General features: G+C 35.7%; 2 protein-coding genes across 3 annotated transcripts; both read right to left on the bottom strand.

Annotated features, from left to right (window-relative positions):
• Positions 1 to 23357: 23357 nt before the first annotated feature.
• On the bottom strand, positions 23358 to 53781 carry LOC149798156 (uncharacterized). 2 transcript variants are annotated; one of them, XM_089963260.1, is made up of 18 exons: positions 53119 to 53781; positions 52678 to 52934; positions 52049 to 52119; positions 48321 to 48438; positions 46636 to 46704; positions 45634 to 45722; positions 44978 to 45140; positions 42850 to 42933; positions 39767 to 39831; positions 38834 to 38911; positions 37292 to 37352; positions 35966 to 36107; positions 35258 to 35370; positions 32006 to 32104; positions 31756 to 31849; positions 30161 to 30294; positions 29532 to 29666; positions 23358 to 28430 (listed from the first exon to the last, which is right to left on the bottom strand). In XM_089963260.1, exons 1-18 carry the CDS (start codon positions 53246 to 53248, stop codon positions 28284 to 28286), a joined length of 2049 nt encoding a protein of 682 aa, XP_089819386.1. In that variant the 5' UTR covers positions 53249 to 53781; the 3' UTR covers positions 23358 to 28283. The 2 variants fall into 2 exon arrangements, 1 of the variants encoding a protein (XP_089819386.1); XR_016421978.1 differs by having other exon boundaries at positions 28208 to 28430; positions 30161 to 30251.
• A 4224-nt stretch (positions 53782 to 58005) lies between these two features.
• On the bottom strand, positions 58006 to 64213 carry LOC149798155 (potassium voltage-gated channel protein Shaw-like). The gene is made up of 4 exons (XM_089960548.1): positions 64094 to 64213; positions 61264 to 61632; positions 60551 to 60657; positions 58006 to 59889 (listed from the first exon to the last, which is right to left on the bottom strand). Exons 2-4 carry the CDS (start codon positions 61622 to 61624, stop codon positions 58888 to 58890), a joined length of 1470 nt encoding a protein of 489 aa, XP_089816674.1. The 5' UTR covers positions 61625 to 61632; positions 64094 to 64213; the 3' UTR covers positions 58006 to 58887.
• Positions 64214 to 72089: the final 7876 nt, after the last annotated feature.

The raw sequence follows: 72089 nt of genomic DNA, 5'->3' as shown, positions 1-72089 counted from the left end.
TCAACGGCAGTAAATAGTCCAATGAATGCATTTGCGTCATTGTGGTACAAGTTTTCATTAATCGTATGTTGTAATCGTTTTATAAAAAAGTACTCGCGGGCCAGGGTAAAACGCCCCCGTTTCGACTGTTCGTTAATAATCTCATAATCGGATAATATTTTTTCACTGTCGAGACCATCAGATAATTCAATTCCTTGATTTTTTAATTTTGAAATCTCAGTTAATATATTATTGATGTCTTCGATATTCATTATTCTTATAAAACATCTTGTTTTTAAATAAAAAAAATGAAACCCCGTGTATCAATTCCGAGGTGTTCATACTTTGTTTTCCTCCGGAATGGACAATTTATTGTCAGCGCCGGTGGCCTTGTCAGCGCCTATGGCGCTGGTGACTTCGTATCTACATATGAAAATCGAATTCTATACCCGGTCTTTTTTGAGATTGCTGTTTGATATACTCGTTCTGCAACAAATCGTATTGAGGTGATACAAATGTCAAAATATTTTCCTGCTTCATTCATCGACTGAAATATTTTTTCCTCGTGAGTTGTTGTATCAAATGACCTTACGGGTTTTGCTTTCTTTGGGTATTTACCGGTTTGGCCTTTTTTACTATTTTCACTCTGAGAGACAGTTTGCAGGTTTGTAAGAGAATTATCAGTCTTATTACTATTAATATGATCAATCACAAGTCCATTCTCGATTAATCCGTGGAAACATTCATAGATGATTCTGTGACAGAGATATTTTTTCCCTCCAGCAGTAAACATCAAATACCCGTGATTATTTACGGTGCCAACTGGTTTCTTCAGTCTACGATTTCTAACAATGCCGTCGCGAGACGCCTCGTAATTGACGACCAGGGGATGCGGCTGAAATTCTTGGTCCATTTGTATAATAATACTACTTGTCTAATTTATTATTTGGTTTAATTATGAATCTTTCAACGTAGTCTTGGGGGGTTTTGATGACGAAGTCTGCGGTAGGGTCAATGACGGCGTTTTTAATTCGCTTGTCATAATAGCGTTTTAGTTCCCTGTATCGCTTTCCGCCACAATTAGTACATAACTGTGATTTTCCTCTTACACCGACGTGGCAAACCAAGCACGGGAGAGGGCCAAGAGAACCATTACGAACGCTTTGTAAATGGTATCCGCAGAATTCACCTCTACATGATTTATTGCACGGGGTTGTCGACCCAATCATCAACCATTTGCAGTGATTCATTATACTATATTCTTTCATTTAAATACTTGTTTTAATTATATGGATGAGTTTGAGAGATTAGCAGTAATTAAGCCCCGGAAAAATATTAAATTCAATCTCGATAGAGTCCTCAAGGACACACCAAAAGCGTTAATAAACGATAAAACCCTGTTGAATAAAATACGCGATTGTATCAATGAATTCAAGCGTGATGGCGCATCTCACAGTTGGTCAACATTTCGAATTGATGGCATTGTTGATGCTACCATGAACGACAACCGCGCAGCAACGATAATATCACAACTTGACGGTAAAAGATATTTCTTCAGAGTAAAATTCATTATCCGGGTGAAATCAGGCGATTGGATCATACGTGATAAATTTGAACCGGTTCTCAGCGACAAGAAAACAGTCATTGTCGGCCGCGACTCCAAGCCGGGGTTGTTAACCGGAATTGACAGACCATACTATGAACGAGCGTATCCTGAAACAGCAGTTGTTTATGGAATATACCCGTTAAATAAGAAACCTGATATCGGAAAACTGAAACCGATGAAACAGTCAACGGGGATAAATTGTGTAGCAGAACGAATAATAGAGCATTTTACAAATGCGTGTCGAGGAAACAAATTGACTGATTTACGACGTAGCAAAATCAACCAGTGGGAACTAACCGTAAAAGAGCGTGGAGCAACCATCAGCGACATAGCGAGATTAGAAACATCGCTGAGATTTCCAATAACCGTTACAACGATAACCGGTGAAGTATTATACGAATCGAAGTATAAATCGAAGGGAGCCCCAATCAAAATTATCGATCATAACGAACACGCATGGACGCCCGTGATCACAATATTTCCACGGGATAGAACAGTAAAGTATATACCCGAAGAATTCCTGGGAGAACAATTCTCCAAGGATGGTTTTCTCGCGGAGAGGAAACTATTTGATGCCATTGCCTACTTATGTAAAAACGACCCTGTATCAGTGTGGTTACTTCGCAGCGCTGAAAACGATGCGGATACCTTTGATCAGTTTGTAAGACCAAACGGCGAATTATACCGCACTGAAGCGTTTCACAACAAGATGAAAAAAACTGCCATAGAATTTGAGGAGCATGATGAACAACTGCTAACAAATTGTTTTACGATTCCATCGGTTGTAGCTCATGTTGCAGCAAGGAAAAATGCGTGGAGACCAACGCGCAAGGAATTTTTACCAGATGTACAATCCAGTTGTTTGGAATACTATCACGGTGGACTATGGAACACTGAATACAACCGCGACGCTATGATCTCGGTTGATATGGTTGCCTGTTATCCAGCGAGTTTTCTCGGGTATGGATCCGCCGCTGAGTATTTCAAACGATTTGGACACTCCAGACATGAAATGACTCGTGTTGCTATTAATGGACCACTGCCTGATTTTGATTTAACGGGATTCGCTCGCATAGTATCATTTGAATTCGCGGCAGGACTCCATCGCTGTTGCTATATTTGGATCGGTAGACACATAGCTGAAAAGAAGTGGTTGCCAATAGCGCTGCTACGGTATATGATTGATTGTAGCATGCTAGTTTCGTTGATTGTCAGTGACGCGATTATATCATACCGGGCGCAGACTGAAGTCTGGTTACCAGAACCAGAGCGTCTAGATAGCATAATTGATGAATCCAGAAAACACATTGATGCCGACGAGGAATATATCATCGAATGGTCCAGGAGGATATTCAACCAACGAAACCACGAGGCAAAAGATCTCGGTAGAAGAATAATTGGTAAGTTTACACAAGGTGGAAAAAACTGCGATTACAAACGATATTGCTCACGGCTGATTATAGATGACGCAGAATATGATTTCGTAATCAAGGACGCAGTGGCGAAAAATAGATACGTGAACTGCAAAACAGCTTTCTTGTCCAATGGAACAAAGTTGGGTACAGTTGTTTCCTACAGCGATGGAGACAGCCCCGCGTATCCACATTTGAGGGCGTCTATGCTGGGTTACGCCGCTATCAATTTATTCTCGATGATAAATATATTCCCCGATACCGCGGTTAGAGTAGCCGTTGATTCATTTTATATTGACGTAAAGTATAAGAAAAACGTAACCGAGTTTACTAGTCCGGACGAGAGTTGGGGTACATGGAGAATTAAAGAAGAAATACGACGCGATTATTCCCCGTCAGCAAATGTCATCGTTGAGAACAATTACCTATGCGGTGATAAATTGTCAGAATGGTCTAATGCACCACCGTGTTCTGATCCAATTTGTAGACACAAGACGGTTTATTTAAGCGGCTGTGGCGGGTCAGGAAAGACGACTCGGGCAATTGAATTATTTCGAACGCGGGCAAGTATAATCGTGCTTACACCGACCCATAGACTAGCGCGAGAGATAAAACAACGAAATGTTGACGCCGTTACTTATCACAGCTTTTTTCGATACAGCGGCGGTGAGTGGACTCCTGATCGAATGGGGGAAAAATTTATTCCCGACATTATCATCTGGGATGAGATATGTACTGTTTCGTTAGATACTTTACAAATGTTTCTTGAGTGGTTGCTGCGCGCGAATACAGCAGTAATCATGTGTGGGGACCATGGCCAACCACCACCATTTGTCGGCGAGGGTCCACATGATTGGTTAAAGGGTTTTGTGGACTATTATGAAGAAACCGATACTGATTACCGAGCACTTGATGAACAACTGCGCGAGGTTAAAAAATTAATCAGATTACAGCCGGATAGAATTCAATGTGAAATAATCCGCGAGGTGATTCCGGAAACGCCGTTAAATGAATTCTGGGAAACATGGAGACCAAACGATTTAATTGTAGCGAGCAGAAAGATAGTCAGAGACACACTTCAGCGGAGGTTGTTTGCGTTGCATAAGGAAAAGTTTCCAACGCGTCCAGTGCCGTTATGTTATAGACCCGCTGACACACGGCGGCAGAACATTGAAGTTGAAATCCCGGGCCCGACAGCGTCAGGGACAAAAAAACAAATTCTCGTGCTGAATGATATCGTGCTCGTTGATATCGGTGTCGTCGAGGACGCGCTACGTGCTGATAAATCCCCGTGGACGCTAGGATACGCAACAACAATACATTCCTCGCAGGGACTGACCATCACGGACACAATTGTTTGGATGGTTGATAATCGCATCGAATGGTCGAATCTAGTCTATCTTGCAGTGTCCAGAGTACGAAGGATAAATCAGCTTCGAAGAATTATTATTGACGGAGCCGGTGACGGAGTCACTGACGAAGCCGGCGACAAAGTCACCATCGATGCAAGCGTCATTGATAGAAAACTCTCGGGTTACCGCCAACAGGATAAAAAAAAACAGCGGCGTTTTGATATTGATGCCGAATTAATAATCTCGCTACGACAACAACAGAATAATCACTGCGCGAGTTGCAATTGTATAATGAGTTGGCGTTATTCGGATAAAGACACTCGCCAATTTACCGTGGATAGGATCGATAACAGTCTCGGTCATGTCAAAAACAATGTGAGGTTGACCTGTCTTGAGTGCAATAGACGCAACGGCGCTAGTTAAGACCACGCGGGGGTAATTGAGTATCGTCAGGTATCACTTGTAGTTGCTCGCGTGTAAATCCGCGCTGAGGAGCAGTTGAATCCAGTCTATAGATCGGTGGTCTACCAGTTGATCGTGTTATCGTTGATATGTTATGTGTGGTAACACTCCAAATAGGATCAGTAGCTCTTTTTTTACCGCCTTCAAGCTCTCCTGGTTCATACAGATATCTAACAGTGACATCGCCAAGAATCGGCTTGGAAACGCTATTTATTTTTGATTTTCCGGGTATATACTCGTATTTAATCGCGTCGCTGGGCTTCATGTTGACTGCTCGGGTAATCTCGTTATTTAACGCTGCAATTACACCTGGCAACCTTTTAACCCATTCACGAGATCGTTTTTCTTGGATGAATTCCTTCGCGTATTGATATCCAAATAACCGTTCAGCGAGAGTCCGATTGAATCGTTCAACAATTGCCTGATCACGATGTAGCGCAGTATGACCTCGTCGTATCGCGACGCTATGATGTTTCAGCGTTGATAAAACAGCGCCGCGAAATTCACTACCGGGATCAACTTGTAATAGATTTGGCCAGCGCAGAGGGCCTCGTCGATAAATTCTTTCAAACGCAGCGGCTACTTCAGTTGCCGACTTTGTTTTTAACGGCTCCGCTTGTTTGTATCGACTCGCAACATCAACTACGGTTAGCGCGTATTTGTAACCGTTGTCATGCGGCAAAAATAGTATATCAGCCTGATGAACTTCATTAGGTACGCTGACATCAAAGCGCGAGAAGTTGATTTGTTTAGGCGGTGGTAGATAGATTTGCCATATAGCCTGTTTGGATAACCAATTAGCCGCAGTGGTCTTTGTTACCTTTGCAGCGCTTGCAAGCTTACCAATTGCGGCCTTCCCCTTCCAGTATCCTCTCGGAGAATAATAGATGGATTCCATGTTGTTATTATAAACGCTATCGTTTTCAATTACCAGCGCGAGAAGCTCCGCTTCCAATCATTAATTTACCTTTCATAGCCGATTTTACCAACCATGAAGCCAATTTTTCTTTGACGGATTTATCAGGAATAGCATTTAACGCGTGAATTAATTTTACGTCCGCGATATGACGCTGTTGCAGATCGCTACTTTTGTAAGCAACATCATGAGCATGACACGCCTTATCGATAGCGTTTATTGGATACTCACCGGGTTTGGGCTGATTTTGATCATCGAGTCTAATATCTAATCGTGTTCCGGGGCCACAGTAGTTATATCCTGGGAGGTGTTTTTCTCCTGGATACTTTGCCCACGGTGTTCCGGGGAGTTTTGCCAATTTGGCTGCGATGTCACCTCCTCGCTTTTTTTTAAAACATCTCCGGGTCTAATAGAAATAAATCTAAATTTCTTTGTACCGCATTGTACACACTTGCCAGTAAGGGCCGATCTGTTATTTCTTGTTGTAGCGGTTGTCATATCATTTGTGCCAGTACGTACTCTACACTTCACACAATATAGATCCATAATTTATGTATAGAGATATGAATATAATTGATTTTTCGGCGACTAAAACAAGAGAACCAGTTAAGCATGTTGCAGCGTTACCAAACTCGATCCGGATGATTATCATCGGACCATCTGGATCCGGCAAGACGCAATTGTTACTCAATTTAATAATGAGATGGATGAAGTGGGATAAGTTGTATTTGGTTGCCCCTAGCGTAGATGATCAACGATGCTACGAGGTGTTGAAAGATTTCAACGAGAATGCATCAGCGATCGCTAAAAAAAATGTTATTGAGTTTATTACGGATATCAATGATGCACCGGGTATTGATGATATTGATGGCGACGTTAACAATCTAGTCGTGTACGATGATGTTATGTTAGACAATCAAAAAAACCCAGCTAGGATATTTTCCAGAGGCAGGCATAAAAACACTGACGTGATATATGTCACTCAACGATACACTCAGATTCCAAAAGTAATTAGAGACAACTGTAATATTCTTGCTGTGTTCAACGGCGTTGATACACACACGCTACGAAATATTTGGCAGACATGGTGCGGCGGTGACATGGACTTTAATGTTTTTCGAAACTTTTTTAGTCATGCTCAGTCGACCCCACATGGATTCGTAACGATAAATTTACATGATCCTCGGACACGATATCGTATCGGACTTGACCAAATATTCGGTTAGTTGTAAATAATTTTCATTGTAAATAACCACTTAGCAGCAGAGGGAGCGATGACATCGACGCGGTCGTCGATGTGCTTACCGGACGCTGACGATGCTGGGATCGGCGCGCAGAAAGTATTAATTAAACCAAATGACGTCACCGTCGTGTAGGATGGACCGACGTCGTTTTTTTTTTACCAGCGCTGACTACACCGGATCCGCTGAGTGCAGAAAGTAATAATTAAGCAAAATAACGATTGGACAAAATGTCCGATTCGCCCCCTCTGCTGCTTTTTGCGTCCTGTCCCTTGAGGAAGAGAGACGTGGGCCATTTTCAGTGTGGCTTTACCATCGGTGATGTCAAACTGGTCATTAGATTGTTGTACGTGTTGAATCTTGTCCATGATTTTGGAAGGGGTTAGTTCTGCGGGTCTGCTAAACTCGATCCAAACAGGGGATTTCAAACGGTCGTGATCTATGGATAGTGTCAAGCGATCGTCTTCTTTGGGTTGACATTGTCGCTTGAGTGCGGTGAGCAAAGAATCCCACATCTCGGTGATAAACCCTTCTGCTTTCTCCAAGGGTACGTCGGCCTTGAAATCTTTAAACTTCACCGTGTAGGTGTAAGCCGTGGTTCTAAATTTTCTAGAGGTGCGCTTTTCCGTCTCTCGAATGGAATAGTACTTTTCAGGGTTGACTAAGGGTGGTGAACTTGGTTTAGAGGGTTCGGATTCTGGTTCACTCATGTCCTCTTCAGAATCACTGGCATGAATTTGTGCCAAGATTTCAGCCCTGGTACGAGGCGATAGATCACGTTTCTGCCTCTTACTTTCTTCTTCTTCTTTCTTCTCGAATGAATAAGATCGTTTCATCTTGAGTGCAAAACGTCAAATGACTCAAGTTCAAACACCATAGACTAATTTATAGTCATGGCAAACCAGCGTATATAAAAAGGGTGTGTCTTGTCCTTTCACTATTCATTTCACTCTCAAACCGAGGAGAACAATGGAAGAGACTAGCCAAATCGAACGTTTCGTCAGAGCTTTGCGAGGGGTCATTAGAAAATTCTCTTCAGACCAGCCGACAGACTACTCTCCTACCTTTCGAGATAAGAGTCAGGATACTTGCTATATCTGTCAGAAGAAAGGGCATTGCTCTTCAGAGTGTCCAGACCGTCAAAAAAGAAAAAAAAAACAGGGGCTAAAAAAGACAAAAGTCAAGATACCTGTTATTATTGTAAAGAAAAAGGACATTGGTCTCCAGATTGCCCAAAAAAGAAACAAGAGGAGTCAGAAGAAAAGAAGGATTCTTCAGAAGAAGAGAGGGATTCTTCGGAAGAAGAGAGGGATTCTTCGAAAGAAGAGAGGGATTCTTCAGAGGAAGAAAGAAGACAATTCTATTTAAAAGAAGCAAAGAAACAGGAGAAGAAAAGAAGAAGGGAAGAAAATGAAGAAAAAACGGTGAAGAAATTCAAAAAACAGAGAGACTAAACAAGGAGAAAGAAGAAGTCAATTAACTTTTAATTAAAGTGTTGTGCTGTGAATTGGATTGTAAAAAATGGATAAAAGAATACATGAATGATATAAGGTAAGTGTCTTTGAGTTTTGATTTTAAAATAAGAAGCTACACTCACGCACTCATGCACAGACACGTACTATAAGGGTAAAATGGGTGGGGTTTATTTTTGAGTTATTGGCAAATTGAAATTGTATTTCTTTTCGAGAAATGTGGGTGGCCCTGAAAAGGGCCTTTTTATTTTGGTGTAGGGGTGAGTTTAACCAATCAACTTTAACTGCCTTAAGCCTTTGCCACGGCCAAGGCCTACTTCTGATGATTGGGTTGAAATCACTAAGGGTGGTACGATAGGCTTAGTCACAGGGTTGGCGTGTTTAGCTCGGGAGGGTCGTATTCTCTTCGGTCGTGATAAAGAAGCCTGATACATTTGTTTCAGACTTCTTAACTCCGCTAAAATGTCCAACAGTACCGTAGCCGTTTGATTTTCACCCTCTTGTTTCTTTGCTGCTACTTCTTCTTGCTGTTGTTGCTGTTGTTTTTTTCTTACCTCTTCTTGTTGCTGTTGCTGTTGCTGTAGGAGAAAAGCTTGTTCCGCTTCCTTTTGTCGTTGCATAAATTTCTCCAATTCTTCTTTCTGTCTCTGTCTAAAATTCTCCACTTGCGGTAATGAAGAAGGTAACGAAGGTTCCGGAACAAATTCTTGCGAGGTAAGAAAATCCACAAAATCCCAACGTACCTCTTCTGAAAGTAAGTCCGGGTTCCCTTGGGCAGTCTCCCCTGCTGGTGCACCCCATTGGATCGTTTTCTGAGTTTCCGTCATGTTGAATCACTGTCGCATAGATTGACTGCACACAAGCGCTAACGAATCTATATAGACCACGTGACGTCACAGACTGCTCTCTTCGGATTGGATGCGGGCTGACTGAATTTTGTAACGCGTGTTCGGATTGGTGAATGAATTCAATCCGTTTCTATCCTTCCTGTACCTATAAATAAGCGCAGTTCACTGCATTGATTCACCTATTCTCGTCGCTTCAAGATGTGGACCACAGTTGAGTCATCCACCCTTGTGTCTTCCATGATGTTTAGGACGGACATGCTCATGTATGTCAGGTCCAAGTGGACTGTTGTTGATAGGACAGATACTAGTCAATGGATGAGGAGAGTTTACATAGAAAGACAAGGATGTCTCAAGAGTGTACTTGTGTATGGACCGGCAGTTAGAAGGAGTTTAAGAAGAAGAAGAAGAAGATGTGACAGATGCCATCTATGTTAATATTAATATTAACATAAACCCAAAGGCCCTTTTCAGGGCCAGCCATATTTCTCGAAAAGAGATAGCCTTTCCATTGCCTACCCCTTTTTTAAATTTAAATTTAAATTTAAATTTTAAAAAAAATCCCATATTCAATTCCCCTTGTCCCTAGACAAACCCAAACTCTATTCCCATGTTAATTTCCCCTTGTCGCTAGACAGACCCACACTATAGTTCCATGTTAAATTCCCCTTGTCGCTAGAGTGACCCACGATTTTTCTCCATGTTAATTTCCCTTGACGCTAATCTGACCCACGATTTTTCTCCATGTTAATTTTCCCTTGACGCTAGAGTTGCCCAAGGGGTCTTGTAATGCTAATTCCCCTTGACGCTAGGGTGCCCCCATTTACTACTTCCAGTAGGCTTTGGTCACAATGACCGGGATATAATTAATGGATGCGTGACCTTGAGACTACGCGCACATCATGCTGTTTTAAAAAGAATCCTACATTTGTGCATTACAAAAAAGGTTGTTTAATGTACCTTCTTTTATAGTGTTACAACTGTCAGAATCGGATATTGTTTTTGTTATATAACATTAGGGTCGCCATTTTTATCGTGACCCTGGACGTGTTCCGAGTACAAAACCTGTGTTCAAAAGGACTCAGATCGAAGATTGATACAAAGGTGTATTCATAATCAATCATGGAAATATCACAATTTAGTTACCTTCCTCTGTTTTACACATATACTTGATACTACCAACATCAAGGCACTGAAACAATGACTTTTGGTCTTGAACGTTTAAAGTGGTAGTTTAGTTTATGTACCCAGGGTCTCTCTTGACTACAAGGCAAGGCATCCATTGGTAACATGGACATGATAGTAAAATATCAGCTTATAGAAAAATGCTTACATTTAAGCGAAAACCTTGACTAATTTATTTTTATGGCAGGAATATTTCATAGTACAATCGTGCCTTATGTTGTAATGACAGTGGAACTCATCTACACAAAGTGCTGCAGACTTCATGTGTGTTCAATGAATATTATAGTTCACAATTCGTGAAATTTTGCTTACGAGCCAAGCCTTAGAAAAAAGCGAACAGGTGCAGAAATCCCATTAACAACTCGCGTCATCTAATGGCAAATTTAAATAGTAGGTGAGTTCCATTAGGCTTTATTTTACATTAGTCCAAAGTAATGAGTCTATTTTCTGTTACCAACTAAAAGCCTAATTGTTATTTATGAATATATCAAAACAATCTGTCCACCCCAATCTATAGGCAGACAAAATCTGATATTTGTCATGCTTTTCACCTATTTTCATGTTATCATGTCTCAAGTTAAAATTGACAGTGTAATGCTTTGTAATTAAAGAATGGATTTTAAATGTAATATTGACAGAAATAAAAATAAAAAATAAAAACAATAACGCACTGTTACAAGATATCCTTTTTTTATGGCAAAATACTGAGAAAATAGTCCTCTCAATGAGATATAAGCGAGTATATTTCTGTAAAAGATATTCTCCCCCCGCCCCAGATAACTCGAATTTAATCCAAACTATTGCTTCCTATTCATAAAGAAGAATTAAATACGTGATTGTTTCACCACTGGAAAGGTAATTCTTCGAAACCTGCAAAAACACAAAGCGAATCGGATTGTAAACCTTAATGTTTATCGCTTCGTGACACGAATGCCCACAGATACACGAATACACGGACACGATCCTTCCGTTTCAAACTCATTATATTACATGTATTTTTACTTATTATATACGTATTAATGAGATACTGATATATATCAGTTGGAGAAAAGTAATATTTCTACAGTGACGATATCCCTTGTATCACCACAGTGGCGATATCACTTAGGGAATTTCGATCACTTCGGTGGCCTAAGTGGTTAGAGCTGTCTGCTTCAGATGCAGGAGGTCGTGGGTTCGATCCCCGGCCTAGTCATACTAAAGACATAAAAAATGTACTAACAAGCTGCCTCGCTAGACGCTCAGCATTATGAGATGAGTGTTATTACTGGTCGGCCTAGTGTCAGGATAATGTGACTGGGTGGGACATCATGCTATACATGTGTGCGGCATGATGTCCCAGTGCTAGACATTTCTATAAACTTCCGCACTGTAGACATCGTAGCGATATGACTGAAAAATTGTTAAAGTTGCATTAAAAATCCAAATGACACACACACACACACACACACACACACACATGAAATTAATTTCTTTTCCCATTTGGAAAATATGTTTGCGCCTCTGATGTTATTCAGATCTATATCTATATATGTATGTCTATTTCATCTTCTTCTTTTTCTTCTTCTTCTTCTTCTTCAGGATGGATATATCTGTAATATATCGATAAACTGAACTGTATACATGTATTTAATAAAACAGGAGGCACCATAAAATATGAATAAAAACGAACTCCAAATAACAAAATTATACTTCAAGAATTCACTTTTAATTTTTTTTCCCATAAGAATCCTGCAAATTATTAGTGACTGATCTTGATTGAACTGTTGCTATTCGATATTCTGTGCCATACAGTATGGTGAATTTTACACTCTACGAGAAACGGGGACACTTTTTATAAGAAACATTCTTTATTAAAATATAGTAATAAAATTGTATAAGTAGCGATTCTATCTCTCAAGACACCTATAATCATCTTAGAGAAAAATGGCAGAAATCGGGAGTTGATGAGTGCTGATTTCAAACCGAAATTAACTGACAATAGAAATTTGGGTGCAGCGCCTTCAGTTGAAAAATACTGAAACCTTGTCAGTGCCAAAAAGTGATATTTGAATGCAGAAATGAACAAAATAAAAAGCCCAAATCCACACAAAGAAAAGTCACAATAATTAAATCTTTGTGTTTAAAAAAGGTACACACTGAAATCTGTCACATGCGACCACCCTGTCATGTTTCTAAAGTAGGCCTACCCCAACCACAACAATGTTCATTTATCAATCCGCGCAAGAAATATGTTAAACGACATAAAATCTCTTCATTTTCATTTGAAGAAAGTTAATTAATTTAACATAATACACAATTTAAATATTATATATACAAGCTAAATTAATAAAAGGTCGCTGTCCTAAAAGTCTTGTAAAATTCCGGAACTTCTTTTTAATGAAGTATTAACGCTGCCGATACTAGTAGTGGCACAGAATGGAGAATGCTTTTGCCGTAAACTATACAATAGAAAATCCACGATATTTTGAGTTGTTATGAGAAAAAATTTCAGAGTGAAATGGGAACGTTTTTTTTTTTGTTTTTATTGTCACGTGGACAATGTAATGTTTCCCACGTCGTTCGCGAAATATATCCTTCTATATACCTAGGAAACATAGATATACAATATGTATTCCAAAAGAAGCAGCGCTGTCTCAGTGGTAGGTGAAGTGAAAGGTCTCGAGTTTGAGTCGTGGTCAGATCAGCCTAGGTCAGCTGCTGTGGTCAGTGTGTCCTTCGACAAGGCACTTTATTCCCATACTGTGGTCAGTGTGTCCTTGGACAAGACACTTTATTCCCATGCGATCGGTACGATGTAACCTTACATCTGTTGATGTGTCATTAAAAACCGTATAATCAACTACTTATTCAGTTTGTGTTTGGAAAATTACTTTTTATATTTTAATATTTTTGTTTTCATATTTGCATTTTGCATAGATAATCAGTGTTACATACGTAGATAATAGCTGTGCAAGAACTGAGAATCCGTTAGACTATGAAATAATCTTCACAAAATACTTCCAGAACATGAATAATTGTCCTCGTTATTTTTGCTTACATCACTTGACATGAATAGATTCGCTTAGGAATGGTATTTTTGTACATGCATGTTTCAAAACCGTCTATGTTCCATCAATTCTAATCCGTCTGTCAACGTTCTGGGATTTTCATCCAGTAATACTTACTTTTTCTTCAACGATATTGCAGTTATTTTTTACATCTTTTAATTTTTGTTCTGTTCACGTTACATTGAAAAAAAATATGAAAGTATGCGTCAAGTTAACAGTTCACATATTTGTTAAAACTGCCTGTGTACATTCATTAAATAAGAGGATTATATGAATTTTCAATCACTGTGATAAAGCCTGCACTTGCATATTTTCTCTTGCTTAATCATTTTGCATTCCATCAACATCAGCATTTCCTGCAAAAATATAATCTAAACCATATCTGAACGACGGAATTGTTATTCTTGCCATTGTGTTATTATAATAACCGATGCAAACTTTATCCTAACAAAGGGGCCCCGAATGGCCGAGTGGTCTAAAGCGCTCTCCATTACGGATCACTGCCATCTCACCTCTGTCTGCGGCGGTTCGAGTCTAGGATTCAGCCAATGTGGGTATGTGAGAAAGCTTGCCAGTAGCTTCTCGTGGGTCGGTGGTTCTTTCCGGGGTTTTCCCGGGTTCTTCCTCCACCATTAATACTGGCCGCCATGTATAGCCTATCGTGTGCTGAAAAATGGCGTTAAACCCCACAACAACAACAACAACAACAACAATTATCCTAACAAATAGACCAGAATATCATTTTTTCCCCACAAACGACACAACGAAATGCAAAACTCCATTTTTAGCTGACACAAATGACTCTTCAATGAGAGTGATAATCTGAAATATCAAGACGTAATCAGTTTAAGTCACTGATAACATGGAAGTGGGAGGAAAACGTGAAAAATATTAGATCCCCTGTATATATTTCAACTGCGGTGAACAGAATGTGTTTACTTGCTCAAAAATAAAGCAATAGAATATATATGAATGAAATTTCTGAAAATTTGTAGTGTTCCAAAGTATATTTAATTTTAAGAACTCTTTGCAGTCATTGACTGGGTTTGATACGTCTTCTAATCGCGCATTATCATCTTTTCACTAAGGTAATATTTTAACTTCGAAGGAAAAAAACCCACAGTGTAATCGGCGATTCACGCAGCTCACCTTTATGAAATATTTGTTCTTTCCAGTAGCCATTGTAAACATCCTTCATAAAACTAGTACAGATTAAAGGGATCTTGAGAACAAAATTATATTCCCTTTCTCAAAATTCTGTTCTCTTTCTCAAAGTTCTATTCCCTTTCTCAAAATTATATTCCCCTTCTCAATGAAACTTGTTCTCTTTACATTTTTTAAAACCTGTTAAAAGTTAAAGTTTTCCCTTGCAACTTATACTATATAGGCAATATTGTGCAGATATATCTTTCAACCACATACATAAATATATACATAGTGTGAGGCGACATTAAACAATATAAAAGAGAATTTTTGTATTATATTATAGGACGGGTTCAATAATGAGATTAGAAAAAATACATTATGTTGCTTTTGTAATTAAAAAAACCCACAAACATTAGACTTAAAATCTGTTTCACAAATTAGTATCATTGTCCACCCCAAGAAGCCTAGTTTATACTCGACTTTTAGTAACTCTAGAGTGCCACCTCAGTAGTAAAAGTATAGTTCATGCATCACGTAAAATCATGTAGCATGCACTCCACGTATGATTTCTATACTCATTCATAATGTACAATATACAGCGTAACTTATTAGAATACTCAATGTATAGTCATTACTATGGAACGTTTAACACTTAATAACTGGTGTGTGTGTGTGTGTGTGTGTGTGTGTGTGTGTGTGTGTGATTTGGGCTTTTAACCTAACTTTAACAATTTGTCATTCATATCGCTACGAGTTCTGCAGCGTGGCAGATTTTAGCGACGTCTAGCATTGGGACATCATGCTGCAGACATGTGGCATCATGTCCCACACAGTCACATTATCCTGACACCACGCCGACCAGTCCTAGCACTAACCTCTTAATGCTGAGCGCCAATCGAGCCAGCTGCTACTACCATTTTTATAAGTCTTAGGTATGACTCGGGCGAGGTTCGAACCCGCGAGCTCCCGCATCCGAAGCGGACGCTCTAACCACTTAGACCACCGGAGCGGTCACCTACGTATTACTTATGTATTCATACTTATAAGTACACTGGCTAGTAAGTAAGGATATATATTGATGTTGTGGTCATAAACATAAATATTTAACCTATGTAAATAAAGCATAAATTGTAGGTCACATTGGCCTTCATGGGTTGTAAGGGTGTAGTACTAACAGAGATGCGTCCAATGATTAAGTTTCATGACTGGAACGTAAACAGCACCCAATACATGAACAATGAACACAGATTTTGAACCAAGTCACTGCTACATCAAACGAAAGTAAGAGACCCGTTACTGCGATGAGGATGTGATACTAGTCAAACTGCGTCCCCTCACCTGTTTTAACGCTCTTAAGTTGGATAGTACGCATATAGCGTTCACAAATCACTTGGGCATGAGGTAAATGCAAAAACTGTCTCTTTTCCCAGGATGTTTCAATGAATTCACTGCAAACTTTGGTCTAGCTCATAGGAAGGAAGGATGAGATTCATTGAGACTGTAAATAGATGTGTACATTTTACCTGTGCGAAAGCTGACGCCCATGCCGACGCCGGGATGGGGGAAGTAAAAATGTTATCGACTTCATATAAGTGAAGCAGAAATGAGATAAAGTTAAAATATTCAGTACAACATTGAAGACAATATAAGGAAATTTTGTTTTAATTTGTTCTGGAACCTAATTGACCGGAAGAACGAAGATAAATTTGTTTCCACGCATGATTTGTATTTATTTATTTATCTTAAATTAACCTTACTGGAGAGCTGGGAAGAGCTACATGTATGGCATGTTTGTTTGTTTTTTGGTTTGATTAAACTGGGTAGAGATTGACGTAATACTAATGAATAATACCACAACACTGTACTGTGTGAAAGGCACTTAGGTTTCATTTCGTCTGCATGACATAGTCAGTACCAGTAATACTAGAACTGTCATTAACGTACAACCAATCAACAATTACACAACATTGTAATACTATCCTGTACACGTTATACTGAGCACGGATAGTTTGTTATTTACTTGTGTTAAATTGTCTAGAACGACCTTTTAAATGTCTCTTAAAAAGAATTGCGTCCGTAAAATATAGGAGTTCCCACTAAACCTAAATTGATTCGTGACACAAAGCCTTATTCTAGATGGACATGATATATCAGAGTGTCGATGCTATAAATAGTACGAGTCTATGGAAAGCATCTCATAACTATGCCAAATTTACCTGTTTATTGTTTCATGGTGTAATATTATGCAGGGTTAAAATCTGACTGTGTTGCGATCATAGAGGACAATACGGTCTTTTGCTTACTATCCCATATTGAACAAACATAAAAACTTTAAACCCGACTATAGCATGGAAACCCGCCAGACAGGGTCTCATTTCACTTTTTAAATAGTATTATTACGTATTGTTATTTCATATTAGGCCGATTTTGCGTATGTTACCTTTGATAAGATGTATATATTTTAAATCCAGTTAATGGACACGATGAAGGCAAGTAATGGAGTCTCAAATATGCCCACCTATAATCTTTCTGATCCTTAAAAAATGGAGAGATTCTTCAAATTTGAGGAAGTCCTCCAGTTCTCTTTGAGATGAAATAAGACTTTTGTTAGGTAAATATGAGTTAATGTGACTGGTTATTAATCTTTGATACATTATTCATTGAAAAATTTACGGTTGCTACGCGGTTGAAAAATACATTCAAAAGTCTGTTTGATGAAGACAATTTGAGATATTTTGCGAACTGAAACCAGTCTAGCCTTTTACACAATGCTCTTTATGCCGTGAGATTCGTGAGCGTTAGATAAAAGAGTACTGTGAATCAAACAAGTCCATTTTTAAAATCGGATCAACACCATTATTATCGTTATCTTCCATCTATTTCAGTATCCAGATTCCAGATACAACTGGTAGTTAGTACTTTACACATTTCGGTGCCCTTCTTATGCATAACAATCAAAATATGGTCTAAAATCCCGTCTGCAATCAAACTTTAAAATATGTTGACTTCCAAGTGTTGGACAAGAACTGTATACTGAGCACACAAGTATGAGCTGATGCGGAAATTGCACTATTGTCTTCTTGGGATGAAAATATTTTGTAAACTGTGTACGGGCGTGATTTACATGTTCTATGTCGTTTATTTGCAAAGGCATTTATCTGCTATTAAAATTAATGAAACAAAATTTAAGACAAAGAAAATACTGCGGGAAGGTATTCCACATATTAGATGCTTTTTATGCATGTGCTGTTAGGGTGAAAAAAGTGTTCACATTTCGTCTTTGTTGAGAATGATGAGACTGGTACTGTTTTTAGTGCTGGTGGTAGCCTAAAACGATGTGGTGTTGGATGGGGTTAGATATGAAAGTTACTATATTATATTTTTAGACCAGCTGTATCTATATAGATCTAAACGGTTATCATGCATTTGGAAACGTTTGCCATTATTTATCCTTGCAACGACACGTACTTTCTGCGAGACTATTATACAGAGACACAGTTGATTCAAACAATGTACGGTATGGTCTATTGTCAGCCACGTGTTAATTTATAGTGGATTAACAATATATATCTATAACTACATTCATGTAATGATATTATTCGAAGTTTTGCTCGAGATCTTACTGTTACCTTTACATATACATAGTATACTAATAATGGTTTATTAGGAAAGAAATTATCTAGGAACGATGATCTTTGTAGAGTGTGTATATGTGTGCGTGCATGTGTGTGTGTCTGTGTGTAGCCTCTTTTGTGATGAGGACTGGTGTGTGGTAGATTGTTAAATTTAATTGACTGTTTTCATCTTTGTTATGTTTCAGGCTCAGATGATACTCGTAATTTAGACTATCGTATGCGTTAAGAAAGAAAATATCCATCTACGGATGAGCTGCAAGGATTTTATTAAACACTGGACCATATTCCCTTGCCATCAAGCTGATTAAATTTAAATCCTAACACTAGTTGGTTCTAAGCTGTAACAAAGTTGGCTGTTGGATTAGGATATGATTCATCTTCGCTAGCCAAGGTTCCGATATGATAACCCTATCTACACTGGAACCTTAGCTAGCAAAGATGGATCTGATTTTGATCACACCACAATTTCACCAATGCTTAATTCTTAAAGTTAAGCCTCAGCCTCAATCTGATTAAATCAGATCTCTACTGTCCTTCACATAGGACAGTGAAGATCTGATTTTAATCAGATTTGACTCGGCCATATGCACTTGACTCGTCCAATGTGAGAAACACTTAAAATTAAACCAATCAGGTCTCTGGATTCCATATATCAATATAAGCCAAGCTCATCCTTTCTTGGTGGAATCTTCCTATTGTGAGCGTTTGTGCTTTTATAAGTAACATCACTCTAACGAAAAGTAGAAAATTAGACAGATTCTCTCTGTCTTGTGCGTCGGCTCAAGTCTGTATCTAATGATTGGGGTTACGTTAAGATTTTTTTCCTTGCTTTTCTCTTCCTGTCTGTCTCGTCTTCGTACGAGCATGGAAAGGACTGTGGATTTTTTGGACACGATTTTATCAGTCATAATCCATGATCACTGATTTAAGCTTGTGTAAGTATACAAGATTAACAAACCAGATCGGCCAGAAAAAAGTGTGCTAAGGAATTCCAAGGGAGGCAAGTAGAAAATTCTTACTATATAAGACAATTAACAGTTACTTCCCCTCTTCAGTCACTTAGCGTGTGATCAGTTAGAATCATAATCAATTTTAATCGTCTCGTAAATAAATCAGAGGACATACAAGATAAATAAATAAATAGATAACGTCAGTTGCTGGATGTGCTATTTTACTGACACATTTTAAAGCAATTAAGAAATGTTCATAACGAGAAACACATACGAAATGATAAAAACCACTGGGGCAAGAACAAGATACGAACAGGTGAAAAACTCAGAGGATATAATAATAGAGAGAAGAAACTCATTCAGTGGACTTTACACCTGTAAATTTGAACTAGTGAACATAAAACAGTACACGTAGAGACTCCTCAACCCGTGGACTATATAAAACAGTGGATAAATAAACAGTACACAGGTGTCCCTCAACCAGTGGCCATACAACACACACACACACACACACACACACACACACACACACACACACACACTGATAGACTTTATAACAGGACGCACAAGAGACCCTCAAACGGTGAACATACAGTGGTACAAACCTGAGCCACTCGAACATACAACTGTACACAAAATGACCCTTCAATCGGTGAACATATAGCAGTACAAATGCGAATCGCTCGACCAGTGAACATACAACTGTACACACGGGAATCCCTCAACACGCACTCACACATACACCTCAACCGGTGGATTATATAACAATATACCCAAGACTTCCTCATCCATTGGACAGTACACACAGGATCCCTATATCCAATGGACTATATACCACCAGTACGCACAGGAATTCCTCAACTGGTGAAAAAGTACCAATATTTATATCAACCCCTTAACCTGTGGATTATATAACAACACACACACACACACACACACACACACACACACACACACACACACGCACGAACGCACACTGATGTACTATATTACAATACACACACGAGACGTTCAACCAGTGAATTATACACAAGTACACGCAATAGCCCTCGACAAAGTTAATATATAACACGCAGATGAACATACTGCGCACAATGAAGACTAAGAAAAATTCGTACTATGAATTGCTCCATGCAACAACTTGTGCAGAGGGCTCGAACCCTGGTATAATTATATGAAAGACTTTTTAAAAAATGGTACTAACAGCCGCCTCGCTTTGCGCTCAGCGTGAAGACGTTAGTGATAGGACTGGTCGGCCTGGTGTAAGGATAACTTGACTGGGTGGGACATGATGCCACATGTCTGCAGCATGATGACCCAGTGCTAGACATCACTATAAACTGCCACGCTGCAGACATAGCGATTTGACTCAAATTGTTAAAGCTACGTTACCCCCCCCCCCCGGTCATTTCGACGCTATTTCTTCACAGTTAAGTATTAACATTTATGCACACCCAGATCAGTAAACGAAATTTACCTATGGTAAAGCAAAGATTCTAAAAATTGAACGAGTTTTCTTTGTTTAAGTAAACTTTATTCAAACTGTCTTCTGGAAATTCAATTAAAACTCGTTGTCAGTACAAACAACAGAATAATAATGGTTTCTCGGTATCAGAATACAAGGAAGAAATGTTCCGAATGCTACTAAAGACGTTCCCTGATCAAATCGGTCGAATATTAGTTCAAATTATTTGTATTTCCGACTCCATTTGTAACTTCGAGATATTAGTGAGTATTTTGCATGATTGTGAAGGTTCAGTGTTGGGAAAATATGTCTGAATGATCATATCAATAGCATACCACGTCATTCTTACGCGAGACACCATGCCTCTAAAAAAAGAAGACAATTGAAGGGAGATAATAGTCATCGTATTGTGTGATTCGTTCAAGATTTTCTTTTAAAGTTGTGCGTGGAAGTACGTGTCAGAGAAGTCCAAATCAAGATCTACTCTTTATTTCTTTTAGTATAACTGGTTCTCGCCAAATCAAACATTTTGTTCGAGTCTTAATTTAGGCATTGTTTTTTTTTTTTAATTTTTTTTTTTACAAGCAGCCAAAATAAGCATAAAACCATGAATGACACAGCAACAAATTATTGCTTTAGCGTACCTATCAGGCTCAACTGCAACGCAGGAGTATTAATTGAGATTTCCAAGACAGATCGGCTTCAGTGCTATTTCCGTAGGCATGACACTACCTTACCAAATAATCTAGGCTGTTCACCTAAAGTTAACCGTTGCTGAACCAAACGAAAATGTTGTTGTGCGTCTATGATGCGAGAAATTACTCACGACTTAGTGTCGCAATTGTGGGCGTCGAACATTCATTACGGAAAATTAGCAAATATACTGATTGCAAAAGCAATTTTCTTTTTATAATCCGCAGCCCGGCATCATAGCAAGCCATGAACGGAGATGGGATACGATTTTTAGTCACCAGTGGCTGCCAGCAATAAGATTTAGTCTTTTTCTGAATATGCACGTACAAAATTACGCCATCGACGAGTCAATTAAGTAAACTCTTATATTTTAATAGAAGTGACCTCTTGTCGATCTATCATTATCCGTGTTTGGAAGAGAAAATTTGATTGGCTTACTCAGTCAGCGTTAAAGGTCATTGTGGGTCAACCTACCGAGACAATTTTACTCAGGCTCGCAATGATTGGTTACGTAGGTGTATGCATATTCACCCAAAAATTTGGAAATCGAGAGCGTACCAGGGTTTTTTCCCCCTCATCACGATGCTGCCCCGAGGTTGGTCATATTGTATTTTCTGATGTAAAATGTAGTAATAGGGCTTACATACTGGTTCGTTTGTTTGCAGCATGTCTGCACATATATAGGGAAGTAGACATTTTCAGGCAGGATCTACATGGAGACCTATGATTGGCGACGAGAACTTCGAGTCCATCGCAGACGACGATTTGAGAGTGTATGTGTGTGTAAATCTGTTAATAAAGCCAGATACAAATAACATCTTGTATTGTCCAGTAAGCATTGAGACATGCATACGACGTGAAGCCATGTACTAGATTCGCCATACAGATAAGTATTAACAAAGCAGCAGAACATACGAACACGTCAAAGACATCAACATAAACACAGGTTCTCATACTTTTTGCACTCGCGACCTACTTTTTTTTTAGAGCACTTTCGCTGTTGAGGCGACCTATATGCAACAAACCCGCGTCCCACGGTTCGAAAACCCATGGCACCAAACTTACGCATCACATCTAATAGACAAAAAACTTCTTCTGCACTAACAGTTTGCGCCCAAAACTCATTGATTAAAATATATTGATTCTAAGGGATTTTTTTTTTTTTTTTTTTTTTTTTAAGTAAAGAGTATGCCCTGAGTGTCGGGAATATTAGAGTTTAAATTTATATGAAACATAATTTTTGTCTAATTCAAATGAAATTATCATTGTAGCAGTAAATTATCACCCTACCTTCGACTTTTCTTCCTGCAGATGTGTGTAGAGAACACTGAAATTCCATGCAAAAGATATATTGACTTCATTTTCCTTTGACTATGTGCCATGTGACGTAATAATAAGAATAAAGAATAATTACAGCATATTGTCGAAATCACATTGTTGTGGATCACATGATAAACGAAGCCAAACTACCATGCGTAACCACTGGACTAATGGCACCAGCTTGGTACGTTAATGCAATATCAAATACACACATAAAACGTTACATACGTGACGTGAGTTACCGACCTCGGTTTACCTTAGCATATGCAGAATCTGCAAGCACCCATACTATGCTATGCCGGTAACTGCTAAATCGTAGTTGCATAGCCACCGTGGTTGTAAACCATTTCTGGCTTTCTGTAGACTGGGATAATATGAGGCAGTAATAGCTCAAGTCCCAGTTCGACATCTGCCGTGATCAGTTCGTGATTTATTGAGATAACAAAGCTTGTTACGTAGTAAGTGTGAAAATCGGCTCGGCTACCAAGAAGTGTGCAAGCCTCATAAATTAATCAATCCGAGGCATATAATTAAGTCGTCTGTATATGGGATCACTGAGATAACGATTTCAGAGAGATACCACTTGCGAGAGGAATACAAACAGCATAAAACAACGGAACGCAAGAGCTGTCTTTTTAAATGAAAATTTAATTATGCAATGTACAAACCAAGATAGCGGAATGCAAGTTTAACATTCTCAAACAAAAAGAATTATACTTCTAATTTGCGAATACTGAAGAATAGAAAATCTCGCTCGATATTATATACAGACTATCATTCTATGACTTAGTGTTCGGTTTAGTCAATAGGTCGGAGAGCATGAAATGCGTAAAATGTGTAAAATACGGAAATTGTCAACCACGATTTGGTCAGCAATCCCCTTGCCGACATGAATTTAGCATCTCAAAAATTACTATTGAAATGCTTCTCGAGACATGATATACAGTTCTGGATATCAGAAAGACACTATCTTTTTCGGAAAGTACTACTTATGGAAGAATGAGACAACAAAACCTCAGTAATTCGACTTCTCCAATGATCAAACAACTGACTTGTCATTTAATAAAATAATAAAGAGTTACTACATTATGGTAAAGCAATGATAAGATAAATCTTGTTCCAGAGTAACTTTAAGGTTTGTTTTATTATTTGATATTGTTATGCATTTTGATGACACGTAGAGTAGCCACTGGCGCATGCGTACTGGGGAGTAATCCTTTTCAAATATTGATTATTTCGATTGCATTGGACTTAAATGTTGTTTATGTCCTTAAATGACGAAAAAGGAATTATCTCCCATGTCATGCAGTGGTCGTCGTTTGGGTTTACGCTGACATGAGTGGGAAATCATGCGTCTTGCTCTACCTGGATAGAACAAATTTAGCAAGCCATTTTGTTCCCAGACGAATATGCAAAGGAGGTCTCATACCTGACCTTGAAAAGTCAGGCTATTTAGTATCATAGTATTCGCGTTCCAAGAGAAACTAAAGTATTTTCACAACAGAAATCACTTAATGCTAAAATAAAGGCAGCCATTACATGTGTAGCAAAGCTAATGCTGTTAAATGAGTGGCAATTCGTGTGGTAGCCTTGTAGTAATTTTCTATAAAGTTTACTCACACATCATACTGTAAAGGAAAGTCGATCCACACTGTTAACATTGTTTGGCATATGTGATCTTATTTATAACCCATAAATTAGTTACTGAATTTTATTTTAATCTTATTGTGCGAAAAGCTGTTTGCAGATTAAAATGCATGGCTGCCATGTAAATACTTTTTCATATCAGGTACAACCTAGATCCTCCGTGTAATTGTCTCGATCTATTAATACAATATAGTTGAAATTAAGAATGAACTCTGAATATTTTCAAATAATGATTTTCTCTCTCTCTCTCTCTCTCTCATACACACACACAGTGCACAACATACATTGATTAATTGTTGGACTGAATAAAAATAAATTGAAATAGCCATTTCCAAATATATGAATGATATAATTTTTTTAAAAATATAATAACAAATGATTCATTATTAAATATCTTTGTGTAAATTTAATTAAGAATAACTGACAAGAAGGTACTGATGTTTACTTTTCCTAATTATAACCTAAAATGTCCAACATTATAGACGTATTTGATATATTTTCAATAATAAGTATATCGGCCTGTCATTGTAAAAATTCTTTCAGAATTATATATTAAAAATATATATAATGCGCAGTAATTAAATAGGATGACAAAAGACACCAGTAATTTCAGTTCTGCATATCAAGGACACCTATTTAAAACGGACATTTTTGCCCCATCTTTTTAATGCCCTGCATAAACTCGTTTGATTGTGTAAACGTCGATTACTTGTCTCACACATCATTGTGGACAAGCTTGATAATATATTATGTTATACTGTTGGTTAGGTAAATTAAACCCAATTTCAGAAGTAGCTGTGTGGGACTAGCCTGACAATTTGCACTTTTGTGATCAACATGGGTCGAGTTTCCCACCTTTGCACCTTAACAATCAGGAGTTTTCCTATGTCATTAAGATCTTTGGCCCCAGAGCTCATTAAATGGGGGAAATTAGTTACAGAAAGGGCCACTTTGGAAGTTATTTGACAAAATTATTCTTCAGCCCGTTTGTCCATAATTTGTTGTTTGTTTACTTAGTTCATTTTGATTACCGGCATTAGCATCTCTCTCTTCAGGAACTTGCCACACTATCATATCTCCCTTTGATTCCACCTCTTTACAAGTAATTATATCTTAATATAATAACTTATGGTGATATAAAAATTATTATGAGATATACGGTAACTTTTTTTAGTTATATAACATTTCCTTGAGGTTTTATTTGTTCCTGTTGTGTCCTATTTTAAAATAAGTATCGAAAGTTTTTATTTTATTTTACTGCATTGACACTACAGGATACTAAATTACATGTATTAGGGTATCTTTTATTTAAAAAACAAAGTTTTAGGTTTGTAAACACAAGTAGCTACAAGTGTTGTTTAGAATTTTTCGAATTGTTCTGTTTAAATAAATTATTTTATTAGTATTAGCTATAGATTAGTCGAACAGAAAATGCAAGTTATTCGTGTGCATGAATTTAAATGACTATGTTAAAATGCGAGAACACGTGTTTAAGTATATCCTAGTTACGTATGTGTGGTATAAACAGACATATTGATTGGTACGTATGTGTGGTATAAATAAACATATTGATAGGTACGTATGTGTGGTATAAACAGACATATTGATAGGTACGTATGTGTGGTATAAACAGACATATTGATAGGTACGTATGTGCGGTATAAATAAACATATTGATAGGTACGTATGTGTGGTATAAACAGACATATTGATAGGTACGTATGTGTGGTATAAATAAACATATTGATAGATACGTGATATATTTCTTTGCTTGTGTTTGTTTGCGTGGTTTACATGCTTTTCAATGATTAGGCCGTAGAAGAAGGTCTCAAGGAATTGTGTATTCACGTGATATTATTATTATTATTATTATTATTGATCTTCAAAAACTTGCTTTAAGTTAACATTGGTCCCGGGTTTTTTAATCATTGGAGAGATATTACTTTAAAATGAAACTGGAGTTGCTGTTTTTAAGTTACATCCGACAAACCAATGTCTGGAACCCGATGAAAAGTAACCACAACGGCAACAAAACAGAATTCATGTGTTATTGCATTTTGCTTCTATTAATTGTTTTTCTATCACAATTTTGCTGATTCTAATAAATTAAATAGAGACTGTAAATTATGCACAGATTTTCAGTCAAATATGATGAGGCAAAATTAATCGCTTTCCTAATTTTCCTGATTTGCAAACAAAAATCGGTGATAAAAGGTTCAAAATCTTGTAATCGATTCTTTTGTGCGATCATCTTTTAGGAAACGCGGAGAAATGGATTTTGTGCAAGCAGGAACTAGTGGATAATTCGTGCAAAATGATCTTTATCTGCATGCATGAGAAAGAAACAACGTATTTTCATGCTCAATTTAGTAACATAAAACAACGTATCTTATGTCTATAATGTTTGAAGTGGAGAAATTATGGTGTGGAGAAATTATGGTGTCTATAAAAATGGTGATACTCTGTGTGGATCGTTTCAACATAATTCCACAGTAATCTATCATTTGGAATACGCGTGAGGTCAAAAGATAAGATCGTTATTAGGAACAAAACACATACTGTATGACGCGGATATACAAGAATGCCTCACCTGTAACGTATGGTACATGTCTTATCTAGTCCTACCCTGTCAGTTTCGGAATATTCAAAGCTTCTTTTTCAACGGATTTTAATCAATCTTTAAAAATTATCCAGGCTCATATTATAAAGATTTCACGTAAGTTCGATCATGAGCGACATCTACACATTAATGATGTATTCAGACACGTCAATGGTTGAGCTGCGCCACAAGGATATTTTCCGATAGGACGTTCCTATTACCGTCGTTCCATCATCGTATTTTTATGCCAGTGGTTTCCAGACTTTTTTCTTAGCCTCACGAACCCGTTTCTTCATTTTGTTGTTGTTACCATCCTCAAAAAGGCCCGGCGACCCTCCTCGACCCATCAGACCGTGATTTGGGTCTCTACCCGGGGGTTGGGAATCACTGCTCTATGCCACAGGACAGAGTTTCATTTGGAATCAGCAGATCAGATAATAGTCACAAGATCTGAATATTTCCTGTACATAAACTTGACACTGATAAACATGCATAGAAGAGAAAAGACTGTCAAACTATATATAACAGTAACGTTAGCAAGGTGTGCGTTAGGAGGACCATCCAAATATTGTATCAACTTATTCAGCTATCAGAGATACCCTTAAAAAGTAATATCATGCACGAAAGTATTGCCGCTCTTTATAGGGTTCATGAGATCAATAACTAAAACATTCACCTGATTTCACCATTGCAATCCTCGATACCATAGCAATTTTGGGCATGGTCGCAGTTTCCAATTGCTATGGCCTGAATACATGAAAATTTGGATGGAGAATTGTAACTCTTTTTATTTCGATTCATAGTCTGCAATTTGCACATTTCTTGGGGAGTAAAAACTATGAAATGTTTTGTCTGATCGTGTGTAGATAATATCACTAATGAGAAAATTAAGCTCTATTTGAAAAACTGATGGTTCAAGATAAAGACCCGCTTCAATTTTCGATTCTACCTCAGAATACTTGCCAGCAAATCTCTGTGTATAATTAACATTTTCTGTTTTATCGATTAGCATCGACCAAATTCTGACAAATAAAAACAATAGCAATACACAACATAACAAGAATTGCTTTGTCACTGTCATATTTACCCTTTTAGAGGATTTAGTTGGTATCGATTGAGTAAAAACAGTGCTACAATGAGAAAGAGAGAGAGAGAGAGAGAAATCGCAAAAGGTGGTATGAACTAATCACAGTTATGCTTTACTCTGAAAAGCATTTACAAAAAGTCACCAATGATTAATCTTGTTCATATTTATGAATTGTATAACAAATTTATTTATATTCATTAACCATTCTGAACACATATGATCTACTTTGGAACTCCACCAACAAATGATCTTTCTGTTTGGCTTCGGCGCTTAAGCACGTCTTGGACCAGACTAGCCTTGTATTTCTGCCAGTTTCGGTAGTGCTTTACCTGCTCCTCTATAAATTCCTGACTTGGATAAATATGGACCTGAAAAGGAAGAAATTGTATTGCTTTCTGCATCTACAGTTGATGCTTATATAAGCAATAGATTCATTTGCTGTCTCATCAAAATCATTTAAATCTTGAACAAAGCACATGCAATGTTTGTTTAATTACATTTGAGGGTTATGATCTCTAGTCTGTCCAAACGGATCGAAAAAGCCAAACGAATTCTAGTGGTAATCGAAATGGCGTTCACTCTTTTGGGCTGAGGTACTAATTGTCTTGATGTATCAAAATGATAAAATAAAAAATATCTTTAGATACTTTCACAGTAATTCAATACAGGTACTAAATCGGAAAAGTCTGAGCACTTTGTAATTCAGATGTATAACTGAAATAAATAAATCCTCACAACTAAATTGAATGCAAGTATTTGACTTTTGATTATGCCTGCAAGGCTATAAATAAATAATTTTAAGTCAATTATCCATTATAAGAAAAACTAGGACGTAATACAGAAAGCAGAATGAGAATCGCATATTTAATCAAGGCATGTAAACGGTTTCCTTCCCTGGCTGAATGTATAGCAGCCTAACTAATCAGGAATTATGTCAGCATGGTTTTTCAAGAACTCATGTCCTAAAGTCAATTCACATGATGTCTGCTTGGATTAAAAGTACAAGTCACTACCTTGAAATTACGTACTTTGTTTAAGAAAGGCTTCATTTTAAAGTATTGACTCACAATCATCAATAATATTGGTATTTAATATGTTAATTAGTAAATGACCCTTACAATCCATAATCATGATAATTGACACACATAATATAGATATGCATAACAATATATATATATATATATATATATATATATATATATATATATATATATATATATATATATATATATATATATATATATATATATATATATATATATATATATATATCTCTGTGTGTGTGTGTGTGTGTGTGTGTAATCTTGACCAAAATAAATTACATAAATATGGTGTCGGTCACATTACATCAACTTTAAAAAAAAAAACGTTGCATTGCATGACACACTCTATAGTCTGATAACCTCTGTGTTCAGTGACTTTAAAGCTATAAAAATCGATGTTGGGTTAATCGGGTTGAGAATATTTACCATGTCAGATACCCGTCTTAAAACCTTTATATTGGCCAGGCTTAGGAATAGACGCTTGGACAGAAAGATGCACTCTGAGCCATCACTGATCAGACAAAACTTGGTGGTAGGCTTCTGCATCAAGGACTCCATGCCCTGGAAAAGGCATACATATAATTTCGATATCTGATAGACTAGCATTACGATATTTCGACAGCAGATATTGTCAAAAATAGTGAGAGCGAATTTCCATCCCTCTCCCGCTCTCTTTGCTGCACTCACACGTTTGACAAAATACAGGGAAGATATGAGCACTCTTCCTGGCTGCATAAGACTTTTCAAAATAGATGCTGCAATATCGCGTCCACTGCTAAAATTGTGACAAATGAATGCTTCGTGAACAGTGTTGAAACTTGTATATTAACAGCCCTTTGGATGATTACCCAAAAGGCGTTCCCTCATTTCCATCAAAATTTAGCTATGCATATGTATCCCTTAACTGCCGACATATTGTTCCAAAAGAAATGAAAAACGACGATTCCAATGTCAATTGATAAAGTAATTCACATGTGGTTTCTCTTTTTTTAAAAATGTTATTATGAATACAAAAGGATCAGAAATAAACTGGAACCGTTTAAACCAGTACTTACAAAGACTGACCCGGCATGCAATTCAGCAACCTGCGCGTGTGCAGTTTTCTCCTTCCGGTAGAACGGATTCGAACCTTTGCCTTTTGACCTTCTAGAAGATGAACATCTTATTGAAGTGGCAACTGAACTGAACTCTGTAGTGCGAGGTATAGAATGAATTGCAATGATTCTAGCTATGTGATACATTTTACAAGTGTATAAAATAATCTAAAATACATCTACACAAAATACAACAATGTGCAATTCACGATTCATCTATAATGGGATGTTTGAGACAATATTCAGAACACGACTCTATCAACAAAAAATCACATTGATAGTCAGAATGAACATTCGCCCCCCTCGACACCCGATCTTCTAATTATTCCGGAAATCGTATAAGCGGAAACAAATAAATAAACACGTATGTGCACAATATACAAATGCGATATACTTAACGAAAGTTACTTCTCTTACAATTCTCTTAACTGAATTGGACATAATCTAATAAGAATTGTTCAAGGTAACTGTTTACAGAGCTGCACTACACTCACAGCAAAGCAAGGGTTGCAAGCATTTCACTTTAGGAAACATTGTACATTTTCATTTGTATGAGAATGACATTGTGTGTGTGTGTGTGTGTGTGTGTGTGTGATATGGATTTTTAACGTAGCTTTAACAATTTTTCAGTCATATCGCTACGATGTCTGCAGTGTGACAGTTTATAGTGATGTCTAGCACTGGGGCATCATGCCGCAGACGTATAGCATTATGTCCCACCCAGTCACATTATCCTGAAACCAGTCCGACCAGTCCTAACACTAACTCTTAATGCTGAGCGCCAAGCGAGGCAACTGTTAGTACCATTTTTGTAAGTCTTTGGTATAAATCGACCGGGGATCGAACCCACGACCACCCGCATCCGAGGCGGACGTTCTAACAACTAGGCCATCGGAGCGGTAATGTCATTTTGTACATTACTCTTTAAAAGTACAGTTTTACGCAGGTAATTAGCGGGTTTTCATATTTCAAGCCCTCACCATGAGATGGTATGATCTTCCATACTAAAATATAATCTCTCCCTTCCAACGTGCGTGTGTATGCGGTTTTGGTTTTCAGAGCATATTTTAACGTAAACTTAAGGAATTATGGCTCAAAACAGTTGTCAGGGCATGGCAACTTCGTAGGCGAAAGATCGTGTCAGTGAAAATATTTTACTATATCCTTTTGCTATTTTAACAATGGTTCTAAAACGGCGAAAGGCTTCGACATACATAATTCATTAGATACACAACACTGCAAGGTAAAACAAAAGTTTATTTACATACCTTAAGCAAAACATGATTATCTAGACATATTGTTGCCATATGTACTCGCTTATAAGTGGAGTCCAAATCAAATAACATAGACGCAGATCTCCTGTAACAGCATTTGCCGGCAGACCAGGGTATAAATTTTTGGTTCTTCTGATAACTCCTAACAAACTTCATAGACCTAGATTTACCGCCTTAATATACGACTGCAGATATGGGTCTGTGCAGTTTGAAGTTGAACTCTATTTATAAATGAATATAGATGGTACTTATTGCAAACACACCTGATTACTAGTAACTAACCCTTTTCTTTCTTTCTTTCCTTCAGGTTTGGACCCTGCAGCCTTGCGGCCCAAAATGTTTCCTCAAAATTTGCTGACTCATCATAATCAGCATTCTGAAAGTAAATCACGTTCAACATGCAAGAGTAAAATATGCTTTCATTAGTCAAATAAAAGTCATGTTAAAGAAGGAACACGCTAATTTTGAATTGAGTAAACGATTGACATTTAATGCAGTTATCCATTTGAGCAATCTCCATAAATTCAAATACCTGCTTCCTTTCCATCGTCATCTTGTCATAGAAGCTACTGAGGGTTTTACTCTTTTTCAGTGGTGGAACGGCACGCTCTTCTTTCTCTCGGAGTTTTGCCTAAAATGTAAAAATTAGATAAAATCAATAAAGTTTGACCTCAGACTCTTTCTAAAATGTTCATTGCACGCAGTGAATTTAATGAGAATCAAAATTAAAAATATATGGTTGGCGCTAAACGTGATAATATCCGAGGTATATCTTCATAGTCTTGTATTACCATGATCTCGCGTGACTCCCAGAGATCTTCGCCCTGCGATGTCTGAGCTGTCTTGTTGACTTAAATGCCATGGTTAATACAGTTTTAAAATGTAACCAAACTTGGATGTATAGCGACGTTATCAACTGGAATGTTTACACTGAAAACGCAAAATAATCTAATATTACAAAATAATGGATCTGGAATCTAGATTTATTTTGATCAGTGATGTTTGAGTATGTAATTTAAGTGAGAAAGTTTTAAAATATGAACATCTGCCTTCTGTTAAGAATCCATATATTATGATGACTGCAGATATGTCAATGTAGGCAATACATTTCCTGAAATTGTCTCTTTCAGACAATATATCATAAACATCTACAGTTATAGTTTCCTCGATGATGAAATTAGGAATTGTTTATCATCATTCCAATAACAGCCGTATTTTCAAAGTCTGCAAAGAGTGTTTCATTATATGACTGGAGAAAAACCATTTCATCATCAATATAAAATATGGTTCTTCCAGGAAAATATGTAGATGGCAGGTATGCGATCCAATCACAGTTAGATCGCAACACAGTAACTGCAGATGTTTTGATCTTCGCCATGGATCAATCATCTTGAGAAAGGAGACGGGATATCGTTTCTCGTTCGTGTTCAAATACGATGCCCAGTGCCACATATGGAGATATTGTACTAATCGGTGTTGGTTCCAGAAATATCGTTATGGGGATAGGCATAAACAAGTTGGCGAGCGCTCTATGTGACGTAATTCCAGGCGAGGACGGCTGCAATAAAGCCTCCCGAAGCTCATACATTGTAAGCATTTATAAGGCACACTTGTAATTATATATGTGTAAAGAAAACTTACTTTAGAAAACGTTTTGCATCGCATAGCGCTCATTTCATTTTTTTTTTTTTTTTGGGGGGGGGAGATTGTTGGGGATGTTTTTGCGCCATACCCACTTTAGGATCCGCCCTTGACTAAGACTAGCAAACATCAGGACAAAACTTCTAATCTAAATGCGGTATGGTTGCTCTATCCATATAAAACGGCTTTCACACATTTGCAACTTTCGGCGTGTTCACTCTAGGCACTGGATCCAGGTGACTACTTGTAACTACAAAGTCTGCATCAAGTCAGCTGTCAATATTGTCCATTTTTCTACAGGTCGCCAGCTGCCTCCTCCACTCCATCGGATTCAACGAGGTCAGTAACGATTTTGATCAGGTGGTTAGTGGCATATTTCAGTGCAAATGGATTATAGCACAGGCATTGTATAAGATACACGCTATTTTTAATGTTTGCTTTACTTTTGAGTATTCTTGTCATGCTCGTACTTGTTTTGTCACGCAGATATTTTGTGTGTATTTTCCAGTATATCGAAATGGAATGCCGCAGCATTCTCTGAACTAATGCAATAGGTCGACAAATACTAATAAGCGAGTTCTTTTGGGGTGTGAAACCAATAAAAGCCGCTTGACTTTAACGCTTCCTGGTAATGATCTTTTACAATATGGGTAGATAGCACTAAATCTATGCTGGGCCGTTCTAAATAAACCAGAACTAGTATTTAAGTGATTGTAGGCCTCTGGATTCTTTTCTTGGAGTAAACCCTATAGAGAAGTAAATCTGGCGGAATGGCTACCTCGAATCAACAGAAAGTCTTGCTGACAAATGTCAGATATGCATGTTTCGTCTCCATCGTCACTTTGTCATAGAAGAAGATGATGTTTTACTCTTATCGGAAAGATACAGGTCAAAATCAGCCACACGTGTTTGGTGTATATAAATGTAGGGAACGTGTTGCATCAAGAAAATGTGCACAGCAGGCAATGGCTTCTGCCTGGGAATAAAACCACAGGTTCAAATTTCTATGTGATTTCATCAGCGTCAGACACAGACCATTTGACAGTTGTTGACACACGGTTTTGAGTTAAGAACTCTACGTTTGGGGTTTAAAAAGCATACTTCAAATCTTTCGATTGACCCCCCCCCCAACAAACAAGCATATATTATTATTAACCATATGCTTCTAAGTCCTTATAATCCAAATGATCAGGTATGACAGATACACATACTCGACCTTTCAAGTAGATCTCAAGGTCATCTGAGATCTGAATAGTCACTGACCAACAATATTGCAGCTAGCTGCCGTAGGATTTTGTAAAATGATTGCAAACTTATTGGTAGGGCATTATCAATGGCCAGTACCTCACTACTGCAACAGTGTTGTCAGCTGTTGGTGCATATGAGCTGGACGCTGGCCATAATGAAACTAGCAAGGTTTCAGAGTCGAGCTTTTTTCTCAGAGATTATGTAACACGAAACATATTAATGCAAGCATTTTAAAGGTAGGTAAATACCCTTTCTTTGCATATTGGTACGATTTAAAAAAACAATGTAACAAAAGTTACCTCAGATAGTTCTGAAATCATATGAAGATTCCTAATATATTTGTGCTTTCGGATATATTACCAGGCATTTACGGTGAAAAACTCCAGTTGATACCATCGTTCAGAGCATAAGTCGTCAAGAGTTACCATCGTTCAGAGCATAAGTCGTCAAGAGTTTTGGATGTTGGTGTCCGTGGTAAGCAGGCCATTGAAGTAGTTAATAGCATTGATACAATTTTCCATTATTGCCATTTTTTCATTGCTGAAATATTTATCATTGCAATGCTATATATTTTGCAATGTTATAAAGCGATGAGAGATAGCTATAGTATTGGCTAGAGGATTTTTAATGTTTGAAAGCGGCACAAAATATCTTTTGCGGAAAATATGGATTCATGGAAAATCGATAATTATAATGCATACCATTTGTTTTATAATAAAAAATGTCGTACAAGAAAATGAAACTAACGGAAAGAAAGCCAAGGCTTATAAAAGTATCGTTTAATTGGCACTGAAAAGGTGCCCAAAAGGTAACTTACCTGACTTCCACAATCCAAACAGATATATTAAAAATAAGAAATAAACAAATCCATTATTCAGCCATGGAGATAACTTACAGATTTTCTCTGATAGTCTGGTCCGTAATCAGCCAGTTTAATCTTGTCAATGGTTCCGGTTAGGAGACCGATACAAATATTCTCCTTAATTCTCAGCTGATTTCCTTCCGATCCTGACAGATTACAAATGAATAATGAAAACACTTGGCAAGTACACGAAAGATATATAGTTTTAAGAAGAATCACGTCTTGCTGCGTTAGAATAAAGTCATTATCTTTCGTTTATTGGGTGGGTAGGTGAGTATACGCAAAGATCTCATTTACAGCAATTGGGTATTCATCTGTCTGTCTATCTGTTTGTCATTCTGTCTGTCTCTGTCTCTATCTGTCTGTCTGTCTGTCTGTCTCTGTCTCTCTGTCTCTCTCTCTGTCTCTCTCTCTCTCTCTCTCTCTCTCTCTCTCTCTCTATATATATATATATATATATATATATATATATATATATATATATATATATATGTATATATATATATATATATGGGGAGGGAGCTGAATACCTCCAATTAAGATGTATGTTCTATGCTTTCTTTAAGAAAAGAAAACAAATTGTCTGTTCGCAATATTCCTGTGTTTCCTTATGAATGAAACACGCTAACGTTATAAAACAGTTTTGTACAATTGCTAACTATTTAAAAATATCCACAAATCATGCGAACGGAATTGATACCATCAAGGTGAAGATATCGGTGGGTTGGTGTAAAAACCTACTTGGCCTTTGAGTTTTCAAACTAATTTTTTGCATTTCTGTGTAGAGAGGAAAGGCCTTTTCCTGTTCCCTGTTAAAGGCGGACCCGGCTGTGCGTTTGCTGTGTCCCTTCTCTACAAAGCTCGTCACCATCCGACACTTACCCTTGCAGAGCAAAAATAGAAGAATAAGAAGATATAGTCAATGAAGTCGTGTCAAATACTAGTACAGAATTTAAACTAATGGAACAATTCATGGGCCTTATGTATTAATATCCCACACGTGTCTTTCCTTTCTCTCAATCCTTCTATCACTCATTTGTTATAGTGATGTCCACATAAAATACCGATACGGTTATCATACAAACAGGACAAGTCAGTAGTTTGAAGGAACCTGTTTTCGATTCTTTTACAATGAGTTGTATACAACAAAGCTTGAATTACCCGGAATAAGCAGAAGACAAGGATTTTACTTTGAAAAGTAGGTCTTAGTATAACTAGCAAATTAGTAGAGATGAAATTGTGTCTCCCTTAGTACATATGAGAGAGAAGTGGAGTTTCTTATAATTTGATTGTATTTATTTGTGATTTAATAAAAGAATATGATAAACAAAATCATAAGCACGTGTTGAAAGTTCGATGCGTTTATCGTATATATACTATGTCATTACGAATTTGATATAGATTACGTTTCAGTTAATTACATATGTACATCCATGCGATGTCACACCGATAAAATTTATACAGTACTGGGTTGTGATTCCAGAGCTATTTGCATACGATACATTTTTGTCTCTTGAATTCCTGATGCAATAATATGCCGACACATTGTTCATCGGGTTCCGATTGGTATTCTTCATGTCTGGCGTGAAATCCTTTGCAATATATATATATATATATATATATATATATATATATATATATATATATATATATATATATATATATATATATATATATATATATATATATATTGTGAATGATATTTTTTGTGTAGTTTCATTTAAAACTTTCGATGCCCTCATTGCGAAATGCACACTACAAAATCCACAAAATCTGTTTAACATCTGCCTTTGGAATGTCCACATTATTTCTATTTGATACAGTCTGTAACGTCTGCAGTTATCCGTAGAAATAAATTATTACGAGAAATCTGAAATGACATGGCATTATCCACACAGATAATAAAAAGAAGGGTAGAAAAGAGTATGTTTAAATAAAGGTGTTTCTTCTTTGGACATGATTTGTCTAAAAGACTGTCCTCTCCTAAAACTATTAATTTCCCAAGATCATTAATTGGCAGAATGCTTTCCACTTACAGTTTTTACAATAACAATGCTTTTCACTTACAGCTTTTATAATAACAAGGTGCTTGCTCTCTTGGCTGTCGTGTACAATGACGGAACCTTTCCTAAAATAAAACATAATGCGAACGTTGGGGTAAAGAAAGAAATTTTATTTTAGATGAACAATGTATTCACAATATTTTTGTGACAAAACATAAGAAAACAACCAGTTAATTAGTGGCTTTAGCATCATTCTACTATTGACTCGATTGAGAACGCATTGTTTTTCTCTCCCATGAAGTAATCAATACAAATATAAACAGACGCCTAAGTTGTTACTGTTGTTGTTAAGCACAGGCATGTGTCATTCGTCTATAGTTTTGATCTGTTGTGGGCTTTGATAATTCTGATCTGTTTTAAATGGACTTTACTGAACACGTGTTTGGTGACATTTTCTAGAGTTGTTCATTTAACATTTCTAAACGGCAGCCGCTGCCATACTCGATCCGAAATGATAGTTTAACTGAAAAACTCTAAGATAGCGACAAATGAGCGAAATTAATCATATAACTGTAAATAGCAATTATCTGAATTCTCTTTATAAGGACCTGTTATCTCCAAATTTGTTAGCACCGTCATAGAGTCAGACTGTAGTTGAATTACCACAGGTATTCCATAAACAGTTGGTGTTATTCGTGACGTAATTTAAACTATTCTCCTCAGCCTGTTTTAACATGACTCTTAACTTGTTGCTGTACTTGAACTTCTATGTAAATGTCTTTCTTGTGTTATAGCACAAATCACATGGGTCATGCATGCGCATTTACTCATTTTAAATTAAATATACATTGTTCTTTTAAATTTTAACACTAATTTTCTTTAACAAAAGTATATTTAATCCTGAGTATTCAATACTCTGCACTTTAACTGTCACCAAGAAACTTCCAGACTAAAATTATCGACCGCTATGGACTTTTACAATGGTGACCATGTACTAAACTTGGGTCAAAATAAGAGCGCGTCCAGTGGAATCGTCACAATCGAGGGTAGTACGAATTTGTTTATCAATATGCGCGGCTCTCACTGTGACATCACAGCACGCGACATTCAATCCAGATTGTACTGGATCACACCTTTAGGTTCATTTCGTCCAAAAATGTCTACGCACTTTAAGATTCGTTTTGCGGTATGCACCGCTCGGGGCGTCTAACTAATGATCTTCCAAAGGAATATGAATGTAGACAAATCCAAATGAAGTGCATACTTGCCACTTAAAGGTATGTAGAATCAAATTCTAAAAAACTTACCTCCACTACTGAATTATGACCAGTATGACTTGCTCTATAACTTCAATCATTTTGGAAATGCGATTTCTTGGATAAACAACTTGTGCAAAATAACGTGGAAAAGGAAATAAATACTTTCTTGGATCTATGTTAGGAATATTAGTGGATAAATGTGTCTCGTGTTGAGACGAGCTGAACTTTTATTCCTACAATATTTGTCCTAACTCCTGTCACTACTCTACTACAAGAAGCAAAGTCTAAGTGGGACGATCTTTTGCCTGGAACGTCATCAAGAGATTGACATTAACAATAGTACTTACGAAAAGTATTGATAGAAGAAATGTCTAGGTTGCGTAGCCAGCTTGTCACACGGAAAATCCTGTAACAGCGGCATGCTTCTACAAAAATATTTGAATTAAAGACAATTAGTTACTCATTTTAATAATTTCATATCCATATCTTAAGGTATGACGGCATTATCCAGGTGTGACAGATTCGAAATAGTAATGAAGAATCTTCAAAGATTTTCAGGTATAATTAGGAGTAAATGACTATTTAGAAATACGTGTACTCCTACATTTAACAACTGAAGTCACGTTCATAAAGTAAGTAAGTAAGTAGGTAAGTAAGTAAGTGAGTGAGTAAGTAGGTAAGAAAGTGAGTACGAAGATATGTGACAATGTTCGTTCAATAATGAAGAATCTTCATCGTATTTTCAGATATTTCGAAATATGTATAACCTAGCGCTCTATATTCTTGGAAGACACATGCATAAAGCAATTAAGGAAGTAGGTAAGCAAGTATATATGTAACTACATAAGTAGGTGACACAATTGGTAGGTGAAAAAAGTGTCAAAGTTATGCAAAAATCCTTTACTTTGCCGAATGTTAGAGATTTTCTTTGTCAAGAAAATTAAACAATTATAGAAAAACACCAAGGAAACAAAAATAAAAAATAAAACCCGAAACAAAAACGAAATCAAGTACAGAAATTTCTTTGTTTTTAGCATATCTCTGGCAAAATAATTGTGACAAGAAATCCATACTGACTTTCCAAACTAATACAAACTTAAATCGACATAATTTAAATTGTCCATGTGAGCATGGTCGTCTTTCCATTTTATGTTTGATTAGTATTACTTCGACCAAAGTGACCAGTCTGCATAAGAAATCGGGTTACAGAGAGACTGTTTTACTTTATTGTTTTATTGCGAAACGGTTTCGTTATTTTTAGCACAAGAGGAGAAACTCACTTGCAGAACGCTATATGGTCCTCCATTTGACTCGTCAGTGGAGTTCTTATGATGACATCAAAGTCCTATTGAAACAATAGTGTGAAATCAGACTAATATTAATTCAAATTTACCAAATACCTATTTAACGCAGTCTACGAGGGGAAGGGATGGGGTAAAGAATAAAATATAAAATACTCGCAATACGAGCATCGATGTTTATTCATGAATGAAACACGCTGCTTTCAGACATTAGAACATTAAGACCTTTTGTATAATATCAACTGGCACACAAGGATACTTGACGAAGACAAATCCGAATATGTAATTGAAGAATTGCTTGTTGAAGTTAATTAACAGAAACTTGCATTCAATACTATGCACGATTTCAATTTTGTGCAACTCTTTACCTTTAAAACAAAGTGCAAATGATTCCTCTCAAAATACATCTGTACACAACAGTAATCAATTCCACAGACTGAACTTGAAATACAGGAATGAAGACATTATATATACCAATTTCATTTGACCTAAGACACAATGGAATGTCTATGATGTGGGTCATTTCAAATGCAAAATTCCATCAAATTCATAAACGAGCTTATGCATAAAACATAAATTTTCATAAGCATATTGTTTGCCACTTGTAATCATGACAAAATTCAGGAAAGCAAAACATGCTAATAGTCAGTTAGGCCACAACTCTACAACTTCAACCACGGACAAAGTTAAGAACATACTATACATAAAAGTACACAACTATACACAAAAACTGAGACATATCAGTATGGTTTTATTGAACTGATCATTAACATTAAAATCGCAAAGTATAGTCAAGAAATAAAGAAAAAAATATTTTTTTATACTCGTTGTGCATGATGTTGCTCTTTTAGGTAAATTATTGTACAAGTGAGGTTTCGTGAGCTGCTGAATCTATAAAATAATATTGGTTTAGCCAATCGGTATGTATTACAATCCAAATTTATGTATTGTAGTCCCTCTTTAGATCGAACTATATGCATTATAATTCAAATGCATTTTCATCGTTTTACATCTACGCGTACTTTAGCTTTAAATTAACGTAACATCAGTTGATTTTTCCATACAGAATCAATGATAGTTCGTTTTAACTTTTATCAGATATTTTTGTGGAAAATTCACATACTCGTTATGCACGCTAGAGCTGGATGCTATGACTAATTTTCTACTGCGGTATTCCTCGGTTTTTCTGAACATAACGGGACATGTACCACGGTACACGGAAGTTACATTTGGAACCATCATTTTAATTTTCTTGGGTAGGCGCGTGAGATTTTTTTTAATTTCCAGCTTTCACGTAGCTGAAGAAAAATATATTGCTTTGATTTACAGCAGCATAACACGATGTTATATCCAATGCGTTATTTAAAAAAAACTTTATAGTGAGAGAAAATAAAATAATATTCCTCAGCTCGAAAAGAAAACCGCAGCCACCACCCTTTCCGACGAGAATTAAATGGTCAGTACCATATATCATATTAATTTGCTATAGTATGTGAATTGCTGTACATGTTGGCTTTTAGAAACTGTAGCTAAAGTGTGATGATTAGTTTTACACTTTAGTTGTCACCTATAAAAATATAATGACATAAGAGAGCTTGTTGAGAAAAGTAGTAAGTATTGATACTGAAGCCTATAATTTCAGCTACGCTGTTAATGTAATAGAAGGGAAACTTTGAGTTGGGTGTCATCACCGGGATACAATAATTGTCAGAGAGGGCCAGTAACACAATGACTCAACGATCGAAAAAATATTTAGTGGACTAGTGAAATTACGTAAATTTCAAACACAAACACTGGTCTCATGTTACATTTTTTTATTTTATATATATAAAAAAGTTGGATTTGGCTGAACAATCTTTCATAACACCCCTGTCTGCCGCCAATAATGCATACATGGTACGTGCTGTACATGTGATTCGAGGTTTATAAATATACTTATGTTTCTCATAGTCCAAATTAATTTGTGACAAATACAACTATTTTTATGACATTAATAATTTATTGAATTATTTTTCAATTTAAAATGAAAAGCTACTTAAAATATCAATAAATCCGTAACAAGCTTACTCGGGAATTTCCTTACATTTCTTTCTAACGAAAGTTGCCGGTACAGTGGAAAAGTACAGTGTTAATTACCGAGAGAAAAACTACCGCGGTAAACCGATATACCTGTAGTTCCGTACACCTTTCGTACACGGACATTTACATTTTATACTTTACAAGTCATTCTTGATTGGCTTTCTGTCCTCAGGTTCAATGTTGTAAGAAGTCCGGGCTCTAAACACGTTTATTATACTTTCACCGAAAGAAGCAAGCGAAAGAAGAAGAAAAAAAAACAAAAAACAGTTGAACATCGTTTGGTTCGAGGTCGTTTTTTCTCCTATATCCAAAGACCTCTGGACAACAGTCATTATCAATTAAATGTTCTTAAATACGATAATGTCACGTGGAATTTCCTTCTAATAAAACCAAGACACATTCGCCATACTCTGATTGCATACTTGTATGGTTGTTCTTACTTAATATTGGTATGATTTATCAGTTAGCAAGTATAAGCAACAGATCCTAAAAAATCCTTATATTGAAAAATAATAACTGGGGCCACTTTACAAATAAGTCTCGTGAATACGGTTCATTATGGCGTATTCACCTAGTAATTATCTAATTGGTCGCTCTTAGAATTATCTTCCTAAAATTGATTCTCCAATCAAACAAATAACGACTAAAATCTAACAAATCTAACAAAGGAGACGAGAATAGAGAGAGCACATACCCCTATATAAATTATATAAATTACAATACACATTCTAATCAATTATGCGCGTGTGCAATATGTAGCTAGATAGATATATATATTGATTGATAGATTGATATATATATATAGACCGATAGATAGAGAGATTGATATATTGATAGATAGATAGATAGAGATAGATAGATAGATAGATAGACAGACAGACAGATAGATAGATAGATAGATAGATAGATAGATAGATAGATAGATAGATAGATAGATAGATAGATAAATACATAGATATATAGATAGATGGATGGATGCTCACATCCTTCATAATGACGAGGAGCTCCACGTTGGTTTTGCAGATGATACTGGCTGTTCTCATGCAGTCCTCAATCAGAGCTATCTCCTGCAAGAGTTGGTTGCAGCAATTGTACATAAATATAGCGTGGTTATAGCAACTGTACATACAAAGATATAGCGTGGTTATATCAACTGTGCATAAATATAGCGTGAGTGTAGCTATTGCATATAAATAAAATGTGGTTGTAGCAACTATACATACATATAGCGTGTTTACAGCAATTGTACATAAATAATGCATGGTTGTAGCAACTGTACATAAATATAGCGTGATTATATCAACTGTACATACACGTAGCGTGCTTATAGCAATTGTACATAAATTTAGCGTGGTCGTAGCAATTGTACATAAATATAGCGTGGTTGTAGTAACTGTACATAAATATAGCGTGATTTTAGCATTTGTTCATAAATTTAGCGTGGTTATAGCTATTGTACATAAATATAGCGTTATTTTAGCATTTGTGCATAAATTTAGCGTGCTTATAGCAATTGTGCGTAAATATAGCGCGGTTATAGCAATTGTGCATACATATAGCTTGGTTGTAGCAACTGTACATAAATAAGGCGTGGTTGTAGCAACTGTACATAACTAGAGCGTGATTATAACAATTGTACATAAATGTAGCGTGGTTATATCTATTGTACAAAAATATATTGTGGTTGTAGCAACTGTACATAAATATAGCTTGATTATAGCAATTGTATATGAATATAACGTGGTTATAGTAATTGTTCACAAATATAGCGTGGTTATAGCAACTATATATAAAAATAGTGTGGTTGTAGTAATTGCACATACAATAGCCTGGTTATAGCAATTTTACATAAATATAGTGTGCATAGCAACTCAGTCTGAACACAAATAACAGTTTACTATTGAATGTCTTTGAAACATGAAGTTCGTTGTTCACGCATGAAAGTATTCGAAGTTCGATATTTACATATTTACCTAATATATATTACTGTACAAAACAGGATTGGACAAATTTATTATATGACATTTGTTCCATGAAATAATTTTTTATAAAGGAATTATAAATTTCTTCATGTAAAACAGGAATTATAACCTAATTTGATGACGCCATATATTTTAGCAACTGCTGATAACAGTGTTTGATCTTTTTCTTCAATCTCTTGGAAGCTAACAGTCTTGCTTAATATTTTACAAACACAATTGAACCAAAACACACATATACATAACAAAAGTGACTAAGATTTCCCAATTTGATTTCTAGAGAATTTCCTTTAATTTTCAGATTTCCTGGAACTTTTAAAAGTTCCGTATCGTCAAAACCAAAATTGCTTATGCATTTGCATAATTCGGATAAAATGTCTAACAACATATTGGACCAGGTTCTTCTAATCTAGATTGTTAATTTTGATGTTTTAACGAGAAGCGTGTTCATATCGTGATCAAAAAGTAACATCCAGCTTGCGTTACTTGGCGAGACCAATTATCTTGGTCCTGATTCTGTTAGGAACTCCTCGCAATCTGTGAGGGACCTGAGAGTTAAAGGAGATTTGCAGAAAATATTTTGAACAAGATGGAGTTACAAGAACAGGTGCAAATAAAACGAACCAAAGAACGAAAACTAGGAGAAGAAAAGAAAAAGTTGCGTTAGCTCTTGATATTATTATATGTCACTCTAACCAGCAGCAAACCGGTGAATACTAGTTCTCGTTTTGACATCACAGGGTATGTTACTACATAGACGTATCGAACTGTCGTTAGTTTTGAAAATTGTGATCTCTCTGAGGCGCGATACACTACGGATTTAATAATAATAATTAAAATCATTGAAATGATTCGTACGTCTATGAAACAGTATACTTTACGAGATCAAAACGCATTTTGATATCACAGTGGACGTTATTCCATAAACATACTGTTTTCTTTTTGCGTTAGACCTTTGCTTTGAAAACTGTCCTCCTATGAAACTTGGTATACTCCGAATTTAATGCATGCTTTGAAATCGATAGTAATAATAAAAACTTAAATTAAATGCCTCATATTTGCAAATATTTTTTATTAAATTGTCCCATTGAATAATGTGTACAATTTAAACATTAACTGACAATGGTAGTACCCCGAAAGTATCGCCTGCAGACATCTCGTGGACCGTGCGCACGAACGTTTTGCCTGTGGTTGGACTGGTATCCTGTATGTTGGCCAAAACACTTCCTGACAAAATGATGTAGAATGCTTCCGGTCGGTGTCCCTGCTTCAGAATCATACGCCGTGCCTCGTAACTGAAAGCGACATATAATCTAAAAATAAAATAACCTTGCTAAAGCGACACGGAATCTCTTCGACAATAAATCACGATATTTTCTTAAATATATGGTATAGCATCAGATGGCACATAAAGATACCTGACACAGCAAAATTAAGATTGTATTTCCGCAATATTTCGTTGTAGAAATAATGACTTTTCCACATGATATCACTTTTATCCATACTGAGACTCTAATAATGTAATTCGTTGAACTACAAATTATATTAGATTAATTAATGCTTTCAACGATAATAATAATTAAATTAGCAGAAGTAGTTTGCTCCTAGAGCAAAATATAATACTTATGAAAATTTAAATCTGTTTTTACATCACTATACATTTTTTCGATAACACCATTGAAAGTTTATATATGATGTTGCTTTAAAAGGGTGGTACGAATAAAACTTATTTTCTATCATGTAAACAGAGCCTTTCACAAATAAGTCAAGGGCATCCATCTATTTTACCTTTCATACTCCATGCACTTGGCAAGCTGTATCTGCACGTTGCCAGGATAATCTTGAAATGATGCATTTCCGCGTAGTAGGGCTAAAATCTGCAACATTTCGGTAGATTAAATATTAAGTGTTTTGAAACTAGAACCGTACACTGTTTAAAATGTTTGAAATATGATTGGTTTGTTTATGTACTGACCCAAAAAGAAACACTAAATTCATTTATTATTTAGGTCATATTTCACAACGACCAAACTTTCATCGCGTAAGAAGTGTATTTCTGAAAGCTCTGGTGATTTTCATATTTAGAAGTACGCAGGTTATGGTTGCATATACATGTTTGACAACAATTCACACTTAAAAACTGTATTGCACTTAACATATCATGCTTGTTCCTAGTTATCAGTTCATCACTCACATTGAATTTTAACCGTGAAGTTGGACCTTTAAGTTAAAAATTCACGTTTGATCAAGTTACATCTTCAAGTTTGACCATTAAGTTAAACCATCACGTTTGATCAAGTTACATCTTCAAGTTTGACCATTAAGTTAAACCATCACGTTTGATCAAGTTACATCTTTAAGTTTGACCTTTAAGTTAAACACTCACGTTTGATCAAGTTACATCTTCAAGTTTGACCATTAAGTTAAACCATCACGTTTGATCAAGTTACATCTTCAAGTTGGACCTTTAAGTTAAACACTCACGTTCGACTGTTCAGCGTGATACTATAGAAGTATATTTAGATGTTTTTGCTGTTTTCTTTTTTAATTTTATTTTGTTGTGGTTTATTTGAAAGATAAAACGTAGTTGTCGAATTAAATTCATAAGATCCTCGAATGGTATATATTATATATTATAATACACAAAAAATATACAAATATGTCACAATGTTCTTTTCTCTTCATATATTCCAATTAAAGTAATTGATATTGACAGAGAGAAAAAACAGTACGATCTGTCTGTCTATCTGTTTTTCGGTGAGAGAGAGAGAGAGAGAGAGAGAGAGAGACCACTCGAATGTGATCCACTGTTCGTTGTCCTTTGGGGATGGCAAGTAATTTTCGCAGCCTCACCATTTCCTTTATAATAAAAATAATGCATATATAAATCATGGTAACGACATTGCTTATTTGTATCAGAAATGTATCTCTCAAATAATTAAGACAAGAAATTTGTAAAAGAAATGTATCTATCAAATGATTACAGACATTGCTTATTTGTATCAGAAATGTGTCTTTCAAATAATTCCAGATATTGCTTATTTGTATCAGAAATGTAATCTATCAAATAATTACAGACAAGAATTTTGTATCAGAAATGTATCTATCAAATAATTACAGACAAGAAATTTTTATCAGAAAAGTATCCGTTAAATGATTACAGATATTGCTTATTTATATCAGAAATATATCTATCAAATAATTACAGACAAGAAATTTTTAACAGACATGTGTCCATCAAATGGTTACAGACATTGCTTATTTGTATCAGAAATTTAATACATCAAATAATTACAGACAAGCAATTTGTATCAGAAATGTATCTATCAAATAATTAGAGATATTGCTTATTTGTATCAGAAATGTATATATCAAATAATTACAGACGAAACGTGCATTAGAGAAAAGACTGATACAATTATTTTTAGACCATGGCCATACCGTCTTTCCAAGTATGATACAATTACTAGCTTAAGAAATCGTTTTGTCCAATTCTAACAAAACGGAGATCAGATGGACATCGACCCGTAGTCATGTCGTGTTGACCTTACGATTTACCAATCAAGTTACATTTTTATATTTATGGAAATGGAAAAACTTAATTTTGAACATATAGTTTCTTACGAAAATTCTCCACAACATAAACTGCAACGTTCTATCTGATAAGTTACCCAAAAAAAGCGGACCGGAAATTGTAAGAGTCCGCTAAACATGACATTTTATCGATGAATGTCAGATCTATTTATCATAAAAAGAGATCAATTTTGATCAGACTGGTTTTTATCCACGTTCCTTGTTGAATCTGCTTTTTCTCAATCAACGTAGTTTAATTAAATAGTTAAAAACAATAATTCTGTGTAATTGTGTGTATTTGTTTATTTAGCAGGTGTACCCAAACTACGACTAGATTAGTTCAACATTTATATAGATTTCAAACACAGTAGCACCTTGAAGAAATACGTATTTTTGATATGATGTAAGAAGTCTTCAGAAAAGCAAACTGCTTACTCTCAATGAACATCAAATACTCGCATATAGACTGATGCACTGTTCTTTATAGGAACACATTTCAAAGATCAAATAAACTATTTTCTGTGTTCTTAATTTGAACCAGCTGACGCATGGCTCGGATCCTATAACTTATGTAATGGCCATGAAGGTAATATCTCCTTGTCAGACTTTCTCCAAAATAAATTATTCAGATACTGTTTCATTATTAGATGTTATAACCTATATAATTTATCACACTACTGCTTCAAAATTTATCGTAATTTTCATCACGAAGAACTACAGCTATTTTAAATAGAAATCTTAAAAACAGCTTTTTTTGATACAATGTAGCAGCTACTTTTAAAGCTTCTATCTAATGATTGTAATGTTCTTTTAATTTACTATTTTAACAGAGGCTGAATGAAGAGTTTTATTGACTATAACACTGATATAATGTATTTGAAAGTGTTTCTTGGATGTTTTACCGGTTCTATTCTGCCAAAATTATGGGGGTTGAAGGCTAGCTGCTCGTGAAGATCCGCTTTTACGTGTAGATACATCTCCATGAAGGACCAGGTTTTCGTTTCATTCTTCCTCACATATCTGCATTAATTTAAAATTACAGGTCACAATGACATTATATTGATTGTCTCGAATTTGTCTTTCTTTATCCGAGTTTTCTCTACATATACTGTTATGTATATATTTAATTTGTATTGTGTGTTGGCTTAGTATATGAATATATGTCATGAATATAAAATTAGAATTGTGTAATTGACCTTTGTCCATAACAAATATTAGGAGTTTAGGTCTATCTGAATAATGACTTTTAATTATATACAACATATTATGTGGCTAACTTTAGTCTATGATTGTAGATTGTATATTACGACTATTACTATTATTATTGGGTAAACATGTTTATCTGTTTTGAAATCGAGATACAGGTTTTATTCTGACCTTAGAAAATTCTGGTAACGAATTATGGTTACAGTCAAGATGAACCTCATCATCCTCATATTGTGTCTTAAAGTTTTATATGAGGGAGAAGTAAATAGAAATTCTTTTTTCCTACTTTAAAATTTGACTAATGGAATCAATTATTTTAGCTGTGTTCAGTTTTGATTCGAGAAGATTTTTTTTATATAATTATTCACTGTAATTACAAAGTGCTCGATAATAATTTCGGACAGTTTTGGGATTATTGTTAATAACATATGTACACAAGAATAGTTAATAATTCTCCATAATATATTTGGACTGGGGTTAGTTTGACCCATTACATGTATCGATTTCATTACATGACCGTGACCATAAGAGTATTTGGAATATCTCTGTATTTATTCTGGTGCTTAATTTTCAATCTGTAGCAATCAGAAATAACATCCCCTTTCTTCTTGTAATAAGTGCACTTTAGCAGACATAAGGATTTCTGACCAGTTTTATCAGAAGTTTGATTCCTAAAAGTTGTGCCAGACTGAGATTTAGAAGAGCCCGTATGAGATGAAGATGTCCTTTTTAAAGCTCAAAAACACCGCTGAGAGGAAGATATACCGACAAATGAAACTATGCGAGTCAGGGAATAATCGGCAGCTGTACGATCTGAATTTTCTGATGTTCCGACCTTTTGTTTATTAAGGTAGGTCCTGACATCAATATGGTCGCGATTATTGACTTTTTCAACTGATATGAACTGCCTGAGGTTATCGTAATCTTGTTTAAGCCTTTGTCTGAGCACCACCTATTAAACAATTATTCTTTTTCCATCGCAAATTCGACATGGGTCTGTCTATTGTTGTCTTTTTTGGTTTTTTTTACAGTTCCTAAACCTTTGTCGATATGGCTCAGGTATGAGCTCATAACCCTTCAAGATACATTCTTTAACCACATCATAATTAGCACTTTGTTATAACAAAGTCGAATGCTGTCTTGGGAATTTTAAGTTTTCATCAATTTTCTTAAAATGAGGAAACTATCGATCTACTTTTCTTTAAAACGGGTACTAATCGAATACTTTTGGTAACATTAAAACATGAACTTGTGTGTAAAGGAGGATACTTTCCGCTTGACTGTTCTAATTCTGTCTAATCTGATTGCATTTCTCTTACTTCTCTCTGCATTTGTACTCCCCTCTCTTTTTTTTTCTCCTTGCAATTATATTTTTCTCTCTTCTCTTTCTCTGCCCCACTCAGTTTTCTCTTTCTGGAATTGTATTTCTCTTTCCTCTTTCTGATATTGGATTTCCATTATATCTTTCTGAAGCTGAAGGTTTCTTAACAATATTTCCATCTTGTTTTTTTAATATCAATTCTTTTCATTTCATTGTAGAGTCAGATACAGACTTATTAATCAAACTAAAAACACCTTTATCCCCAAAAAGTCTTCTCCACCAAATATTGGACCAAAACATTTGCTAATTTTTGCTTAGTTAAAGAAGCTTTCGCTTCAGAATGAGCATATTGTCTGGCAATATGAAGCAGTTCGTCCTTTTACAAGGACTCTAATCATTCCTGGCAAGGATTTAAAATAAGTTCTCTAATTTAGATTCCATTATGAAAACTTGTTGATTTCACTAAAGATTTCACATATATGAGAAATCAAAATACCAGGGACTAAATAAATTCCGAAACTAAGTGAATTTAAATTAAAAACAAAAGTAAAGCTTTCTGAACTTTTTGAAGGAAATTCGTACCGCGGACGATACCCAAACTTTCTATTACGTCTCTATAATCTTAAACTAAGAAACAGTAAAAAGAAAACTAACAAGTTTTGTACAATTCCACAAAATATTTTATTTCCCTAGGATACAAATGGGAAAAAATGTAATGTGAATTTAATCACAAATATTCCTAAAAGGTCTATTACAATTCCAAAAGTTAGAGTATTCCGAATGAATTCAGTGGTATCCCGAATTAATTCCAATATAGAAAGTGCTGATGTACCAATAGCATGGAATAGTGCTGTTGTCCTAAAAGTCTTAATGTATCACACTGATATCATCCAAAATGTTTCATAATAATGACTTCACAATAAACCAATCCTCTCAAATATTAACTAAACACCACAAAATTGATTCATTGAATGACTAATGCTAAGATAGGAATACAAACAATTCATTTTACTTCTCTTTGCTATTAAAAAGACTAAGTCGCAATGACAAAACCAGTATGAAGGTTCATTTTCTTTCCATCAAATTAATTTCAAGAACATTCTAAATTGTAAGCAAGGTCAGGTCTCGTACTAAATATTTAGCCAAAAGTCGCAAAACATTTGGTAGACCAGTTTCGCAGTGGAATACCAATGTGTGGATCCAAGTAAACAAGTTTACCTTCAAGTCATAATTATGTTAATATATAATCTACAACCATAGACAGATATTAGCTTGTAATATGTTGTTTACAAAAGAAACAAAACATTAGTCGGATAGGCCCATCTCCTATCCTCAGTTATGGACAAAGATGAATCGCAATACAAATATATATATATATATATATATATATATATATATATATATATATATATATATATATATATATATATATACACACATGTGTGTGTGTGTGTGTTGTCTTTTAATAACGTTAGACTACTCTTAAAGGAAACGATTTTTCTCTTTGGTTTTACGAGTGGCAGCAGAAAAAGGGTTAACGGGGACACAGGGAGGTATGCGCATCGGATTACCTTAATCATTTTGCCAAACCACCCCACCCCGGTTTCCTGGTTGCCGTGGATAAATGAACATATTTTTAAGTAAAAACATATACAGTTCTAAACCGTCTATTACTTAGCCTAATACCGCTGTAATACTTATACAAGCAACAAATAAAAGACAAATTAAGGATTTCATTCAGGATGTATTTGTAGACTCCTTATTTTAAATACCCCGGGCACCAGAAAGCCTTAATCCAGCCGTGAGTGGCAGTATCGTAAAACATGTATTCTTGCAGCGACAGATTGCATAATGTCCTGCATACACTTCCGATGTACATGACAAGTTGATTTAGAGGCCCGAGACGGGAAAGTATGATCATATTGCATGCTGCTGTTTCTACCACACATACTACTTCACTCATTCAGAAGAACGGACTGTATCGATCATGATCTCTTGTCGAACAAATCTACATAAAAAGTTAAAATAATATAAACATTGAAGAAAGGAGGTCAGTCAACATAAAAAGATGTACGACTACTAATAGAGACTATGTGTGCTTACCGTTTTAATGCTAAACAAACACCGGATATTAACCGCACTGTCTTGGCAACCCTTTGAAATTTCATCCGGGGCTTTTCGGCAATAATAATAATAATAATAATAATAATAATAATCGTGATATTGAGAATAGCTATGAAACTTATAGCCACTTCGAATTACTGTTGATTATATATATAAGCATCACAACCACACCTCTACAACCGTAATGATCATTGTCATTATTAGTATTATCATCATCATTCCACAGCTGTTATGATTCTGCAATATTTGCTTTCATCTGAAAACGCTCCACTATCCCTAAAAAAACAACAGGTGAATTTAGAAAAGACAAAGCCTATAACGAAGTGGCAAATCTAAAATGAAGGAATGGATCCAGACTGCAATTGTACTGACTTTACATGAATTATTTGAAACTAATGTCACTGCTTTCCTTAACTTTAGCAGTCGTTAAAATACGATTTAGAATAACCATGATCAATTGGACTTAACTTATTTCGATATCGTTTAAAAATGATTTAAAATTGCTTTTCCTGTCACAGAATTCTGCCGATTGTTGAAGTACAGCGAAGTTGAAAACAATGTAAGTCACCCACACCCACACCCACAATCGATTAATATGGTTAAGGTACCGATTCTTCCGTGATATAGCTCCGAGGAAGGTTCGTGACTGTGCTTCCTCTACGCAGGTCCTTCTTCTTTCTATTCCCCTTCGAGGTTTCTCGGGGATGATACTTGAACATATCCCCTGTGGCATCACGCGAACTTGTGGTCAGCCCATTTTCCTGGTTCTCATCTTTGGTCTCGCTGGGCGTCGAAAATTTTCTCGATAGTTCTTTATGTATGCTCACTTTTTCATCTAACTCTGTACCTCTTGCAAGCGATTTTCCTTGAACAAATAGTTATCTTGGTTTTATATATATATATATATATATATATATATATATATATATATATATATATATATATATATATATATATATATATATATATATATATATATATATATATATATGCATATGTAACAAAGTTAGGAAATGAATAAGCGATATATGAATAAATAAAATATTTACCCAGCCTTATAGTAAATCCTAATCGGTCCGAGGAAAAGTCATCGTCCGTTTTGCCTGGATCTGGAAGGTGTGGAAGCTGCAAAGCATCCCTTCCAACACTGGATACATGTATTTCTGGTAGTAAGTTCATTTCTGTTTCTACATGAAATCCTTAGAAAAACTAGTTTTCACACTCACTAAATTAAGCCTGAGTATTGTGAAACATTTTATCAACTATTCTAAATAAGACGTACGTAGGCCTATGCCATTTACACAAAGCACTGTCTATATGTTGCATTAGCCATTCTAAATAATACGTACGTATGACATTTACACAAAGCACTGTCTATATGTTGCATTAGACATTCTAAATAAGACGTACGTATCACATTTACACAAGGCACTGCATAATACATTATTTTCGTGCAATATCCCTTGATAAGATCTTTTGACACTTTTCGATCAAAAGGAATTCACTGTAATTATTTATGTTCATGTCTTCACCTCTACTGTCTCAGAGGTATTTTACTTGACATTCACGAGCACGTATTCGCTGGGATCTACTTAGTCAACAATCAACTAAATGTATTCTTTCCTTTCAATCGTTCCAGTCATGAATTTTATTTTATTTTACTAACGTATCGGATGTCTTATATCAGCTTTTTGAATTAAAGCTGTTGCCCATCTGGCGGTCAATCTTACAGGGGTATTCAAGCTTCAAGCACATTATCTAGAATAGAAATTTGTATTAATATGTCACACTGTTTACTTTTGAATTGAAATCATTAAACATTTGCTCAGGAGAAATTTCATAGTTACCTGTAGTGATTATCGAATCTTTTGTGTTTCATATCGTAATTCTTTGTAATTGACAGGTAGCAGTTCGCTATCACATCTATACGCAAAAGTCCTGACTGCTATGAAAATCAACCGTATGTACTCATCGATAAGCTACTTTCAAAACGCAGTGAGTATGGACCCTGATTGTACGTATCGTACATCAGTCTCATCCCAGGATTACCATTGTTCTTTTCAGGAGCGGTTCGGCAACAAATAAACCAACAAAGACATTATGAAGGTGAATAACTTTTGCATACTGTGCGCGATTTACGTTTTTCATCCTTTAAGTTCTTCGGCTATGATATATTTTTCATGCCATATATAGTCTTATTATTACTGCTTGTCCTCATTATTATAGTCTCAATCACACAGGGAGAATATCACAAAGGGTGTTACAAATTGTCCAGGTATAAAATGACTTTTCATTTTTGTATAAATCGAACTGAGCTGATGAAATCAGATAATGGGAAAGTTTTGCGCAGAAATGTTGCTATGAGCAATAACATTAACACATTAATCTGTTCAGTCACACAGACCTATCCACCTATTGAATAAATACACACGTGTATGTATCCGTTTATAATGAATTGCAGTAGCCTAAAAGCAAATAAATATTTATTTATATGATTGCAATATTTTCTTTCTATCTGGTGGATATTGCTGTATATTGAAACGTTGCTTAATTCCATTAATTTGAATATTTTTGATAAATAATAGAACTTGAGTCAAACATTTTCAGTTTTTTTTTCTTCTTCTGTTAGTAATTGATCAGCAAGATAGAAAATGAAGCAAAAATTATGTAGCGGACACCAGTCGAAAGCAAGTATTTTATTTGTTACCAACAGGCGGGAAACGGTCGGCGCAAAACATATTTCTTTAAATGAGACACATACATGGATCGACCCGTACATTTTAATCTGAAGAAAGGTGGTCTTTCCAGAGGTAAGGGGATTGGATATTAGGTTATAATTTCACTAGACAACATCTCTCCATTATAACCGTTATATTTCTTTCTTTTTTCCCGGCTTTTTTGCGATAAAGAATTTGCATATAACACTGGAATCAAGAAAAAGGTTGTTTTCACCCTGATGTTCCTATTATGCCAGGTTTATGATATAAGATGGAAAGTGACAATAGAATGAAAAGGAGGAAACAATTAATATTGAAGTATTTCTTTCTCCATCTTTTCAATGTTAGCTAAAAAACATTTTCAATCAATAAATATATTTGAAGCACACTAGATTAGACACGGTAACCTCATTTAATTGATCGTGGGCCTCGTCAGTTAGTCCTCATTTGTCTCTGCCGGTTGCTCTATGGTCAATGTAATAATGACCACAGAACTAAGATCCGTCTTAGTCAGGGTTTCCACTTCGATGTAATAACATTTTCAGAGGGGAAAAGCGGACACAGGGAAAAACTCTTCGTTCATGCGTATGTATGTTAGTTTGTACGTATGTGCGTAATATCTGCAACTCTTCCAGCATTGTTTAATACAATAGCACAAAGCGTAGATATATGACAGAAAGTAAATATTCTTGTTGTTTTAGAACATTTTGTTCCGCCCTTGGATGTTACAGATAAAATCCGGTAGTGCTGGAAAGGCGGGCGAAAGTAGACTTACGTCAGATATGCTATCTCTACTTTGAAAAATGTTTACTGCACCTAGACTACCGGAATATTTTTGGTTTATTGGCTAAGAGATTAGGAGCTAAAACTCGATAATCTCTACTTTACTGCCATTCCGAAAACACTCAGGTAAATGCAAATATTTTAACAATTTATTTGACACGCTAATTTATGACCCATTTTTTGGAAGTGGACAAGAGGGGCCATTACGAAAATAAAACAATATCGACATCATCAGCTGCCATACACACGCAGTCTTGCTATTAAGATAATTTCTCTCTTGATATCTCAAATAATTACATTTTTGATATCTAAGATAATTTTGTTCTTTGTGTCTCAAATAATTTCTGTTTTGATATCTAAGATAATTTCTTTCTTGATATCGAAGTTAATTTATTTCTTGATATCTAAGATAATTTTTTCTTTCTTGATATCTAAGATGATTTCTTTATTTCGGTTGCTTAACAACGGGTGTTGAAACTTTGAAACTATATGAATAAGGATTAAACTTCCTTATGACCAAACAACATTCAAGTGATGTAAAACGATGATTTGCTTGATATGATCAAGGAAATTAAACAAAATAAAGCTTGAGTAGCAGTAAGACTATTACTGGAAAGTCGGGGGCTGGGGGTGGGGTGAAGTCGGTACTTTACCGGTAAGTGCTAAAATCTATATAAAGGCTATATGAAGAACTTTTTTTCCACATTGGATTAGAACGATAAATATGTGAAAGTGAGGACGGACGTTCATGCTAACCACTTATATGAGATTTTGCTTCCTAAATCTAGGCAAATCTTCGAAAACTCCGGTTATCAACTATCATTGAAAGGTTATTGTTCTACGCACATGCCCGACGTGCATCACGCTTTCTTGGAAGTTAACAGTAAATGTACAAAATAAAAATAAGTTTCCAAGACAGAGGAAATTTGAACATGGTTAGTTTTGTCCCATGCTACTACTACTTCCTCTAAAACAGTGGAAAATTTATAAGTATCGAAAGAGGTTTCACACTAAACATGTCCACAGCTCACATGCCTAAAAGAGAAATTTACCCCCCCCCCCATATATATAGTCTGAACAAAATTCAGCAGCAGCATGTGCGTTTGAGGTAAACTTTGTATTATCTGTTTGATATACATGTGGTAAAACAGGTCAGTAGTTTATCTTTAGAGTGTAGCAGTAATCTACTTTTTTATATGCTCATTTTTTTTCTCCGTTAACATTACAGTGTCAAAATCGTTTGTTATTTTACGATAGTGCACACCTTCATATTGCATCCACGTGACGTGGATAAAAGAACTACTTTCTACTGTAAAAAAACAATGGACGCAGACGCCAGCACTTTTGATTTGTAAACAAATCATGCACACTCGCGTAGTAGGTGCTTTACGCTTTGGTTGATGAAATTTATTTTTGAATGTAGTAAAGCAAATGTTTCGTGGACTTCCACATTCCAGCTGGTTTAGCACATTCCGCGTTAACTTTTTTAATACAATGTATCGGATTTAGGTTAGCTATACAGAAGACGCCAGAAAAGGTCCTTACAAATAACATACAAGTGACAAGGCATACACTGTCTTCTTTAGCTGGTAATAAGAATGGCAAAAAATATACCTACAGTTTTACATCCTGAATTTCCTCAGAATGTACTTTCTTAGTTATGCAAATAAGAATTACATGATCCATGTCATAGGTTCTCAATCTTGTTTGCACATTTCGAAATTGTACTGTAATTTCGTGCAATTACATCCTCCTCACTGCACTCAAAAGGAAATAAGCATTAAATTCCAGAGCGTCTTTTTGATACTTGCAATTGAAAGGCTTCATATTTTTCCCCACATTATGATTTCAAACATTCAATGACAGAAACAGAAAAACATTTGCAGATGTCAACACGCTTGTATCGCGCTTCTTCAATCCGATGTTTTTCATGTGGAACTGTCACACATAAATCCAGTCCGTAATCACGAAATTTCGTAGAATCGACAAAAATACCAAAATCTATTCATTTCAGATCAAATGGAAAACTTGTTGCAACGGACATTCATTCACAATACGACGCCAAATTTCAGTTTTAAGTTGACAAAAACACCATTTTTTCCGCTCGAAACTTAAGTCTAGCGCGCGACAAAGTTCAGATTAATCTGGATAGAGTTATGTGCTCATTAATACTATTGTTATTGTGTAATGATGAATCTGCGCTTGTGTATTTAGTTTGGAATACGGATACATTCAATTACTTTGTTTCTTGTAGTGTATCTTATTTATATAATTAAGCCTTAGGTAGAAGAAGAAAATGAGCACATAATAAAAAGGTTACTGCATTTGTATGGGAAAATATGAACTCGTTTTGTCGGATGGATATACTCCACTCCCAAGGTCGTGCAGTATTACATCCAAAAATCTCGTTCCTATTTTACCATACAAATGCAGTAACCTATAAATACTATTGGATAAATATAATCATTTGTGCGTTTCAGATAAAAACAAAAATATAACAGATGCTTCAAAACCTGATTTTTTTTGGTAACAAGAATATTAAAAAGAAGAAGAAAACAATAACCCAAACACACACACACACACACACACACACACACACACACACACACAAATTCAAAAACAGTAAACAAACAAACGTTGTCTTACAAATATGATGATATTAGAACTATTGATGAAAGATTGGAATAAAATCACTATTTTTTCTTTGAGTTCGTGGTATTATCCAGTTATTGTACAATAAATGCAGCATTTAATGCTAATTTCCCGTGTTGTTCACGGGTGATATATTATTGTTTTGTCCTTTTTCCACATTACTATTATCACGTGTATTGTGTCATTGTAAGCTTCGAAGCACGTATTTCGTCTAAGTCATATATTTGTGTGTTCTTTAGGTAAGACCATTGAGCGATAAAATAACACATATTTACAAGGGTCATATTTTACGTTTAGCGATTGATCCATTGTAGTTGTCTACTATATGGCTGACTAAAAATTGATTTAATTTGATCTGATTCATCCAAAGAACCTGATGGAAAACTAATGGATGTTTTTGCTCAAAGCAGGATTTCGTTTCGACAGTCACGATTTTGCAGTTTGCACTGGTCTCGGTATAACGTCAGCTCACAAACATGTATCGATAACAATCAGAAGATGTAAAATAAATTGCTGTCGATAAATATTTATCAGTTTGTGCTTACCACATACGACAACAAATGAGAAGCCACAAACGGTCATACCATTAAAGTTTCAATGAATAAAGTTCACACATCAGGTTACTAGGCGGAAATGACATTGCCCTGAATGCGAGAATTTCCCATTTTACCCATCTTTGTCATGCATAACATTTCCACTAAAAAAACCCACATTAATTGGCTTATTATCCAACTTCTTTTCAAATGAACTCCCAGTAATGACGGCGCAAGTTGAATCTCTGACACGTGCCATTCTTGTGCAGCAAAAATAGGTCAGAGTGTCGGCTGCTTGTGCACCAATCAACTCTCCCTTTTTTCTCCTAATTCTATTCCAGTGATAGTGGTCGCCGAAATTATTCGCGATGATTGCGACTGGCATAGCCAATATAAGTAATCCACTGATAGCGCAGAATGAACCCACTATGTAACCTGGCAAAGTAGTTGGGACAACGTCCCCATATCCAACTGTTGTCATGGTAACAATAGACCACCACAACGCGATTGGTACATTTTGGAAAGAATCGGGATCGTAAAACTCAGCGTAGTATGCTAATCCCGCAAACAGTATGGTGAATATGAAGAAGGAGACGAGCATAAGCGCAAGTTCTTTGGCGCTTGCCTTTAGAGCCAGATACAAAATCTTGAGTCCCTCGAAGTGCTTTGATAGCCTAAATAAGCGTAACAGACGAAAAATAACCACGGCCTTGCAACAGGCATAGAACCACATCCATGACTCTGGAACTTCATATTTTTCAAAAATTCCATATTCGTATATAAATGCTATCATCGTGGAGGCGAGGATCAGTATTTCAAATAGATTCACTATATCCCGAAAGAAGTAAGTTTTCCTCGGGCATGAAACGCAGCGAAACGTGAGATCAAGACCAAAGAATATCATGGCACAAAAGTTGATGTAGGATATGAAGGGTTGTTCTTTCGTGCCGAACATTAAAGCCACTTTAGGATTGTTAAATTTAATCATCATAAATTCCACCCAGTCTATATGAATGGTAGTCCCATTCGTCTCCATGGGGATGGGGTTATAAGGCGATCTGAACCATGGATGGGTCATTAGAATAAAGGTCAAACAGGTCAGTATGACAAATGTTAAATACAGGCAGCTGAATACCTGCAAAGAGAGAGAGAAACAGTAAAATAGTATAGATACAATTTGGTCACAGGACTGGGTTCCATTTCTTTGCAAGTCCTTGTGCAAATTATTCGTTAAAACCACGTATGTTCATTTCAGTAGAAATACACACTGAAGAAAAAAAAAATCGATTGTCTTGGTTTTAGTGCGCTGTTTTACTCAGATGTTTCTTAGGTATTAATTAATGAAGAATTACAGAAAAAGTTAGCACTGGACGCAAAATAATCTTCCATTCTGGAACATACATTGGTATTGTTAATTGATAGTTTCATCCTGTAACATTTTCATTAGACTTGCAAGTAGTTCCTCATAATATTACTTGCATTGGGCTTTCTGTTTTTCGAAATACTGATAGCGGTGCAAAGAAATAATAAATATATCCTATGCCAAGGATAGAACTATAAACTTTAAACACACAATGTTTTAGAAAAAACAAATATGTATCAGTAAAAATATATGTACAAGAAAAAATACATTAAGAGTTAAAAGTTTGTGAGTTACATTTGTAGATTGCTAAATAATAGAGTATAAAACTGGATGAGTGGTTAAAAGTTTTCTGAAGTATGAAACACGAGACTAGCTTTGTACTTACACAACAGCATTAAAATACTCAACTGATCACGACTAATAATTGTTTTACCTTCGCACCATTTGATGAGCTTGGCGTGTGTAGAAATGTCCAAATTCGGCTTTTGAACTGATTCCACCAGCTGGAGCAAAGTTCCTCTTTAGTGTATATGGGTCCTCCTAAATTTCACAATGGTACCAACTTTGTATACATTCATGATACATGTGAGCTTCTTTTATATCTAAAGCATGTGATCTATAACAAATATAATTGATTTTTATCAATAAGGTGCTCTCTCTGTTTCTCGTCATAACATAATATATAGGAATCATGTGTATGTTGCTGATCTTTGATGAAAATTAAAGACTCATTAATATACTTAAGACTAGCTTTCCAGCATGATTTATAAATAAAGTTAATTGCATATCAAAGGACGAAGTACGTAAAGAACCAAGAAAATGAATGTTTACTTTCATAAATACATTTCCGAATTGTGACACTTGTACCAAAAACACCCAAAGCACCCATAATTACTTGTGAATTCATAGTATGTATTCGGTCAAATGGGCAGACCTAGCTCGTTCAGTATGTATCTTAGAATTAGTAGTCTGGTACCCTACTTTCTTCACTCCTTTACGAAGGTATTAAATACATCAGGTTACCAGGCTACAAAAATAATTGGTGAATTCCATACAATATAGCGGATGGATATTAAAACTATTGTTTAGCACGAGAGAACGTGATATGAATAATCGAATGAACTCGTGAATGACATCTGGAATTACCTTGTTTCTCTATACTGCATTTTAATCTTTCAATCATTGTCTTGTCTCCCTCGTACTGCGAGATGCCGGAGAAACAACAGTCAGCCACTGTACTTAGCGGAATTTTCCAAAACCTTAACTCCTCCTGAACCGTTGCTCCACACAGATGTTTAGACAGGTGAAGAAGGCCTCCTGTCCGGTATAAATCTAGTATGGAATTCATAATCTCAGGATTTCTGTCAAAAAAGTAACAGCCTTGTTCCAAGTTGTATTCTTCATTATTGGGAGAAATTTCTGCGAGACGGGTGCCAGGGAGTTTCTGGAGAAGTGACTTCCGGATCATGAAGACACTTCCGCCAACGTTCAAGGTCACGGTGTCCATTTTGTTACCTTTTTCCAAAATGTATATATAGATAATGGGTGAAAATAACACGTAGACAAGTAGTTCTATCTTTTCAAAAAAGCTTGAAAATTATTTTTTAGCGTTAGTAGAAAGAAACTTTTTATCTTCTAAAATATGATTGTTTGAGAGGAAAAGTAGCTATAGAAATTCATTTAAAGCAGACATTTTTTTATTGTTCAGCAGGTATAGAATTTTGCTATAAAAAGAAGGACTACTTATTACAGTCGAGAGGAGGAGACTGTGAACACCTTTTTATGACATAGGTACGTCTATCGCACTCATTTGCATACACAAGATGAACAGCTTTATTCTTTTGCAAACTCTTTCCTGTACACGTCTATTGAACATAGAAGTATATCTTGCAGGCATGATGCCTTGTACTTAATTGACGTTAATGACACAATTCCTCCATGAAATTAATGTATACAAAAAACCATGATACCTGCAACCTTTTGAAACTTCTGAATGCAGCTTAGCACTTGCCCCCCACCCACCCCTTCTCGATTTAATTTAATGCTGCCTCTGAAAATAACTCTGGCGCCCTTGTATGTTACTGTTTAATTCTCTAATGGCATGCGACTCACGCTTTGTATGCGACTAAAACTGTTGACAGAAATATAAAAAAACCAACTTGCCTAATTCAACATGGTGACAGTCTCTAAGTATTGCATCAGTATGTTAGTTTGTCACTGCGGTCAGTCAGGTGTGTTTTCTTATATAGATTTCGGGTATATTTATCTCAAAATCGCTGAAATACCTTTCGAAAATGATATACTCCTCGCCTTACGCAGAGCAGTAAGATGTTTAGATTAGTACTTAGCAAAATGGCGGTTTTCGATTTGTTTTTGCTGAGGTATACAAAATTGTTAGGAAATTAGTTTTAGCAGGTATGAATATTGCTTTATGTTTAAATACGACACATTTTTAAGCTCTCACTCACTATCATGTCGAGAAGTATCTTTTGACTCTTTTTTTATTATTCAAGCTAACCACTTTACTCTTATCCAATTACTTTCCTTTATGACATTAATGTAGCGCGAAAAACGCTGGAATCAGGAACAATGGTAAACTTTTTGTGGCAAATGTTATCAAAATATTAATATTTTCCTATCCATTCAACAAGCAAATGCTTTCTAGAGGCCATTGTCTTAATGCCATTATCTTAATGCCATTAACGGCTATTAGTTTCTAGCATCTGACAGTAACAATCGCAATGTGTGGAGTCCACGGAAGAGATTTCCAATAGAATTTTTTTCTGAATTAACTTGATGGCATTTGCGGTCGATAATTTCTTTCATTTATGTTTGCATCTAAAATCCAATAAATCTTGAAACATTAAATGGGGTGGTTCAAAATAGCTGGAGACTGTTCGCTAAGATGAATCAATATTTGACACTCGGGAACTGATGTTTTCATAAATGTAGGCTTTCGAAAACTTCTTATTTCATTATCGTTTGTTAAAACCCGAGTGCCGATTTTGAATCATGGCTTGTGTATCTGAGCCCATTGACTAATCCAAAATTTTCCTATGTTGTTTATGTATAGAAGGGGTGAGGGACGGACTCCTGAAACGAAGGTCCAAGGACGCAGCCCTAAAAGCCCGTTCGTTTTAAGTGTTTTCATTGCATATAACCATCTAACAATAAAGACAACTTAATCTAAGAAACTTTCCGTTGTTTGGCGCTCATTTTAAAGGGGCGGGGGAGGGAACCTTGTACCTGAAGAACCCCAATCGTTTGCCAAACCATCAATGAACAGTCAAACAGGGGAAGTAACCTTATTGTCATTGTTGATCAGTTTAGGTTTTATATCCAAATAAGATCACGTTTCTGTTGAACCAAGTGTTTAGAATAACATTTTGTTTTTATGAAAAAATGTTGTGTGTAATGAAGATTTGAAGGTTCATCATTCACCTATGCATCATGTATCCTATCTGATATGTAGTGAGTTGTGGGTCGCTTTTCGCCATTGCGCAGTAGTCTATCTTGCTTCTTAACATTCTGCTTCCTGGTATGTAACACCCTTCTTGATATATAACACCCTTCCTGATATATAACATCCTTCCTGATATAACACCCTTTCTGATATATAACACCCTTCCTGATATAACACCCTTCCTGATATATAACACCCTTACTGATATATAACACACTAGCTAACATGCGAGTAGGATCTGAAGCACCTCCCTCTGAATACAGTCATGATAATATAAAACACAGAATGAGAATGATGATGGAATAAATTACGTACAATCATGTACCTGTTGGATTAGTAATGTTTAGAGTTAATATTTCAACCCGTATTGGTTCTAATGTAAAGTAGAGTTATGAATATGAACACAACTTAACACACAATGAATACATACATGTCAACGTCAAGAGGATTACAAGAAGAGAATATTCGACATTTACAGGTATTTAAAGTAGATAAATGTCATTCGACACATACCTTAAGTTTTATTAGCTGTCTACGGATGGAGCTGCCGCAAATGCTTGATCATGTGTGCCTATGGCTTCCACCTATAGTGCTGATTGGCCAATTCTTCCGTGGAATGTGTTAATGGACATCGTCCACAGCTCACTTCCCTGGCTTACTGTCAATATTTACCCGTAGAAACATGCTACTGGAAACTAGTGCGATTTTATTGTCTATTCGATTTTTCTGATGCAGATTGGTGTTATACATTCATTAATGTATAAATCAGATTTTATAATGTACCGTAGCACAAAGACTTTTGGGCAGTTTGTGAACTTTATCGAAAAGTTTCTGAGCAAATTGGCCAAACGTTTTGGCCCTAACTATGTACGAATTAGGCGGAGTTTATATGTCATGACAACAATTGTATGTTAATGGTTATAGTTATAATTTGTTCCAAGCAGGAAACGAGGGAATTTCACGTCCTAGGTGCGAATCGCGTACTACGAAGACCCGCTGAACTTTGTCAAGCAAAACTGGCATTTTAAAAAATACTTGTAAACATTTCTCGCGATTCAATTTTAAAACGACCATTTTGTCCATATCTGAATCTCGTATTTATTGATATACTGCACAGTAACACCATTTCCATTATTATGACATGTTATTTTTAAACGTTATATTTTTGGTGAATAATAGATAGTTTATTTGGCTGCTATAATATTTAATGTTTAAGAACAGATTTTTATTCATTTGATTTAATATTTACTTTGCATTTAAATCAATCAAGAAGTTTAATGTTTGCATTTGTAAGTATTTGTGTTCTCTGGAGTATGTGTGTGTGCGTGCGTGTGTGTGTGTGTATGTTTTCATTAGAGGTATAATTAATTATTGAATTATAAAACGCACATCTCAGGTCTAACCAGATTAACTCCACCCATCACTAAAATCCGCGGCCCTTGGGTCATGTTACTGGGGTATGTACAAGCACAGGTAACCCAACTGTGTGTTCTAGGATCACCACATATTGGTCTTATTCATACCCCAATCTATTACTAGGGTCAGAAAGGAAACACATCAATTCTCAATTATTTTACAAAACAATCCCACCCCATGTTCCCGCCCACATGGGATGCAACAACACTTTAAAAGAGCTGTTAAAATCTATATATTCCCTGCAGTCACATCAGAAGTTTTGAAGTGTCTGTCTCGAAATGTATGGAATGATTTGAACCACATTACTTACTTAAGCACACACGTCTCTTTGGACTGGTTCACACAATCCCTGCCTTTTTATACAAGGACAAAAAATATTTTCGCCGTCTATCGCTGGTGTTTATGATGTATACTATGTCGTATGATAGTCTACTTGTAAGATTTATGCTCCTGTTTTATCAGTTAAATGAAAATCGAAGACGTCAGTTGATTATGTTTGGATCAACGCTCCTAGTTAGAGTTAAGTGTATCCGAAGAAAACTAGACCTATTAGAGAGATCAAAGAGAAATTAAAGGTCACAGCATCTTATATCATGTTTGACACCGATCAAGTAACTGAATTCATTTAATTATCTATTTGTAAAATGCGTATCAACAAGATCGACGAGGATGATTTTACATATTAAATGCCCTGTACTCAACACAGAAAATTTTTATTTCCTTATAATTTAGTTACTAGAAGATGCTAAGCATTCAGCCATGCTATTTTTGGTATTCTTAAAGCCCTTCTACGGTAGAAAGTGGTTGCCTAACCCTTGCTTGCTGCTTCTATACAATACAAACCAAGTTACTCGACGATTTTAGGTGTCGTCGTTTAATATTTAACTACACTATTGATTGATATTGTGTCGGCTTAATTTCATTATCGAATAATATTATGTTATAAATATCTTATATTTTATTACATATCAATCAGCGTCTTAAAATATCAGCCTCCTCGTGATTTGAATTCCTTCAGATGAACAAACTGTTGATATATTCAGCCCTGTTAGTAGTGCATGAAACTCACATCTACTCTTTGGGGGGTGTGTGTACTGGGGAGGCGAGTAAATCACAATGCTTGGCTTAATGTAACTTTTCCTAATGAACCCGTAGATACCATCTTTGATTAGTAAAGCAAATAGTTCACAGGAAATATAACTGTTCTAATGTTCACGTTAAACATCATAAATCTGGTCATTGTTTCTTTTTTGAAAAGACACGAAGCGTAAAAACTTGTTCTGGAATAATCGTGTTACATTTTTCCAAACAAAGTTGATGATGTTTCCATTTTACGTTACGAAAGCGTAAGTCACTTTACTGTTATTTGCAAGAAAAGTCTATATGCAAATTTAGTTTACATTGGAGTGGCTTTTTCGAACCAGAAAATTGGAAAACATTTTCCATTGTGTTACATGCATATAATATCTTTATCCATTTCAATTGCTTCGTGCAACAAGTTGACACAAATTCCTGTATTTCAAGATAATAATTTTGTCGTGATCCTGCAACGACCACAACTGTGTCCAAATTACAATGTCGGATTTAAAAGATGCTATGTTTTTATTCACACCCTTTTGAAGTTTGGTCTTCTTTGATTTATGTATAGCACTCTATCTTTTGTAATGCACTTTTTTTTTAAAAAAACGATAAAGAAAAATATCAAAATACTTTTTGCACATTTGTTTCCGTGACAACCTTTAATTTTGTAATTTGACTGAAAAATGCTAACAAAGTTTGTTCAGGACGACTCTCACAAATTTCTTAAGAAGTTCCTTACCCCAACAGAGAGTAAACTTTTTTCGTTGATTAGATCATATTTTCAAATTTTTGCAAACTAACTCCGTAACTACGTCCAGGATATACATAGCTTTGAATAAGTTAATACACATCACACATAATTCGCCTTCAAATCAGGTCTTATGCCAGTATTATTAGGTTCCTAATCATGTATTGGGGTCATCTATGATACTCATAGTAATTACGTCTACAGTTAATAATTCACGTTCATTTCTATTGAAAGAAAAGTTGTTTTTGCTTTGTAATGTTTATCAATCAATCTCCTTGCACTATAATCGATAAATCTCTCTGCACTATTAATCGATAAATCTCCTTGCACTATTAATCGATAAATCTCTTTGCAATATTAATCGATGAATCTTTATTTCTCTGATGGGACCTCCCTGATCCGATATCGTCAATATACACAAAACAGAAATTGATACTCTCGCGAGAGTACCATAAAAAGAAGACTGTTCCGAAAATCAAACAAGATTAACCAGACTAAAACAGACAGCATTTCGTATGTATCACCATCTTACAAAAACATTAAAAATCACGAGTAAACATTTACTGGCCAGCAATCAGGGGCGTATTTGTGGGGGTGGGGAATAGAAACTGAATGAAAAAAATGCTACGCTAGTTAAACTACTAAGACACATTTACTGAACACTATTTTTTTATATATACAAACATTGATAATGGCCAAGAGAGATTACTCTTTTTTTTTAGTGTTTTGGTTATTGTTTTAAGAGTTAATACCCTTGACATCCTAACCGTTTTGGTCCAATGCAATGTTTATTTTGTATAGTTAGACTTGAAAAAATCGAAACGAATGACGTAATGTAAAACATAAAAAGAAACAACTAAATAAAATATGTAATTACATTCATTTTGCATAAAATGGGCTTGTATACGTTTAAAGATAATGAAAATGTACGTATTTGAGTGAACTACGTTCCATTTAAAAATTAAGGGTGACAAGAATAGTTGGTTTGGTGCAGTGGACAGATCCAACTTCTTAAGAAAGTGAAAATCTCGGATAAAGCAAGAGGTTAGTCTCGATTGTATGCCATGCATATTCATTGATGCAAGTTTGTAATTGTTGTTGAATTTCTTCATTGTAATATAATACTTTAATTTTCTTTGAGTTCAGAAAAAATAAGTGCATGCTTATGATTCATGTTTGTAAGAATGTCATATCATATTTCTTTATAAGAATTAGTCCAGATTTAGAGGTTTGGTGTGTAAGAGTAATCATGTATTATCAGATTTAATATATTTTTTTGGACGCAAACTGTGTTACTATATACATTATCCGTCATAAATTAATTGTATGATTTATGTTGAAGATTCAATTGTCTGTGTCTGAAATTTGTGTCAAGGAATCGCTAATCAGCAAAGTAGTGTAGTTATGACAAGGAGTCAAGGAGTGGAGTCCATTAGTACGTGTTTAATTAAGTCGTGAATTCTTTCCAAATGAATCGTTGATGTAGAAGGAAAGTCGACTGATAGGTTAGCTGTTAAATTACGGCCCAAGCGGGACAACAATGAGAGAATCAGAGATGGCAAATTATGTCATGGTACTTAGGAATGTAGCAGCGCTAACATTGATTTTGTGTATTGCACAAATGCTATTAGCTAGTCTGTTGCATTTAGAAAGAAAAAGAGGAATATTTGTTAATGTCAGAATAATAAAATCCTGACATGTGGTCAGGTTGAATTGATTATTTTTATTTGAAGGCCAAAAAAAAAAAAAAAAAAAAAAAAAAAAAAATTGTTTCACAAGTGACTTCACAGTGGGAATGGGAGCGCAGTCCGAACTAAGATTTAATGATCCGAAGAGGCTAGTAGAAGAATAAATACGGAAACGCCGACCGATCACCACAGTGAATTGGGAATAACCGGAAGCACAAGGTGATGCTGTCATGCCAGGCAACCTGAGTTCGATCCGTCACTCGATCATATGTTGAAATTGATTCTATCAGCAAGTGAACGGCTAATCGAAATTCGTTTAATTAAACTATTTCTGACGGAAAGCGAATCATTCACATACCGTTTTTGTTTATATATAATTGATTCAATTGTTGTATTTTTCATACGGGGCTCGTGTAATGTATTCTAAATCCCTGTTCTGCTCTTTATTATTCAGTCTATCAATTTCATAATTTATTCCATAATTTATTCTATTGTTTACTTGATCCGGGCAATAACTGTGGTCGATCATATTCTGTATAACGATAACCAAACCGAACAGACCCCACGTGTACCAAATAAGCGTGGTCGAATCGAATTACAAGTTCAAGATACAAGCATATATTTCTTACCTGCTGAAGCATTTATCGAAGTAGAAGGTAGAATTTTGCTTTGCAAGATGATGGTACGGGAGTTGGAATTGCTAATATAGTTGGTTTTGTTAACAACTGTATCATGGCGTTGTGTGACAGCGCTACTTACATGATTGACGGAAGAAATATTGAAACAATTAAAAAAGATGTTGATGTTGCTACAACAATACTTGGTCTTGCAAGATATTCAGATGATTATACAAGATCAGCCGGCCCATCAATGATGTTTGCTAAAGAGGAGCGGCTGATGGGCCAGCAATTGTATCAATAAATGATGAAGAAGCTTTTTCACGCGCAATTCCACTATCTCATATCCTTGGATTTTGTAGAAATGTTAGAACAGTTATTTTTGGAGCTAAACATACACTTGTACTTGTAAGAAACACTACTGACAGTGATGCAATATTGAGTCCTGCTGCTACTCACAACTGTATGGTAAGATTAACAAAACTTTCACTGTGGATGTCAGTAATGACTCTATCAATTGTTGAAGAAGAAAGATTAATTAGTTTTATGAATTTAGTGGAAAATCATTGCTATCATGGCTAACAGCGACCACAGATAGCGTTCAAAGTAATGTTGCTGGGATATTGATATGGCATATAGCATCACAACAAGGAGTTTCTGTATCGAGGCATATATTTATCGCTTTACAAAATGCTGATCGATTATATTCACAAGAACGTAGTCATATGATATTTGACACACTTGCAGTTACTGAAGTCTCTTTACGGATAAATGGACATCAAGAACCATCTAAAGATATATTGTTAAATTTTGACCGAAATTATGTAGCACGCGCATATCATCATTTAATGACATTTATGGGACGTGATCAAAACATAGATACTGGTTTACAAATATTACAGCGGGATTTTAAAACACTGTATTCGATCTATTATCTTTCATTGGAGCATATATATTTATTCTAACAATCTGTTGTTGATATTCACTTTCGAGCTCGTGTAAACCCCCTTGGTGCTAATTACAGAGCAATTGCAGTTATACCTAGCGATAAAGCAATGTTACTTGAAGGTTCTGGCGGACGAATGAGTTATTGATGCTCCAGTATAAAACGTAATTAAATCGCTCACGATATTTATAATGTCATACCATCATGTAAGCGCTACTCTGACTCCTCATCAGATTTATAAACTTCAATCAAGTTCAGCAAAGACATGCGGAATAAAAATATCACTAAAAAAAGATCCGATCACAGGTGGTCAAAATAAACTATCATTGTCAGAATGTCAACTCAGGCATTTCAATAGCGCAAACAATAAAAAAGGCGTTAAACTCAATCTTTCTGCTGGTGCGATTAAAGACTCAGTTAAAACAGGTGGTATATTTCCACTTCTTGCAGTTATACCAGTATTAATAGCCGCTGAAGCTCCAGCTATAGCAAAGCAGCTGCACTCGGCGCTGTTGGAACTGCTGCTGGAATGGCATTAAAGAAAGCAACAGGACAAGGATTTTTAAAAAGGGGAAGGGGTATAAGATTACTAGGAATTCCTTATCGACACGGAAAAGGTCTGAGACTTTCAGGAACACTTCGTTAATCCGTTAATGTCAGATTTTGATTTACTTGATACTGCTAAAAATTAAATATGTAAACATTTACAGGTGTTTTATGCGTGATCAATTACCAAAAACAACCAAACAATATTGAAACAGGTATCATTAATCTTGATAATAGTTCTGGTCCTGGCACTCATTGGGTGGTATACGCAATTGATCGACGTGGAATTATTTATTTTGATTTATATGGGCTTGCTCCACGAAAAGAAGTTATGAGTTACGTAAACACAATAAAAACTCCAGTCTGGTATTCAACATTAGCAACACAAACAATAACCGATCCGCCAATACGCGGGCGTGTAGTAATTGCTGTACTCGACGCTGTGTCGATCTTAAAGTATAATGAAAGATATTTACGGAAGATCTTCTCGGAGTAAGACTCAGCGCAAATATTAAGTCGACTTATCTAAATATGCTACCCTTGATGAGGTCAAAGATGAACTCATTAATTTTTTGAGTTTTGCAAATGTGGACCAAAATGAAGTCGTTGTTTTTCAGGATAAACAAGGACGATTAAAGACGAGTAATATCATGTTGACACATATTACTCTGCGGGTTCCAGATGCAACAGAAGATAACTTACTGGTGTTTACTAAAAACGGTAAAATTAAAAAATCAGATGAATCAATTCTATCAATCATGGGAGAAATTGCTGGACGTATCTGAAGAAGAAGAATTGGATATATTATGTACGGCGATCTCAATATGAGTAAAAATACAATTATTAATGTGAGAGAACCAATATCAGACGATGATGTGGTAGCAAAAAATATATTTAGACAGCAAGAACAACATGATCATAAGTGAGACCAATGATCGTTTATTAACCGCAGGTGATACAATGACTGGTTCTCTCAATATGATTAATACTAAAATTACTAGTCTTGGAGAACCAGAATCAAGCCATGACGCTGCAACGAAGAAGTATGTCGATGATAGCAACATTCCGATGATGAACTCGTTAATGAAAATGATGATGAAATGGCGACATTTATATCTGAATACTCTAATCATGTACAAGAGTTTGAAACTTTTCGTAGAAACACAAATAGAGCCATTAACGAATTTTTTGGAAGTCCAGCGGTTATTGATATTAAACTCTCTGACATAAAAAAATACCGATGGTGTAGTATATACAGTAACGTCTGGACAAGCATTATGGTTACCACTCAATAAATCCATTACACATAGCGCTGAGGTTACCGATATATACCGAATCTAAGTACATGGTGTTACAACATATACAGTATCTACTACAATTTCAAGGAGGGGCCCCGAGTGGCCGAGTAGTCTAAAGCACTCTCCGTCACGGATCACTGCCATCTCACCTCTGTCTGCGTGGGTTCGAG

The sequence above is a fragment of the Sinohyriopsis cumingii genome, chromosome 6 (assembly GCF_028554795.1).
Source record: "Sinohyriopsis cumingii isolate HCF-2022 chromosome 6, ASM2855479v2, whole genome shotgun sequence".
Taxonomy (NCBI): domain Eukaryota; kingdom Metazoa; phylum Mollusca; class Bivalvia; order Unionida; family Unionidae; genus Sinohyriopsis; species Sinohyriopsis cumingii.
Note: the sequence above shows the minus strand (reverse complement) of the source record. Positions and strands in the feature narration are given on the sequence as shown.

What these genes read in the sequence shown, in the direction of transcription:
- LOC149798156 (XM_089963260.1), bottom strand. Translation starts at nt 53,248, where the DNA reads ATGAACTTACTACCAGAAATACATGTATCCAGTGTTGGAAGGGATGCT. An exon ending in GCTATATCACGGAAGAATCG is followed by an intron (nt 52,120 to 52,677) that starts GTACCTTAACCA and finishes ATTGCCGAAAAG; the next exon opens with CCCCGGATGAAATTTCAAAG. An exon ending in CAGACTATCAGAGAAAATCT is followed by an intron (nt 32,105 to 35,257) that starts GTAAGTTATCTC and finishes TTTACATTTTAG; the next exon opens with GCAAAACTCCGAGAGAAAGA.
- LOC149798155 (XM_089960548.1), bottom strand. Translation starts at nt 61,624, where the DNA reads ATGGACACCGTGACCTTGAACGTTGGCGGAAGTGTCTTCATGATCCGG. An exon ending in ATGCAGTATAGAGAAACAAG is followed by an intron (nt 60,658 to 61,263) that starts GTAATTCCAGAT and finishes TGTGAAATTTAG; the next exon opens with GAGGACCCATATACACTAAA. An exon ending in GCTCATCAAATGGTGCGAAG is followed by an intron (nt 59,890 to 60,550) that starts GTAAAACAATTA and finishes CTCTCTTTGCAG; the next exon opens with GTATTCAGCTGCCTGTATTT.